The sequence below is a fragment of the Rutidosis leptorrhynchoides genome, chromosome 1, assembly GCF_046630445.1.
Source record: "Rutidosis leptorrhynchoides isolate AG116_Rl617_1_P2 chromosome 1, CSIRO_AGI_Rlap_v1, whole genome shotgun sequence".
Classification (NCBI taxonomy): Eukaryota; Viridiplantae; Streptophyta; class Magnoliopsida; order Asterales; family Asteraceae; genus Rutidosis; species Rutidosis leptorrhynchoides.
Window position 1 is genome coordinate 536,140,259 of NC_092333.1, and position 72,089 is coordinate 536,212,347.

Genomic DNA, 72,089 nt, shown 5'->3' on the forward strand with positions numbered 1-72,089 from the left:
TACAACAACAATAACAATTACAACCACAATCGCAATAACTATCCCAACAACTGCAATAACAATCGCAACAATAACCGCAATCCTAACAATAACTACAACAAACATCCCAACAACAACAAAAACTACAACAGCCATTTCAACAACAATAACAACCAAAACAACAACCTCAATAACAACAACGGCAACAAAAACCAAAAACAGCAATGTCATAGGTGTGAAGAAAATCATCAGGGGTTTTGCACGACATTTTACAACAGGTGTAAAAGAAATGGTCATAGCGCGACAAAGTGTGAGGTCTACGGACCAAAGTTTAACAGAACTAAAGGAAAAAATAATGTCGAAACAAGTAATGCCGAAACGAATAGTGTCGGAGCAAGTAATACCAACGCTTTTTATTATAAATGTGGAAAACCGGGCCACATTATTAGAAATTTCCCGAATCAGGGGAATACTAATGGGCAGGGCCGTGGAAGAGTTTTCAATATTAATGCAGCAGAAGCACAGGAAGACCCCGAGCTTGTTACGAGTATGTTTCTTATTGACGATAAATCTTCTTATGTTTTATTTGATTTGGGTGCGGATAGAAGCTATATGAGTAGAGAATTTTGTGCTAAATTAAGTTGCCCATTGACGCCTTTGGATAATAAATTTTTACTCGAATTAGCAAACGGTAAATTAATTTCAGCAGATAATATATGTCGGGATAGAGAAATTAAACTGGGTGATGAAACGTTTAAGATTGATTTAATACCAGTCGATTTAGGGAGTTTTGATATAATAATTGGCATGGACTGGTTGAAGTAGGTAAGAGCAGAGGTCGTTTGTTACAAAAATGCGATTCGCATTATGCGTGAAAAAGGAAAACCTTTAATGGTGTACGGAGAAAAGAACAACGCAAAATTAAATCTTATTAGTAGTTTGAAGACGTAAAAACTAATAAGAAAAGGTTGTTACGTCATTCTAGCACACATCGAGGAAGTTAAACCTGAAGAAAAGAACATCAGTGATGTTCCCGTCGCAAAAGAATTTCCCGATGTATTTTCGAAAGAATTACCGGGATTACCCCCACATCGATCCGTTGAATTTCAAATAGACCCTGTACCAGGAGCTGCACCAATAGCTCGTGCTCCATACAGACTCGTACCCAGCAAAATGAAAGAATTACAAAGTCAGTTACAGGAACTTTTAGAGCGTGGTTTCATTCGACCAAGCACATCACCATGGGGAGCTCCTGTTTTGTTTGTCAAGAAGAAAGATGGTACATTCAGGTTGAGTATCGACTACCGAGAGTTGAACAAACTTACCATCAAGAACCGCTACCCACTACCGAGAATCGACGACTTATTTGATCAACTACAAGGCTCGTCTGTTTATTCAAAGATTGACTTACGTTCCGGGTATCATCAAATGCGGGTGAAAGAAGATGATATTCCAAAGACTGCTTTCAGAACACGTTACGGTCATTACGAGTTTATGGTCATGCCGTTTGGTTTAACTAATGCACCAGCTGTGTTCATGGACCTTATGAACCGAGTGTGTGGACCATACCTTGAAAAGTTTGTCATTATTTTCAATGATGACATACTTATTTACTCAAAGAATGACCAAGAACACGGTGAACATTTGAGAAAGGTGTTAGAAGTATTGAGGAAGGAAGAATTGTACGCTAAGTTTTCAAAGTGTGCATTTTGGTTGGAAGAAGTTCAATTCCTCGGTCACATAGTGAACAAAGAAGGTATTAAGGTGGATCCGGCAAAGATAGAAACTGTTGAAAAGTGGAAAACCCCGAAAACTCTGAAACACATACGCCAGTTTTTAGGACTAGCTGGTTACTACAGAAGGTTCATCCAAGACTTTTCCAGAATAGCAAAACCCTTGACTGCATTAACGCATAAAGGGAAGAAATTTGAATGGAAAGATGAACAAGAGAAAGCATTTCAATTATAAAAAAAAAAGTTAACTACGACACCTATATTGTCATTACCTGAAGGGAATGATGATTTTGTGATATATTGTGACGCCTCAAAGCAAGTTCTCGGTTGTGTATTAATGCAACGAACGAAAGTAATTGCTTATGCGTCTAGACAATTGAAGATTCACGAACAGAATTATACGACGCATGATTTGGAATTAGGCGCGGTTGTTTTTGCATTAAAGACTTGGAGGCACTACTTATATGAGGTCAAAAGTATTATATATACCGACCACAAAAGTCTTCAACACATATTTAATCAGAAACAACTGAACATGAGGCAGCGCAGATGGATTGAATTGTTGAATGATTACGACTTTGAGATTCGTTACCACCCAGGGAAGGCAAATGTGGTAGCCGACGCCTTGAGCAGAAAGGACAGAGAACCCATTCGAGTAAAAGCTATGAATATAATGATTCACACTAACCTTACTACTCAAATAAAGGAGGCGCAACAAGGAGTTTTAAAAGAGGAAAATTTAAAGGATGAAATACCCAAAGGATCGAAGAAGCATCTTAATATTCAGGTAGACAGAACCCGGTATAGGGTTGAAAGAATTTGGGTACCAAAATTTAGAAATATGAGAGAAATGGTACTTAGAAAAGCTCATAAAACCAGATACTCAATACATCCTGGAACGGGGAAGATGTACAAGGATCTCAAGAAACATTTTTGGTGGCCAGGTATGAAAGTCGATGTTGCTAAATACGTAGGGGAATGTTTGACGTGTTCTAAGGTCAAAGCCGAGCATTAGAAACCATCAGGTCTACTTCAACAACCCGAAATCCCGGAATGAAAATGAAAAACATTACCATGGATTTCATCACTAAATTGCCAAGGACTGCAAGTGGTTTTGATACTATTTGGGTAATAGTTGATCGTCTCACCAAATCAGCACACTTGCTGCCAATAAGAGAAGATGACAAGATGGAGAAGTTAGCACGACTGTATTTGAAGGAAGTTGTCTCCAGACATGGAATACCAATCTCTATTATCTCTGATAGGGATGGCAGATTTATTTCAAGATTCTGGCACACATTACATTAAGCATTAGGAACTCGTCTAGACATGAGTACTGCCTATCATCCACAAAATGATGGGCAGAGCAAAAGGACAATACAAATGCTTGAAGACATGCTACGAGCATGTGTTATTGATTTCAAAAACAGTTGGGATCGACATCTACCGTTAGCAGAATTTTCCTACAACAACAGCTACCATTCAAGCATTGAGATGGCACCGTTTGAAGCACTTTATGGTAGAAAGTGCAGGTCTCCGATTTAGTGGAGTGAAGTGGGGGATAGACAGATTACGGGTCCGGAGATAATACAAGAAACAACCGAGAAGATCATCCAAATTCAACAACGGTTGAAAACCGCCCAAAGTCGACAAAAGAGCTACGCTGACATTAAAAGAAAAGATATAGAATTTGAAATTGGAGAGATGGTCATGCTTAAAGTTGCACCTTGGAAAGGCGTTGTTCGATTTGGTAAACGAGGGAAATTAAATCCAAGGTATATTGGACCATTCAAGATTATTGATCGTGTCGGACCAGTAGCTTACCGACTTGAGTTACCTCAACAACTCGCGGCTGTACATAACACTTTCCACGTCTCAAATTTGAAGAAATGTTTTGCTAAAGAAGATCTCACTATTCCGTTAGATGAAATCCAAATCAACGAAAAACTTCAATTCATCGAAGAACCCGTCGAAATAATGGATCGTGAGGTTAAAAGACTTAAGCAAAACAAGATACCAATTGTTAAGGTTCGATGGAATGCTCGTAGAGGACCTGAGTTCACCTGGGAATGAGAAGATCAGATGAAGAAGAAATACCCACATTTATTTCCAGAAGATACGTCAACACCTCCAAGTGCTTAAAATTTCGGGACGAAATTTATTTAACGGGTAGGTTCTGTAGTGACCCGAACTTTTCCATGTTTATATATATATTAAATGAAATTTTTATTTACATGATTAAGTGTTTCCAACATGTTAAGCAATCAAACTTGTTAAGACTTGATTAATTGAAATAGGTTTCATATAGACAATTGACCACCCAAGTTGATCGGCGATTCACGAACGTTAAAACTTGTAAAAACTATATGATGACATATATATGGATATATATATATATATATATATATATATATATATATATATATATATATATATATATATATATATATATATATATATATATATATATATATATATATATATATATATATATATATATATATATATATATATAGTTAACATGATTTTATGATAAGTAAACATATCATTAAGTATATTAACAATGAACTACATATGTAAAACCAAGACTATTAACTTAATGATTTTGAAACGAGACATATATGTAACGATTATCGTTGTAACGACATTTAATGTATATATATCATATTAAGATATATTAATACATCATGATATCATGATAATGTAATAATTTAACATCTCATTTGATTTAATAAATAATGGTTTAACAACATTTAACAAGATCGTTAACCTAAAGGTTTCAAAACAACACTTACATGTAACGACTAACGATGACTTAACGACTCAGTTAAAATGTATATACATGTAGTGTTTTAATATGTATTCATACACTTTTGTAAGACTTCAAGAAACTTATCAAAATACTTCTACTTAACAAAAATGCTTACAATTACATCCTCGTTCAGTTTCATCAACAATTCTATTCGTATGCACCCGTATTCGTACTCGTACAATACACAGCTTGTAGGTGTATGTACTATTGGTATTTACACTCCAATGATCAGTTCTTAGCAGCCCATGTGAGTCACCTAACACATGTGGGAACCATCATTTGGCAACTAGCATGAAATATCTCATAAAATTACAAAAATATGAGTAATCATTCATGACTTATTTACATGTAAACAAAATTACACATCCTTTATATCTAATCCATATACCAACGACCAAAAATGCTTACAAACATTTTCATTCTTCAATTTTCTTCATCTAATTAATCTCTCTCAAGTTCTATCTTCAAGTTCTAAGTGTTCTTCATAAATTCTACAAGTTCTAGTTTCATAAAATCAAGAATACTTCCAAGTTTGCTAGCTTACTTTCAATCTTGTAGAGTGATCATCCAACCTCAACAAATCTTTCTTATTTACAGTAAGATATCTTTCTAATACAATGTAATACTCATATTCAAACTTTAATTCAATTTCTATAACTATAACAATCTTAGTTCGAGTGGAAATCTTACTTGAACTTGTTTTCGTGTCATGATTCTGCTTCAATAACTTTCAAGCCATCCAAGGATCCTTTGAAGCTAGATCCATTTTTCTCATTTCCAGTAGCTTTATCCAGAAAACTTGAGGTAGTAATTATGTTCATAACATCATTCGATTAATACATATAAAGCTATCTTATTCGAAGGTTTAAACTTGTAATCACTAGAACATAGTTTAGTTAATTCTAAACTTGTTCGCAAACAAAAATTAATCCTTCTAACTTGACTTTTAAAATCAACTAAACACATGTTCTATATCTATATGATATACTAACTTAATGATTTAAAACCTGGAAACACGAAGAACACTGTAAAACCGGACATACGCCGTCGTAGTAACACTGCGGGCTGTTTTGGGTTAGTTAATTAAAAACTATGATAAAATTTCATTTAAAAGTTGTTCTTCTGAGAAAATGATTTTTCTTATGAACATGAAACTATATCCAAAAATCATGGTTAAACTCAAAGTGGAAGTATGTTTTCTAAAATGGTCATCTAGACGTCGTTCTTTCGACTGAAATGACTACCTTTACAAAAATGACTTGTAACTTATATTTCCGACTATAAACCTATATTTTTTCTGTTTATATTCATAAAATAAAGTTAAATATGAAACCATAGCAATTTGATTCACTCAAAACGGATTTAAAATGAAGAAGTTATGTTTAAAACAAGATTGGAAAATTTTTCTTGTTGTAGCAACTTGAAAATTGGTAACAAATCTATATTAATCATATCCTAGCTAACTTATATTGTATTATACATGTATTCTAATATATTATGTAATCTTGGGATACCATAGACACGTATGCAAATGTTTTGACATATCATATCGACCCATGTGTATATATTATTTGGAACAACCATAGACACTCTATATGCAGTAATGTGGGAGTTAGCTATACAGGGTTGAGGTTGATTCCAAAAATATATATACTTTGAGTTGTGATCTAGCCTGAGACGTGTATACACTGGGTCGTGGATTGATTCAAGATAATATATATCGATTTATTTCTGTACATCTAACTGTGGACAACTAGTTGTAGGTTACTAACGAGGACAGCTGACTTAATAAATTTAAAACAGTAAAACGTATTAAAAATGTTGTAAATATATTTTGAACATACTTTAATATATATGTACATATTTGTTATAGGTTTGTGAATCGACCAGTGGCCAAGTATTACTTCCCGACGAAGTAAAAATCTGTGAAAGTGAGTTATAGTCCCACTTTTAAAATCTAATATTTTGGGATGAGAATACATGCAGTTTTATAAATGTTTTACGAAATAGACACAAGTAATTGAAACTACATTATATGGGTGAATGATCGAAGCCGAATATACCCCTTTTTCTTGGTAACCTAAGAATTAGTAAACCGATCTACTAATTGACGTGAATCCTAAAGATAGATCTATTGGGCCTAACGAACCCCATCCAAAGTACCGAATGCTTTAGTACTTCGAATTCGTTTTTATCATGTTCGAAGGATTTCCCGAAATGATAGGGGATATTCTTATATGCATCTTGCTAATGTCGGTTACCAGGTGTTCACCATATGAATGATTTTTATCTCTATGTATGGGATGTATATTGAAATATGAAATCTTGTGCTCTATTATTATGATTTGATAATATATAGGTTAAACCTATAACTCACCAACATTTTTGTTGACGTTTTAAGTATGTTTATTCTCTGGTGATTATTAAGAGCTTCCGCTATTGCATACTAAAATAAGGACAAAATTTGGAGTCCATGCTTGTATGATATTATGTAAAAACTGCATTCAAGAAACTTATTTTTGATGTAATATATTCTTATTGTAAACCATTATGTAATGGTCGTGTGTAAACGGTATATTTTAGATTATCATAATTTGATAATCTACGTAATGCTTTCAAACCTTTATAGATAAAATAAAGGTTATGGTTGTTTTAAAAATGAATGCAGTCTTTGAAAAACGTCTCATATAGAGGTCAATACCTCGCGACGAAATCAATTAATATGGAACGTTTATAATCAATATGAACGGGACATTTCAGTAAGACTTATCCCTATAAAGAAACGCTCCAGCGCTTATACCCCTCCAATAAGCAGTTGAGCTCTAACATGACATCCAGTGAGAATAGCACAACCAGCAACTAAATTCCTTCGTTCTGTAATGGCACTTTCAGTTTCACTCTGTGAAATCCTCCGAGATGCTCTGTTGCCATGATGAAAACCATAACACGACAAAATCAATTACAGTTAAAATAATACTTTAACCAGAAACCATAAAATCTCAGAACCAAATAATTTACGTTTTGAATCTGCTGTGCAACCGTGCGGATGCACAGAATAGTACCCGGTTGCGAGCACAACTGTGCGGTTGCATGGTGCAACCGTCCGGTTGCATACATCCGGACTGTTAGGGTTTTCAAAAACCCAAATCCACCAAAACGAGTATTGATCATCAAATAAATCATTGTAATAGCATCTAATACCTCCCATTAGCATGTTTAAAACAACAATTTCAGTTAAAACACGTCAACAATCCCTGTATTGATCTTAAGTTCATAAAAACTAAAAACTAATTAAAACAAGAGATTTAATGGAAGAAAAGGAACCTGTTGTAGATGAAATTGATCAGTAACAAGAGTAGAATAAGAAAAACGAGGTCAACAACTCTCCTTAGCACTTTGTGAATTTTGAAGAATTTTAGACTTACCCAATTTATGAGCACAAACAACCCAAGGTTATGAGTTTGGGTATTTATACCCGTCATGCAACCGTGCGGTTGCAAGGTTGTATCCGGCCAAAAATTATGCAACCGTGCGGGTGCAAGGTGTACCCGTACGGTTGTTCATGAAGTCCAAAAACCCTTTAAATACACATATCCGGGCAGTTACATCGTGTAACCGTGCGGTTGCATTGAGTAACCGTCCGGTTGCAAATTAACCATTAAAAATTTAACTTTTCATTCTTGTCTTTTCTAACTTTATTTTCCAAACAATTCATCTCATCCAAACAAACACTTTACTCAATCGAGTCCATAAAATCTCAACTTTTACCAACCTTTACCAGATCCAATAGTATTTCAACCTAAGTCAAATAAACTAATACCCGACTTAATGAACATTTCACTTTTCGGATTTCTTTCACTATCTCTTTCTCACTTGCTTACTCCCCCTGGTCCACACATACGGAGTTTATGAAGTAACCACCAAATGATATGCAATAATATACAGTATGAAACATGGAAAAAAATATTAAAACCACACTAAATCTTTTTGTCTTTTTCATATTATAATGCAAACTATGGAAAAATAAATGCAAGCATATCCATTATGAGTGATGTCAAAGCAGAGGGGTATAAAATACTATTAAATTTTTGCAGAAAACACTATTAAATACGATACAATTTTACACAAGATATTTATTTATTTATAGAATGGATATACTTAAACCTTTCTACAACACTTATAGGCAGTGTACCTAATCGTACAGTAGCGTAGTTTTTAGTAAGTCCGGTTCGTTCCACAGGGAAATCTTTAAATAAAGCTCAACGCTATATTAGTTTACTTTTATAAAAATACAAATATATATATAAGTAATATTATTATTATAAAGGGGGGTTTTTACCGTTTAATGACCGGTTTTTCGATTTTAAGACTTTAGTCGCAGTTAAAACCTAATGTAAAATATAAAATAAATACAAGACTTAAATTAAAGCGTAAAGTAAATAACGATAATGAAATTGCGAATAATAAAAGTGCGATTAAATAAACTTGCGATAATTAAAAAGTACGATAATTAAAAGTGCGATTAAATAACAATAAATAAAAGTGCGATAATTAGAAGTGCAATTAAATATAAAATAAAGGAAATTAAATATGAAATAAAAGAATTATGCTTATTTAAACTTCCGTAATTATGATGTTTGACGTGTTGATTTTAGTTTTATGCCCATGGGTTAATTGTCCTTTGTCCTGGATTATTCATTATGTCCGTCTGGTTTTTGTCCATAACAGTCCATCAGTCATAAATATAAAGTGCGAGTGTCCTCATCAAATTATCCTTATACCCGAAGTTAAATATTCCAACTAATTGGGGATTCGAATTGTAACAAGGTTTTAATACTTTGTTTAATGAATACACCAGGTTATCAACTGCGTGTAAACCAAGGTTTTACTACTTTGCTAACAATTACACCAATTACCCTTGAATGTAATTTCACCCCTGTTTTAATTATTCTAGTGGCTATTAATCCATTCCCGTGTCCGGTTAAATGAACGATTATTCGTACATATAAATACCCCGCCCATCGTGTCCGATTGAGTGTATATGGTAATTTATAGGGATGCCCAATTGTAAATCTTTATATTAACATTAACAAACTTTCATTTAGTTAAACAAATATAAAGCCCATTAATAGCCCATAGTCTAATTTCCACAAGTGTCTTTCTTTTGTCCAAACCCCAAATTATGGTACAAAGCCCAATTACCCAATTTTAGTAATTAGCCCAACATCATGATTACTTCGTTTTAAATAAGCATAATAATAACTTAGCTACGAGACATCGATATAAAAAGGTTGAACATAACTTACAATGATTTAAAAATAGCGTAGCGTTACACGGACAGAATTTCGACTTACACCCTTACAACATTCGCTAACATACCCTTATTATTAGAATTAAAATTAAAATTAAAATATAAATTATATATATATATATATAAATTTTACGTATGAATGAGGAAGAAAAAGATGATGGTTTTTGATCAGAATTCGGTTGGCTTTATAGGCAGTTTTCAAATTTAGGGCTCCGTGACTCGCGGTGAATTTTGCCTTCAATCTCCGCGAGTCGCGGAGATTACTTTTACAGCTCAGAGGAGTTTGGCTCTTTGTTTACCGACGGTTTATAATATATATATAATATATATATAATTAATATAATTAATTATATATTATATTATATTTATATACATAGTTAACTTGTAATTTTTAGTCCGTTGCGTCGAGCGTTAAGAGTTGACTCTGGTCCCGGTTCCGGATTTTCGAACGTCCTTGCGTACAATTTTATATTTTGTACTTTGCGTTTTGAATCTTGTACTTTTGTAATTTCGAGACGTTTCTTATCAATAATTGGAACCTCTTTGATTGTCTTTTGTACTTTTGAGCTTTTTGGTCGTTTGCGTCTTCAATTCGTCGAATCTGTCTTTTGTCTTCACCTTTTATTTTTTAAACGTATATCACTTGTAAATAGAACAGTTGCAATTAAAAGCTTGTCTTTCTTGAGGAATAATGCTATGAAATATATGTTCGTTTTTAGCATTATCAAATATTCCCACACTTGAGCGTTGCTTGTCCTCAAGCAATATCGTTTTGAAATACTAGAATCACTTCTTTATTCTTCACACTTTGTACATCAGTGATTTCTATACGGCGGTATAAACAATGGTAGTAACGATATGGTTTACAGTCCCACATGACTATAAAAATTTAGATCCATTAAGGAAATTGGATCTTTATGAAAACATTTGATCTTTTAAAAATTAAATCTAGTTTTTACCCTAGATAAGTTTTCCGGGATAACCCTTTACCGGTGTTTGCAAAATATTTTTGTGGGTTTGGTGGGGTTCAGAATTGAAAATTTTAGCTCAAAACTTGCTGTTTTGTGTCACCCACTTGCTAACCTTGTATTAGGAAAGCAACACGTCCAGTTTACTTGTTCCGTATATTACCTTTCGGCAAACTACCGTCCGGTTGTAAAGGAAAGCGTTGAACAAGCAGCTGTTAAGGCAATGTCCCGTGACATGCAAATGATTATGGTCTTATTAACGTGTCGGATGCTAGAACTATCCTTGGTAGGAGCAATAGTAAAGATCATCCTATAATTTTTTTTTTGTATGGCACAAGGTCCTGTCTTTGACCATTATGCAACCACCGTTCTTACGGTTGACACCCGATTTGGTTCAGGTGACCTAATGAATTCCAGGTGAATTCCTAGGATTTTACGTTCAATGGTAATGAACGTATTGAAAATAGGGCTTTCAGAAAACAAATCGGTTTGTAATTTTGATCAAAATATTTTCTCGTTTAAGCTCGAGTTTAGATATCATCGAATTCCATGAGTTTGTAATTCTCAATCTTTAAGGTCAATCTCTAGGATTGAGTAATATCAGTCTTAAAAGCTGATTTTTGATCTTTTAAGGAGATTATCCTTTCTGGGGATCTGATTCATTAGTCTTATCCAGCTAATTTGCACGGTGCCCCCCATTGTACGAGATAAATCCTTCTCATGGTTACGATAAATCTGACCACCTGGCGACCCTGTTTGATGCTGAGGTCCGTGGATTTCCAGCTGATTTTAGTGATGACTTTTCTAGATTTTTCGTCAACCTACAGCTGGTCTGGACGACAACTTCATGACCTAAATCAAGAAGCGCGTGTCTTTTTCGGAAGACTTTACTTCCTTTTAATGATGGAATTGATTCATCGTGTAGATCCATCTCTCTTCGATAGTTTCATTGGATAAAACAGTTGATTGTTGTTCAAAACAAAAGTATTTTCAAAAAATTTGTACAAAAATATGTGATATTTTGAATAACTTGGTAAAGTTTTCCCACACTTGGCTTTTATTTTCCTTTTTATCGTCCTCTATTCCATTTTAAATGAATTTCAACATTTTGGTTGTTTCTCAATTTATGTCCTTTCCGAGGTAACGATAATTTCGGCTCAATGACCTAGTTTTCATCGTTCATAAATATGTATAAACATGATTTTGAATTCATTTTGTTGAAAATTTTGAAAAATTTACTAGAAGTGGGTAGTCAGTATATAAGACTAGGGCTGTTCCTTGTTATCGGAGAGCACTAGATTCTAATACAACTACTGCGTTACTAGTATTTTTAATGGTAACCAAGTGTTTAAAATAAAAATTTTTAAAATCCGAAAGAATTTAACCCCTTCCCACACTTAAGATCTTGCAATGCCCTCATTTGCAAGAAATCAGTAACAATTTAAATTATTGAGGGTGATTAGCGTAGAAAAATGATTAAATTTTACCAAAACTTCCAAACATATTGGCGTTTGTTTTGAATGATAAATGGTGCACGTCATTTGTTCATTCCGTTTGTTGTTACATCACATATAATTTTGCATCTTGTCATTAAAATTAGTTACTTTTGCTGAACTTAATGCCAGTCTTTGAAAACGCGTTGTTTTACCCTGTTTATAAGATAAACTACAAACAAATATATACATACTATTTTTTTTTTTTATAAAACCTTTAACTTATAAAATAAATATTAATTAATTTTAAAAATTTGTTTCTTTTAAGAATGAGGGCGTTTCGGAACGATGCCCTAGTCCGTCCCTCGACAAAATTTTAAAATTTGTCATTTTCAAGCAATTGTTTTAAAAGCTTAGATTTTTGGATTTTTTAATTAATTTTTTTTTTGGCATACTTTAAATCAATAAGATTAAAAATAATGATAATAAAAGTTCTCGTCCCTCCCTCGGGTAAAGCAATTTCGGTTCAATGACCTAGTCTTCAACTTACGACGAATTTTAAAAATCATATTTTTAACTTAATGAGATAAAGTAAATTTTTGTTTTTAAATTCACACAACTTAAATATAAAATTCAAAATTAATATTAAAAATTCACACCAAACTTAAAAATTTGAAATGCATAAAATTAAAAATTCATATTTTAAAAATTAAAAATTCACACCAAACTTAATTTTAAAAATTCATATTATAAATTCACACCAAACTTATATTAATTTTTCAAATATTTACAATTTTAAAAATATTGTTTTTACAAAGTTTACAATATTAATTTAAGATTTAAATATTAATTTTAAAAACATGGTAAAAATAAAATTAAAAATCTTTTTGGCTTTTTATCCCACTTTAATCAATCAAATATTATCAAAAATATGCGCCCCTCTTTTCGGTAAAGTAATTTCGGTTCCAAGACCTAATTTAACTCATGACGAATTTTTGAAATATTTTGGGTTGATTGATTAAAGATATTTATACCTTAAGAATAAACGTTAAATTTCGCAGTGATGTAATAAATTTTTGAATGATATCAATAATTTCGGTCGCCAAACCTAATTTTATTCAATACCAATTTAATACTTTTTAGCGAACAAATTAGCGTTTATTATCAAAAGGTTAAAAATAAAAATAAATAAAAAAATAAAAACTGTACAGACATACCTGTGAAATAGATTTCTTAGTTATATGATCTATCCCATTCATAAGATAGTCGGTTTAATTGGTTTTCCATGGCTACATAGGCGTAACCTCGAGCATTCAGTGTCTTTTCTTCTAAACATATGAACGGTCCGTCTCTGCATAAAGTAACAAATTCGGTATTTGAATAGGTTTGATTATTTGAACATTTACCTCCATGTGACCATTTTCCGCATTTGTGACATCTTTCTAGGTGTCGTGCTCTTCTTTTCGCTGCGGATTTTGATTTTCCTTTACCAAATTGTAACTTATTATCTTCGCATCTGGATTCTTTTCTAACTCCGTCCATTCTTTCTCTGATTACTGATACTATTTCACTCGGTAGTATGTCATTATTACGTTTAGTGATCAAAGCGTGTAGCATTAGACCATGGTTTAGTTCACAGGCAGTCTTCGTTTTTGCTTGAAGGAGATATGATCGAAATTTGTCAAAAGCAAAGACAATAGCAAGGAGTTCTTTTTCAGTAGTTGTATAGTTTTTTTGTGCTCCTTGTAACGTCTTACTAGCATAATATATAGGTTGAAATCGTTTTTCAATCCTTTGTCCTAAAACGGCTCCCATTGCAAAATCACTTGCATCGCACATTAGTTCAAATGGTAGATTCCAATTTGTTGTTATCATGATCGGTGCATTAGTGAGTTTTTCTTTAAGAATATTAAAAGATTTGATACACTCATCTGAAAAGATGAATGGAGCATCCTTTTCTAGGAGTTTATTCATAGGAGTGGCAATTTTAGAAAAATCTTTTATGAAACGTCGGTAAAAACCGGCATGCCCTAGAAAACTCCTAACTCCTCTAACATTTGTGGGATGTGGAAGTTTAGCAATTACATCTACTTTAGCTCTATCCACTTCAATTCCTTCTTTTGAAATTTTATGTCCAAGAACGATGCCTTCTTTAACCATGAAATGGCATTTCTCCCAATTAAGTACTAGATTTGATTTTTCGCATCTAATTAGCATTTGTTCCAGATTAACTAGACATGATTTAAATGTATCACCGAAGAATGAAAAGTCATCCATGAATACTTCCATGCATTCTTCTATCATGTCGTGAAAAATCGCCATCATACACCTTTGAAAGGTTGCAGGGGCGTTGCAAAGTCCAAATGGCATGAGTTTGTAAGCAAAAGTACCATAAGGGCACGTGAATGTGGTTTTCTCTTGATCTTCAGGTGCTATTGGAATTTGAAAATATCCGGAAAATCCATCTAGAAAACAATAGTAACTATTTCCGGCTAATCTTTCCAACATTTGATCTATGAAAGGTAAGGGAAAGTGATCTTTTCTGGTGGCGTCATTTAATTTTCTATAATCAATACATACACGCCATCCTGTTACAGTCCTAGTAGGAATAAGCTCATTTTTCTCATTTGTAATGACAGTCATGCCACCTTTCTTAGGCACGCATTGAACTGGGCTTACCCATGGACTATCAGAGATTGGATAAATTAAACCTGCATCTAGCAGTTTAATAATCTCTTTTTTAACTACATCTTGCATATTAGGATTTAGTCTTCGTTGGCGTTGCACATACGTTTTATGACCTTCTTCCATAAGGATTTTATGTGTGCAATACGAAGGACTTATTCCTTTAATATCATGAATCTTCCATGCAATGGCTGGTTTATGAGCTTTCAACACAGAAATGAGTTGTGATTTCTCATTTTCAGTAAGAGAAGACGATATTATTACAGGTAATTCAGATTCACCATGTAAATAAGCGTATTCCAAATGGTTTGGAAGTGGCTTTAACTCTAATTTCGGAGGTTCTTCTATCGATGATTTATATCGATATCTGTCTTCTTCTTTTAGCATTTGAATTTCTTCTGTTGTTGGTTCATATCCATTAGCTATTAGTGTAGCTAACATTTCAGCTTCATCAATTGGTTCATTACCTTCTCCTAAAGAACATTCTCCTGTTCCTTGTAATTCTGGAAATTCTTCTAATAATTCTGCATGTGCATCTATAGTTTGAATATAATAACATGTATCATCTGCAGATTGTGGTTGTTGCATTGCTCTATCAACTGAAAAGGTAACACTCTCATCCTCTATACTTAGGGTCAGTTTCTTACCGAACACGTCTATCATTGCTTTAGCCGTGTTTAAGAATGGTCTTCCTAATATGAGAGGAACTTGAGAATCTTCTTCCATGTCCAAAACAACAAAATCTACTGGAAATACTAAAGTACCAACTTTAACTAGCATGTTCTCCATTATCCCTCTAGGATATTTTATTGATCTATCGGCTAGTTGTATGCTTATTCTTGTTGGTTTCAATTCTCCAAGGTCTAGTTTAGCGTATAGTGAATACGGCATTAAATTTATACTAGCACCTAAGTCTGCCAATGCTTCTATTGAACTAAGACTACCCAGAAAACATGGAATTGTGAAACTTCCTGGATCAGATAATTTTTCTGGTATCTTATTCAACAGCACTGCTGAACAATTAGCATTCATAGTAACAGCCGAGAGTTCTTCCATTTTCTTTCTATTTGAGATTAGATCTTTCAAGAATTTAGCATATCTTGGCATTCCTGAAATAACATCAATGAAAGGAAGATTTACATTTATCTGTTTAAACATATCCAAAAATTTGGATTGCTCGGCTTCAAGTTTCTCTTTCTTCATTTTACTCGGGTAAGGAAGTGGTGGTTGGTATGGTTTAACATAAGGTTTAGCCTTAACTGTGTTATCTTCATTAACCTTTTCAACTACCGGTTCTTTTTCCTTATCTTGATCAGGTTGTGGTTCTTGTGGAGTAGGAATAGTTTCATCAGAAGTTACAGGTATTTCAGGTGGTTTAAGTGTTGTACCACTTCTTGTGGTAATGGCTTTAGCTGTTTCATTCCGGGGGTTAGCATTTGTATCACTAGGTAGACTTCCCGGTTTTCTTTCACCTATTAACCTTGCTAGGTTACTTACTTCTTGTTCCAGATTTTGAATAGAAGCTTATTGATTTCTAAATGCTTGAGCATTTTGTTCATTGGTTTGTTTCTGAGATGTGAAAAACTGCGTTTGAGTTTCAACTAGCTTCGTCATCATATCTTCTAAATTCGGCTTTTTATCATCGGTTTGTTGTGGTGGTTTGTTTTGAAAATTCGGTCTTTGCTGATTGTAAGTATTATTGGATACTTGTTGATTGATAGGACCTTGTTGGTTGTTGTATGGAATATTTCGGTTATAATTTTGGTTTTGATTGTAAATCGGTCTTGGCGGTTGATAATTATTCTGATAATTATTTCCAGGCCTTTGGTTTATGTATGAAATATTCTCTCTTTGTTCCATTGTTAATTCAATACTGAGACAATCTTTTGTCAAATGTGGTCCTCCACACTGCTCACAACTAATTCGTATTGAGTGAATATCCTTAGTCATCTTTTCCATTCGTCTCTCCACAGCATCTATCTTTGCGGAAATGGAATCTAAGTCATGGCTAGAATCGGCTCTAGCTGCTTTAGATGATCTAATGATATCTTTTTCTTGGTGCCACTCATGTGAGTGGGAAGCAGTGTTATCAATAATTTTGTAAGCATCAGTTTCGGTTTTCTTCATAATAGAACCACCAGCTGCTATATCTATGTCTTTTCTTGTAGTGATGTCGCATCCTTGGTAGAATATTTGTACTATTTGACAGGTGTCTAAACCATGTTGCGGACATCCTCTTAACAATTTTCCATATCTTGTCCATGCCTCATATAGAGTTTCATTTGGCTTCTGTGTAAACGTAACAATTTCTGCTTGAAGTCTTACGGCTTTAGATGCAGGAAAGAATTGTTTAAGAAATTTGTCAACTAAAACATCCCATGTATCGATCGCCCCTTCAGGTAACGATTCCAACCAATCTTTGGCTTCTCCCTTTAAAGTCCAGGGAAATAACATGAGATATATCTGTTCATCCTCAACTTCTCGGATTTTAAATAGTGTGCAGATCCTATTAAAGGTACGTAGATGTTCATTTGGATCTTCCTTCGGCGCACCACTAAATTGGCATTGATTAGTCACCATGTTTAGAATTTGTCCTTTGATTTCATAATCTGGCGCATTAATGTCTGGATGAGTAATTGCGTGACCTTGGCCAGTGCATTTAGCTCTCATTCGGTCTTCCATACTTAAAGGTTCCAGATTCTCCATAATTGAATTTGTTGAATCGGTATCACTAGATGATTCTGATTTAATGGTTCGTTCCTCAACAATCTCTGTTTGAATGATTGGTGGCTCCGGAGGAAGGTTTAGTGGTTCAGGATCTACGAACCGTTCCTGAATATTCTCCGGATTCTCAATTGTGAGGTTGGGTTCAAAAAATGGATTATCGGAAATTTGAACTGAAGTACTTGGTCGACTGGATGACGATTCTAAAGAAAAATCAACGGCGGTTATATTTGCTAAATGTCTTGATCTAGTTACAGGTGGTGAACGTACAAAAGGTGATGAACGTCTTGCTCGGTGCATTCACTGAATATCCTATTAGTTTTTAAAAAGGAAAGAAAAATTATAATAAGTTATCCAATCAATAGACTTTTCTGATTTTGCCCACGTTTCGAATAGCCAAAAGATGCAGCAGAGGGGCAGGATTCGTTTGGTCTCAATATAATTGAGGACTGTTTGGCTCCAATAACCCGGTCCACGTACAAATCCAACTATTACTACGAACCAGAAAATTTTGATGTCTATCAATTTAACCACTCAAAATAAATTTTCGTAATTTTAAGAAATTTAGATAAGAAGTAGAATAAAAATCTATGTCCTAAAACTAGAATAGCGAGAAATAAGAGAGAAAAAGAGTTCGTCGAAAAAGGTCGAAAAACGAAAAATGGTTGAAAAATAAAAGGTGACGGAAAAATAAAAGAAACTTATAAAAACTTAAAAATACTTAACTAACCTAATCTTATTACTACAACTAACTTAAAATTATAATCGCAAATTGAAATTACTAATTGGAATGATAATTGATACATAGTAAAAGGTGTAAAAATATTAAAGCTTACAAGGAAAAACTAAATCCCAAATGGAAATAACTTAAAAAGAAACTAAAACTTAAAAAGGCGTCGCAAAATTCTAAAGCACCTAAATCTTAGTCTAAAGAAAAAGCACTTAAGGAATTCTACGGCAAAGCCTAAAAATCTAGGAGTAAAAATAACTATAGCAAAAACTAAGTTTAAAATTAAATATGAGCTAAAAATACAAATATTACGCTACAATGATTAAAAAGGGACAAAATATAAAAATATATAAAAAGTTGTAAAAAGTACAATTTTTATAAAAATATTATTTTTATATTATTTTATTTAATAAAACTACTAATTTTACAATTTAATAAAACTAATTAATACTAAATACATAAATTAAATAAAAAGTAAAAGTAAAAATAAAACTAATAATAATAATAATAATAATTAGGGTTAAATAATAATAATAATTAATTAAAACCCGTAATTAATGCTGAATTAGGGCTTCTGTCCGTGTGTCAGGTTCCCTCCGCGAGTCGCGGTAATTAATGAAGAAAACCTCGCGAGTCGCGGGGTTCAGAAATTCAGTTGACAGATTTAATCTTCGACGCGTTTTTTCTTTATTTATTTATTTTTATTTTCGGTTTTCTATTTTTATATAAATAAAAGATATTTAATAAAATTTATATTATTATAAACTAAAATAAAGATAAAGAAACTTATAAAACTTAAATATTTAACAAAATCTTAAAAATGCTTATATTTTTGTTTTTCTTTTTATATTTTTGAATAATTAAAACGTATTTTTACAAAAACGAATTTTAATAAAAGTTAACTAAAAATCTTTTTTTTTTTTTATTATTATTAGCGTTGCGCTTCCGGCTTTTAAGATAATTCCCCGGCAGCGGCGCCAAAAATACTTGATGTCAAAGCAGAGGGGTATAAAATACTATTAAATTTTTGCAGAAAACACTATTAAATACGATACAATTTTACACAAGATATTTATTTATTTATAGAATGGATATACTTAAACCTTGCTACAACACTTATAGGCAGTGTACCTAATCGTACAGTAGTGTAGTTTTTAGTAAGTCCGGTTCGTTCCACAGGGAAATCTTTAAACAAAGCTCAACGCTATATTAGTTTACTTTTATAAAAATACAAATATATATATAAGTAATATTATTATTATAAAGGGGGGTTTTTACCGTTTAATGACCGGTTTGTCGATTTTAAGACTTTAGTCGCAGTTAAAACCTAATGTAAAATATAAAATAAATACAAGACTTAAATTAAAGCGTAAAGTAAATAACGATAATGAAATTGCGAATAATAAAAGTGCGATTAAATAAACTTGCGATAATTAAAAAGTACGATAATTAAAAGTGCGATTAAATAACAATAAATAAAAGTGCGATAATTAGAAGTGCAATTAAATATAAAATAAAGGAAATTAAATATGAAATAAAAGAATTATGCTTATTTAAACTTCCGTAATCATGATGTTTGACGTGTTGATTTTAGTTTTATGCCCATGGGTTAATTGTCCTTTGTCCTGGATTATTCAATATGTCCGTCTGGTTTTTGTCCATAACAGTCCATCAGTCATAAATATAAAGTGCGAGTGTCCTCGTCAAATTATCCTTATACCCGAAGTTAAATATTCCAACTAATTGGGGATTCGAATTGTAACAAGGTTTTAATACTTTGTTTAATGAATACACCAGGTTATCAACTGCGTGTAAACCAAGGTTTTACTACTTTGCTAACAATTACACCAATTACCCTTGAATGTAATTTCACCCCTGTTTTAATTATTCTAGTGGCTATTAATCCATTCCCGTGTCCGGTTAAATGAACGATTATTCGTACATATAAATACCCCGCCCATCGTGTCCGATTGAGTGTATATGGTAATTTATAGGGACGCCCAATTGTAAATCTTTATATTAACATTAACAAACTTTCATTTAGTTAAACAAATATAAAGCCCATTAATAGCCCATAGTCTAATTTCCACAAGTGTCGTTCTTTTGTCCAAACCCCAATTATGGTACAAAGCCCAATTACCCAATTTTAGTAATTAGCCCAACATCATGATTACTTCGTTTTAAATAAGCATAATAATAACTTAGCTACGAGACATCGATATAAAAAGGTTGAACATAACTTACAATGATTTAAAAATAGCGTAGCGTTACACGGACAGAATTTCGACTTACACCCTTACAACATTCGCTAACATACCCTTATTATTAGAATTAAAATTAAAATTAAAATATAAATTATATATATATATAAATTTTACGTATGAATGAGGAAGAAAAAGATGATGGTTTTTGATCAGAATTCGGTTGGCTTTATAGGCAGTTTTCAAATTTAGGGCTCCGCGACTCGCGGTGAATTTTGCCTTCAATCTCCGCGAGTCGCGGAGATTACTTTTACAGCTCAGAGGAGTTTGGCTCTTTGTTTACCGACGGTTTATAATATATATATAATATATATATAATTAATATAATTAATTATATATTATATTATATTTATATACATAGTTAACTTGTAATTTTTATTCCGTTGCGTCGAGCGTTAAGAGTTGACTCTGGTCCCGGTTCCGGATTTTCGAACGTCCTTGCGTACAATTTTATATTTTTTACTTTGCGTTTTGAATCTTGTACTCTTGTAATTTCGAGACGTTTCTTATCAATAATTGGAACCTCTTTGATTGTCTTTTGTACTTTTGAGCTTTTTGGTCGTTTGCGTCTTCAATTCGTCGAATCTGTCTTTTGTCTTCACCTTTTATTTTTTAAACGTATATCACTTGTAAATAGAACAGTTGCAATTAAAAGCTTGTCTTTCTTGAGGAATAATGCTATGAAATATATGTTCGTTTTTAGCATTATCAATGAGGAATTAAATCAATAAACTAACCGTATAGTGAATATCACAAGCAAGACATAGTAACCTACTAATCATGGTATTCAACTTACATAAACAAACCAGATTAAACTATCATGAACAAACTTTACTACTAACCTAGCATAACGTCCTATTTTTGTAAGAAGATGAATTAAATCAACATTTTTCTTAGGATCGGAACTGAACTATAACTAGCACTATTAACATCGTTACTTTCATTCATTCAGAACTTTTTGTTCCATTTTAGATTTTCAAGTACTTAGACTTTCAGTCTTTGAATGTCAATAAACTTATTAGACTCTCCTCCTAGACTTTTTGAAAATCACTTGCACACATGGGTAAATAATCTTAAACTTAGTCCTCACTTGAGATCGCACAAATTTATTAGGTAGTCGATTGAGCAAAATAAATTGACGTTGTCCGCTATCACCTCGATTACTTTCGATTTGATTGAACATGAAGCATCTCACGATGTTTCTAGCAACCCTGTCAGAGCTTCTACCTTAAACTTATACCTTTCGATTCAGAAGGCTTTGTTTATCTCAATTTTATTGCATACTCCGTAAGAACACAGTTACCGGTCGCTGTAAACCCCATGCTTGAGCGGAAAGCTAATAATGATGGAATGATATGATGATTTTGGGGGTGATGGAATTCTAAATCAGAATACCCTCCAGAAGATATCCCCAGCTATCTAGATCAATTGGCACAACCCATATCACAGACAATATATGTAACGTCCCTCTAAATGATAATCAAAATCCTGCTAAAATTATGATTTCTAGGACAAACAGAATGATTTGAGTTTTCTAGATCTGAACCTCTGGCACTTCTCCCCCTCGGATATAGATAACTTAAATTGTTCTAATCAGCATAACGTTTGATTATCTTTCACATGTAGACTTTAAATTTCTGATAGACACGAAGTCTAAACTTTTATAGCACGAATTCTTTGTAGTTGATGTAGTGCACCATCTTTATTTCCTCTTAAACATATATACATGAATAAATAACAGATAACATAATCCACACACTTTTTTTTCCTGATGTTGCTCTTTTGCTTTTGTAAACATAAATGAAGATATATTTGAAATGAAATAACAAATACAACTTTGATGATGATGCACCACACTTAGAGATGAACCACACTGCAACTTTAATCTTAGGCGTTGAAGCAGTCTCCTTCAATAACTTTCTCAAACCGATGAAATGTCTGTGATACATAATTGCACTTTTCGACCCGTTCATAGTGAGAACACCCCCATTTGGATACCTGACTAACCTAATGCATTTCTGCCAAGCAATAAAGGTAAATAGAAACTGGTATAGGTTCGAACAGAGTAAACTCACCTAGTGGACTTACTTGGAAATCCTTCACTAGAGTATAAATCGTATTTGGGGAAACCTCAACCGTCTGTTGAGTTCCTGAACAATCGTTTCTCAATACATTCTCAGTGATAGGTAGGTGACTACCATCAACCGCCGTAGACCTTTCCGCGATTTCGTTGCCAAGATTATTTACTTTATGCACAAGCGGTCCTCTCATTCCAAATTTCAATCCTCAAAATTTATCAACATTCATTAACTAATCATGTACTACTTATTTTTTACGCAGAACGATTAACATGCAAGTTCAGTAATACAATCATATCCCATTTTCACATAGCAACTTCTCATTTTCTGATTTTTCTGATTTTTATGGCTTTTTCATTTTTCAATGTTTTTGTATTTTCTGATGAAGCAATTTTCTCAACTATTCTACTTAACAGAAAGCATATAAACACAATCTTTTTGGTTTTTCATATGAAAATGCATAGCAGAAAATAAAATGAACATGCAAAACAGAAAATAATTTAAGTATCATGCAAAACTGAAGAAAAATGCAAATGCAAATATAAAAATGATACACATTGGATGGTTACTGTAGTGACCCGAACTTTTCCATGTTTATATATATTAATTGAGATTGATATTTACATGATTAAATGTTTCCAACATGTTAAGCAATCAAACTTGTTAAGACTTGATTAATTGAAATATGTTTCATATAGACAATTGACCACCCAAGTTGACCGGCGATTCACGAACGTTAAAACTTGTAAAAACGACATGACGATATATATATGGATATACATATGGTTAACATGAGATTATGATAAGTAAGTATCTCCATAAGTATATTAACAATGAGTTATATACATATAAACAAGACTATTAACTTGAGGATTTCGAAACGAAACATATATGTAACGATTATCGTTGTAACGACATTTAAATGTATATATATCATATTAAGATATATTAATATATCATAATATCATGATAATATAATAATTTAACATCTCATTAGATATAATAAACAATGGGTTAACAACATTAATTGAGATCGTTAACTTAAAGGTTTCAAAACAACACTTACATGTAACGACTAACGATGACTTAACGACTCAGTTAAAATGTATATACATGTAGTGTATTTAGATGTATTAAAATACTTTTGGAAGACTTCAAGACATATATCAAAACACTCATACTTAACGAAAATGGTTACAGTTACTTTCCCATTCTTTTCTTTCATCAACAATTCTAGTCATATTCTTACCCGTATTATACACAGCTTCAAAACGTACTTACTATGGGTATATACCAATAGGAACTAGCATGGGATTCCACTCTTGATTATGTCATGTATGACTAATCAATTTTAACTTCTACCATGAGCTAGTCAACTAACTAAAACTCCTTTTAACCCCACTCACCACTCACCAATTACCACTCATCATTCACTCCATTTCACTTCCAATTCTCTTTCTAATTCTCTCTCAACACACACACACACTATTATGAACGTATTTTTCCAGTAGTTAATCATCATCTTCATCAAAAATCACTTCAAGAATCAAGCTATAATCATCATAGGAAGAACACTTCAAGAACACTTCAAAAATCCCTTCAAGTTTACTAATTTACTTCCAAGCTTTCTAATCCATTCCAAGTAATCATCTAAGATCAAGAAACCTTTGTTATATACAGTAGGTTATCTTTCTTATTCAAGGTAATATTCATATTCAAACTTTGATTCAATTTCTATAACTATAAACTATCTTAATTTGAGTAAAAATCTTACTTGAACTTGTTTTTGTGTCATGATCCTACTTCAAGAACTTTCAAGACATCCAAGATCCTTTGAAGCTAGATCATTTCTTGTCACTTCCAGTAGGTTTACCTACTAAACTTGAGGTAGTAATGATGTTCATAACATCATTCGATTCATATATATAAAACTATCTTATTCGAAGGTTTAAACTCGTAATCACTAGAACATAGTTTAGTTAATTCTAAACTTGTTCGCAAACAAAAGTTAATCCTTCTAACTTGACTTTTAAAATCAACTAAACATATGTTCTATATATATATGATATGCTAACTTAATGATTTAAAACCTGGAAACACGAAAAACACCGTAAAACCGGATTTACGCCGTCATAGTAACACCGCGGGCTGTTTTGGGTTAGTTAATTAAAAACTATAATAAACTTTGATTTAAAAGTTATTATTCTGGGAAAATGATTTTTATTATGAACATGAAACTATATCCAAAAATTATGGTTAAACTCAAAGTGGAAGTATGTTTTCTAAAATGGTCATCTAGACGTCGTTCTTTCGACTGAAATGACTACCTTTAAAAAAACGACTTGTAACTTATTTTTCTGACTATAAACCTATACTTTTTCTGTTTAGATTCATAAAATAGAGTTCAATATGAAACCATAGCAATTTGATTCACTCAAAACGGATTTAAAATGAAGAAGTTATGGGTAAAACAAGATTGGATAATTTTTCTCATTTTAGCTACGTGAAAATTGGTAACAAATCTATTCCAACCATAACTTAATCAACTTGAATTTTATATTATGTAATCTTGAGATACCATAGACACGTATACAATGTTTCGACCTATCATGTCGACACATCTATATATATTTCGGAACAACCATAGACACTCTATATGTGAATGTTGGAGTTAGCTATACAGGGTTGAGGTTGATTCCAAAATATATATAGTTTGAGTTGTGATCAATACTGAGATACGTATACAATGGGTCGTGGATTGATTCAAGAAAATATTTATCGATTTATTTCTGTACATCTAACTGTGGACAACTAGTTGTAGGTTACTAACGAGGACAGCTGACTTAATAAACTTAAAACATCAAAATATATTAAAAGTGTTGTAAATATATTTTGAACATACTTTGATATATATGTATATATTGTTATAGGTGTAGTGACCCGAACTTTTCCATGTTTATATATATTAATTGAGATTGATATTTACATGATTAAATGTTTCCAACATGTTAAGCAATCAAACTTGTTAAGACTTGATTAATTGAAATATGTTTCATATAGACAATTGACCACCCAAGTTGACCGGTGATTCACGAACGTTAAAACTTGTAAAAACTATACGATGACATATATATGGTTATATATATAGTTAACATGTTTTTATTATAAGTATGTATCTCATTAGGGATTTTAACAATGAGTTATATACATAAAAATGAGACTATTAATTTAAGAAACTCGAAAACGATATATATAACGATTATCGTTATAACAACGTCTTACTAGGTACATATGAATCATATTAAGATATTGATACACTTGGTTAATTATGTTAAATGATAAGTAAATATATTATTAAGTGTATTAAAAATGAAATACATATGTAAAAACAAGACTACTAACTTAATGATTTCGTAACGAGACATATATGTAACGATTATCGTTGTAACGACATTTAACTGTATATACATCATACTGAGATATATTATATATCATAATATCATGATAATATAACAATTTAACATCTCATTTGTTATAATAAACAATGGGTTAACAACATTCAACAAGATCGTTAACCTAAAGGTTTCAAAACAACATTTACATGTGACGACTAACGATGACTTAACGACTCAGTTAAAATGTATATACATGTAGTGTTTTAATATGTATTCATACACTTTTGAAAGACTTCAAGACACTTATCAAAATACTTCTACTTAACAAAAATGCTTACAATTACATCCTCGTTCAGTTTCATCAACAATTCTACTCGTATGCACCCGTATTCGTACTCGTACAATACACAGCTTTTAGATGTATGTGCTATTGGTATATACACTCCAATGATCAGCTCTTAGCAGCCCATGTGAGTCACCTAACACATGTGGGAACCATCATTTGGCAACTAGCATGAAATATCTCATAAAATTACAAAAATATGAGTAATCATTCATGACTTATTTACATGAAAACAAAATTACATATCCTTTATATCTAATCCATACACCAACGACCAAAAACACCTACAAACACTTTCATTCTTCAATTTTCTTCATCTAATCGATCTCTCTCAAGTTCTATCTTCAAGTTCTAAGTGTTCTTCATATATTCTACAAGTTCTAGTTACATAAAATCAAGAATACTTTCAAGTTTGCTAGCTCACTTCCAATCTTGTAAGGTGATCATCCAACCTCAAGAAATCTTTGTTTCTTACAGTAGGTTATCATTCTAATACAAGGTAATAATCATATTCAAACTTTGGTTCAATTTCTATAACTATAACAATCTTATTTCAAGTGATGATCTTACTTGAACTTGTTTTCGTGTCATGATTCTGCTTCAAGAACTTCGAGCCATCTAAGGATCCGTTGAAGCTAGATCCATTTTTCTCTTTTCCAGTAGGTTTATCCAAGGAACTTAAGGTAGTAATGATGTTCATAACATCATTCAATTCATACATATAAAGCTATCTTATTCGAAGGTTTAAACTTGTAATCACTAGAACATAGTTTAGTTAATTCTAAACTTGTTCGCAAACAAAAGTTAATCCTTCTAACTTGACTTTTAAAATCAACTAAACACATGTTCTATATCTATATGATATGCTAACTTAATGATTTAAAACCTGGAAACACGAAAAACACCGTAAAACCGGATTTACGCCGTCGTAGTAACACCGCGGGCTGTTTTGGGTTAGGTAATTAAAAACTATGATAAACTTTGATTTAAAAGTTGTTATTCTGAGAAAATGATTTTTATTATGAACATGAAACTATATCCAAAAATTATGGTTAAACTCAAAGTGAAAGTATGTTTTCTAAAATGGTCATCTAGACGTCGTTCTTTCGACTGAAATGACTACCTTTACAAAAATGACTTGTAACTTATTTTTCGACTATAAACCTATACTTTTTCTGTTTAGATTCATAAAATATAGTTCAATATGAAACCATAGCAATTTGATTCACTCAAAACGGATTTAAAATGAAGAAGTTATGGGTAAAACAAGATTGGATAATTTTTCTCATTTTAGCTACGTGAAAATTGATAACAAATCTATTCCAACCATAACTTAATCAACTTGTATTGTATATTATGTAATCTTGAGATACCATAGACACGTATACAATATTTCGACCTATCATGTCGACACATCTATATATATTTCGGAACAACCATAGACACTCTATATGTGAATGTTGGAGTTAGCTATACAGGGTTGAGGTTGATTCCAAAATATATATAGTTTGAGTTGTGATCAATACTGAGATACGTATACACTGGGTTGTGGATTGATTCAAGATAATATTTATCGATTTATTTCTATACATCTAACTGTGGACAACTAGTTGTAGGTTACTAACGAGGACAGCTGACTTAATAAACTTAAAACATCAAAATATATTAAAAGTGTTGTAAATATATTTTGAACATACTTTGATATATATGTATATATTGTTATAGGTTCGTGAATCAACCAGTGGCCAAGTCTTACTTCCCGACGAAGTAAAAATCTGTGAAAGTGAGTTATAGTCCCACTTTTAAAATCTAATATTTTTGGGATGAGAATACATGCAGGTTTTATAAATGATTTACAAAATACACACAAGTACGTGAAACTACATTCTATGGTTGAATTATCGAAATCGAATATGCCCCTTTTTATTAAGTCTGGTAATCTAAGAATTAGGGAACAGACACCCTAATTGACGCGAATCCTAAAGATAGATCTATTGGGCCTAACAAACCCCATCCAAAGTACCGGATGCTTTAGTACTTCGAAATTTATATCATATCCGAAGGGTGTCCCGGTATGATGGGGATATTCTTATATATGCATCTTGTTAATGTCGGTTACCAGGTGTTCACCATATGAATGATTTTTATCTCTATGTATGGGATGTGTATTGAAATATGAAATCTTGTGGTCTTTTATTATGATTTGATATATATAGGTTAAACCTATAACTCACCAACATTTTTGTTGACGTTTTAAGCATGTTTATTCTCAGGTGAATACTAAGAGCTTCCGCTGTTGCATACTAAAATAAGGACAAGATTTGGAGTCCATGTTTGTATGATATTGTGTAAAAACTGCATTCAAGAAACTGATTTCGATGTAACATATTTGTATTGTAAACCATTATGTAATGGTCGTGTGTAAACAGGATATTTTAGATTATCATTATTTGATAATCTACGTAAAGCTTTTTAAACCTTTATTTATGAAATAAAGGTTATGGTTTGTTTTAAAAATGAATGCAGTCTTTGAAAAACGTCTCATATAGAGGTCAAAACCTCGCAACGAAATCAATTAATATGGAACGTTTTTAATCAATAAGAACGGGACATTTCAATAGGTTCGTGAATCAACCAGTGGCCAAGTCTTACTTCCCGACGAAGTAAAAAAAAAATCTGTGAAAGTGAGTTATAGTCCCACTTTTAAAATCTAATATTTTTGGGATGAGAATACATGCAGGTTTTATAAATGATTTACAAAATAGACACAAGTACGTGAAACTACATTCTATGGTTGAATTATCGAAATCGAATATGCCCCTTTTTATTAAGTCTGGTAATCTAAGAATTAGGGAACATACACCCTAATTGACGCGAATCCTAAAGATAGATCTATTGGGCCTAACAAACCCCATCCAAAGTACCGGATGCTTTAGTACTTCGAAATTTATATCATATCCGAAGGGTGTCCCGGAATGATGGGGATATTCTTATATATGCATCTTGTTAATGTCGGTTACCAGGTGTTCACCATATGAATGATTTTTATCTCTATGTATGGGATGTGTATTGAAATATGAAATCTTGTGGTCAATTGTTACGATTTGATATATAGGTTAAACCTATAACTCACCAACATTTTTGTTGACGTTTAAAGCATGTTTATTCTCAGGTGAATATTAAGATCTTCCGCTGTTGCATACTAAAATAAGGACAAGATTTGGAGTCCATGTTTGTATGATATTGTGTAAAAACTGCATTCAAGAAACTGATTTCGATGTATCATATTTGTATTGTAAACCATTATGTAATGGTCGTGTGTAAACAGGATATTTTAGATTATCATTATTTGATAATCTACGTAAAGCTTTTTAAACCTTTATTTATGAAATAAAGGTTATGGTTTGTTTTAAAAATGAATGCAGTCTTTGAAAAACGTCTCATATAGAGGTCAAAACCTCGCAACGAAATCAATTAATATGGAACGTTTTTAATCAATAAGAACGGGACATTTCAGTTACTTCAATAACTCCCTGTCGGACACAACCTCCGCCCTATCTTTCACTCCTAACACATTTAACAAGAATAGGAAACGAGGTCGGTCAAATGCTTTCGTAAACAAGTCAACCCTTTGGGTTGTTGTACCTATTTATAGGACTTCAATTAGTTTCTTTTCATAACAGTCTCTAATGAAATGGTACTTGATCCCTATGTGTTTGGTCTTAGAATGATTAACATGGTTTTTAGTAACAGCAATAACTGCAGTATTATCAACATATATAGAAGTGTTAGATATTTGCAAACCGTAATCCCGAAGTTGTTGTTGAATCCATACAACCTGAGACGTACAGCTTGCAGCAGCAACATATTCAGCCTCACACGTTGATTGTGTGACTGCTTTTGTTTCTTACACTGCCAACTTACCAAGGTGCTACCGAGAAACTGACAACCACCAGAGGTCGATTCGAAATCTCTTTTACAACCCACGTAATCCGAATCACTGAATGTCGTTAAATCAAAACCATCTTTTCTTGGATACCATAAGCCCAAACTTGGAGTTCCCTTTAAATAACGCATGATCGTTTTCGCAGTTAACATATGATTCACGTTCGGTTGTACTTGATAACGACCGTACAAACAAGTTGCGAACATGATATTCGGGCGAGATGCAGTAAGATACATCAAAGAACCAATAATTGCCTTGTATAGAGTTGGATTGACTTTCGGCCCTGTATTTTCTGGTGTAATCCCGTGATTCACCGACAGAGGATTCTTGGCAATTCGTTCATCTTCCATCTTGAACTGGCTCAAGATGTCAGCTACATATTTCGATTGATGTAAGAAAATACCTTTTTATGTTTGATCAACCTGCAACCCCAAAAAGAAATTAATGGCCCCTAGTGAACTCATCTTGAATCGTTTTTGCATTACATCCTAAAACTCATCAATCATTTTCTGATCGGTTGACCCAAAAATGATATTATCCATATATACCTGTACCAACATGATGTCGTCACGCCTTTCCTTAATAAATAGAGTCTGATCGATGACCCCTCATCTAAAACTGTTCTCTATCATATAGTTTGACACAGTAGCATACCAAGCTCTCGGGGCTTGGTGAAGACCATAAAAAGCATTTTCTAAGAGTGACACCTTCTCTGGATGATGTGGATCAAAAAAACCTGGTGGCTGAGTCACAAACACAGTCTCTTGGAGAGTACCATACAAAAATGCACTCTTGACATTGATATCGGCCAAAAAGTCACATTTTTACCCGCAATATTAAGCCCTAGAACAATAAAGATTAAACTTTGTCAAAAAAATTATCGTTTTATCGGTTGATTTTTTAGATTAAGTAATTATGAAGGCGATGCAAAAAGAATCAAGTAAAACGGAGCTAAAACGAAGATTCTAGAGCGAAAACGGTGAAAGACAAGAAATCAAGTTATGATCCAGGAAATTCACCTGACCAGGCAAGCCAAACGGCCTGCCAAATGGCTTGCCCGGCTCAAAAATGCCTTGCCAAATAGGTTAGACAAATGACCCCTGCAAACGCCTTGGCCTGGCAAACGGCCCCTGCAAACAGCCTACCAAACGGCTTGCCAAACAGGCTGCCAGCCGTTTGCAGGCAAAATTCAAGTCTATTTAAAGGGCTTTCTCCATCTATTTCAACACACACTCAATTTGTAATTCACTTTATATTTTCAAACTTTTAGTTAGTTTTTAGTAGTAGTTAGCTTAGCTTTTATTTTCCGGAGGATATCCCGGCGAGTCCCTGCGATCTCGGGCATATTTCTTCGGCCTTTTCAGGTTTTTATCCGAAACACTTGTCTTTTGTATCAAGCATGTCTTCTTACTTTTTGTGTTTAATAATGTGTTCCGATATTACCATGATAGATTAATTAATCTGTATGTTGCCACGATAGAAGTTTGGGTTAGCGTAATTATGTTATTTTAGTACGATTAATGTTGTATTACTGAACTAGGAAGTCTGATAGATTTGTATGCTAGCATCTTAAGGATTGACCAACCTAAGTTATGATCAGGACTTGTCCACCTGTATGAAATTAGCTACTTCATAGGATTAAGACCCCTGGTTATACTGTATCTGAAGATTCTATGAACTCGGTATGGCCGGAGTTCCAGAGAGGCATTTAATGCGCTTTTAGTACACGAAACTTAGGAATTGAGACATGAATGACCTAGTATGCCTATTGACTGTTCCGAAGAGACTTCTTAGGAGCTGTTAAGATCTAGTTAGTGCCCACACTGTGTGACCCAAGCCTACTGCATGTTCTTGTTTGATTGTTGCCTTAGGACTTAGTCATATCAACTGTTTAGGTATTTATTAGGTTTTTATCTGCTTTACTATCAGTATATCAACTGTAATGTTGTATAATGTTTGAATTGATATGATCTCATTAGTATGATGGAATGGTTGTTAGTTTTCACTTCAGGTTTTGCCAACTTAAACCGACGGATTCCTTCCGTTTGTGATCAGTGTTCAACAACACGGCACGTTGTTATTCAGTTAACAAAACTGATAACGAGGGTTAGGATTAGAGCTCAACTCACTAATAAACCTAGTACTTTAGTGAGGATAACCTCCGAGGTATAGCTACCTTTCAATTACACTACCAAGTGACATACTTCTCACTGCTCAAAGAGAACTCCGAGAGTTCAGAGACAAGTAGGTCTGTGTAATTGGCTCATCCAACCAGATCTACATCATTCCAAGCATAGTCTTAACATAAGCATAATTACCTTTCCCTAGCCCAACACTGATATCTTGTTCAACATTTCCCTGATCTGCATACTCCGGATATCCTTCCACTTATTTACTTTTATGCACTTAGGACTTTTAGCTTAAACCAACTACTATCCTTTATCTATGTAATTTAACTAAAAGACAATTATCCACTTGATCTTCAATTCGTTAATCCATAAAAAACACGACACTAGGTTAACTTACACCTTCCACACCTTATAAAGTAAAAGTAAATTTAGGCCCCACACAATATAAATAAACAAAACCACTGTGCTACTTTGTTCCACCGAACCGGACGTCCTGTGGCCCAACGACACCGTACGAATAAAACCATCCGTTGTAGTCACATCAGAGTGCAGTTTTCTGGCCCGACTGCCGGGGAAAGGTATTATCTCTATGAAGAATGAGATGCCTCGGACTAATATCCAAGCTTGCGAGATCTTCCATATATAGGGATTAGACTTCATGGGGCCATTCCCAAAGTCTAATGGGAAAGAATATGTCCTCGTAGCAGTAGATTACGTCTCCATATGGGTCGAAGCCCAAGCATGAAAGGACCCGTTCATATACATTATAAACGATTCACAATAGTTGATTACATTGTGAGTTATTTGACCTCTATATGATACATTTTACAAACATTGCATTCGTTTTTAAAAGACAAACTTTCTTTACATCGAAAATTGACAGGCATACATACCATTTCATAATATCCACTATTCAACTATAAATTGATTTAATAATAATCTTTGATGAACTCAATGACTCGAATGCAACGTTCTTCGAAATATGCTATGAAAGACTCCAAGTAATATATTTAAAATGAGCAAATGCACAGCGGAAGATTTCTTTAACACCTGAGAATAAACATGCTTTAAAGTGTCAACCAAAAGGTTGGTGAGTTCATTAGTTTATCATAATCATTTATTTCCATCATTTTAATAGACCACAAGAATTTCATTTCTAGTTCTCATAAATATACGTCCCATGCATAGAGACAAAAAAATAATCATTCATATGGTGAACACCTGGTAACCGACATTAACTAGAAACATATAAGAATATCCCCTATCATTCCGGGATCCTCCTTCGGACATGATATAAATTTCGAAGTACTAAAGCATCCGGTACTTTGGATGGGGTTTGTTAGGCCCAATAGATCTATCTTTAGGATTCGCGTCAATTAGGGTGTCTGTTCCCTAATTCTTAGATTACCAGACTTTAATAAAAAGGGGCATATTCGATTTCGATAATTCAACCATAGAATGTAGTTTCAATTACTTGTGTCTATTTCGTCAAACATTTATAAAAGCCCATGTATTCTCAGTCCCAAAAATATAAAGGGTAAAAAAGGCAAATGAAACTCACCATACTGTATTTCGTAGTAAAAATACATATAACGTCATTGAACAAGTGCAAGGTTGGCCTCGGATTCACGAACCTAAATTAATTATATATATTTATGTGTTGGTCAATATTTGTCTCACAAATTAGGTCAAGTCATAGTGTACTACCATCCTAATACTCGAGACTAATATGCAAAAGTCAACAAAAGTAAATTTGACTCAAAATAATTTCCAAAAATCTATACATGATTAATATATAGTTTAAATATCGTCGTTTTATATTTTTAAAAGATTTATTAGAGTAAATAATATAATTTATGTATTAATAAATAAAATTTTATAATCAATTTATATAATATAATATACTTTTATATATATTAAGTAATAAAATTTATAGGGTTCATTTAATATCATAAAGATAATATGATAGGTATTATTAAAGTAAGTTATTACACGTAGTAAAATATGTTTGTATCACATATTTATTTGATAAAATAATATCTATAATGATAATATGTAAAAGTTGTATTATTTTGTAATAATAATTATTATTATAAAAATATCAATATTTATAATTACTAAGATGACATTATGATAAAACGATAATTCTAATTATGATAACTTTAATATTTACGATAATTTTTAATATTATCTTTAAAATAATAATTCTATTTAAAATAATAATAATAATGATATTTTATAGTAATAAAGACATTTCTATTAAAATGATAATTTTTGTTAAAATGATAGTTTTAATACTAACGATACTTTTAATAATAATAGTAATGATAAAAATAATAAGAACGATAATTTTATCTAAATCAATATCTTATAATATTTTAATTTCATCATGATACTCTTACTCATTATTTCCTAATCGTTTCATTTAATAGCTTTTAATCGTCTTTTATATCGTGTTCATAATAATGATAATAATAGTAATCAAAATAATTAGGTGTTACAAATATTTGTTTTAATTACACTAATATTAATAATGATAGTTACTATAACATTATTAACGATAATACTAATAATTATCTTAATGATAATATAGTAATAGTAATAATAATAATAACAATAATAATAACCATTTTTAAATAATGATATATATATTAATAATGATAATAATAATACTAATAATAATAATAATAATAATAATAATAATAATAATAATAATAATAATAATAATAATAATAATAATAATAATAATAATAATAATAATAATAATAATAATAATAATAATAATTGGATAATAATAATAATTGGATAATAATAATAATACTAATTATAAGTTTAACGATAATAACGATAGTAATAATAAAAAAAATAACAATTTTTAATGATAAATCCCTTTTATTGATAAAGATAATAATAATGATAATAATAAGATAAAACTAGAACGACGATAAAAACGACGATAATAATAATCATTTTTAATAAAAATATCGAAAATTCAATTGATTATAACTTCTAATCCGTTCATCGAAACCATTCGATATCTAAAGGAAAAGTCCTTAATTTTTCGCTAGCTTTCCAAGGACATGCATATCTTATACCTTATCTCAACCGCAAGTGTAACTAATTCAATATTCAACCTAACCTGTCTAAGGGCAATATCAAAAGTACAAGCATGCATAATCCTAAATACTCGAGCACTAGTCAGGGATACACTATTAGTATGTAAAAGTTAAATTATGAGTACTCACGTATCAATATTGAGATTCAATATTGCAGGAAAGGTACGTAGACGCAACAGAAATGATAAACACTATATTGACCTCACGAGCATACCCATGAACCATACTCAATCACCTCCATAGCTATAACCTATAATTTCCTTAATCCTATCCTACTCGAAAAACAATTTCGAAATCACTCGGACATCACTCCGTCGTAATATTTTATGTATACTAATAATATCTTAAAATAATACGGAGTAAATATATATATGTAAATCGATTGAGAGAGTTTAGAGAAAAATATTTTCAAGTTTCTATGAAATAATGAAACCTATTGAATTATATTTATAATAGATTTTTGAATTATTAAAGTGAATTATTAAAGTATGAATTATTAAAGTGAATTATTAAAGTATGAATTATTAAAGTGAATTATTAGAGTATGAATTATTAAAGTGAATTATTAAAGTTAAAGTAAAGTAAAAATAAAGTAAAGGTAAAGTTTAAGTATAGTAAAGTATAAAACTATGTACGTATAATACGCGTATAAATATATATAATATTAATTTAAGTCGTTATATATATTTAATAAAATAAAATATAAATATCGTTATCTTTATCATACTAGTTAAGTAATGAGTTGTCAAAAGTGGTTCTAGATATTTATAAAAGTTATATACGTTTTAATAATAAAGTTCTTTTTAAACTGAAAACATTTTTGTACGTTTAAAACTAAATAGATCAATCGAGTCTTTATGAGATTCAATCTTCCACTATCCTTTGTCTAGTTCTCAATGATTGACAATTTGTTCTTATTTATAAATCACTTTACCATTTTTCTAATATTGTTAAAATGGAAAGATTTCTCAAATCAACGTGGGCCTTTCAACAGAGACTTGTAATCATAATTCAATATATCTGATAATTCAATCATTTGATCTTATCTTCTAATTCCATTGATAAACATTTTGAAACAGATACAATCATATAAAGTATTTAATCTAATATTTTGTTTACGTTTCAAGTTATAATATATATACACATATACATATATAATCATATTCGTTTAATGGTTCGTGAATCGTTGGAACTTGGTCGAGGTTGAATGAATGTATGAACATAGTTTAAAATTCTTGCAATTTAACTTAACAAATATTGCTTATCGTGTCAGAAACATATAAAGATTAAAGTTTAAATTTGGTTGGAAATTTCCGGGTTGTCACAGTACCTACCCGTTAAAGAAATTTCGTCCCGAAATTTGAGTAGAAAGGTCGTGAATGATAATAAGTATGTTTTCATGATGCATACGGGCTGAAAATTAGAGTTTTATCATCAGCGAATAATTTGGATAAACAATCCATTTATATGAAGAGTACGAATGAAACTAACATAGAAGAATGAAATGAGTAAGTGTAGATTCATCTTATCATTTGACGTAGATATGATTGATTCTCAGATTTCAAGGGATTTGAAGAAAATCTTCTTAATAAGATTTGACTCTCCGGTAATCAAGGGAATTAGGATCCGCTTTAAATGCGATCGTCCATTTTAATTGTTCTGTCAGAGATTTTCTTATAAATTCACCTCCTTCGTTTCCTTACAACTCACACCTTCTGTTGATGCAATTTATGCAAGTCCCTAGACATCTACCCACGTCCATTGCAGGTACAACAGTTTACAGGCCACCATGATTGCTCGTTATTATCTTATCCGTGTTTGTATGTGGTTACAGGAACTGCATGAACGAGATTTAGATGTTTGACTATGTTAGACTTAGTCAGATGTACGAGTGAAGCCTCACTAGTACGGCTGACAGGCTCATACGCATGGTTGTTGCTGAGCTAAGTCACAATTACAACCTAAATGAGAAGACACGAGTGAGTGATCACCCGTACGGCTGATGAAGCCAACTCGTACGTGTGATGAATGAATCGTATGGGTGAGTCAATAGCAGGGGTATATAAAGTCTTATGTTCTTCATTTTAGGTTAAGCCTCTCATTTGTTACACACACTCAGATCTAGTGAGCTCCTCTGATTCTTTCTCAGTCCAAATCACCCAGGTGGTGAATAATAGCTCTAGGTGTTGATCTAATCACACTTGATTTAGTTGTGGTTTGACTAAATTAATCAAAAAAAAACTTAACCTATTCACTAGAGGGTTTGATTCACTTATTCCGCCATTGTGTGAGTTAAATCTGTTGATTTCTAAGTTCCTAGTCATGTTTCATCACCTTCTATTCTTTCCTCCTCAACTCATATTTTAAAGTATTCATCAATATGCTCCATCCAGTTCTGATTCTCGATATACTTCTAACTTTCATATCGGTCATTCTTCTTTTTCATCTACCGCCGGAAGAATCTATTTACTTCTACTATACTCTTGGGTTTATAGTGTTTCTAGTTCTCCCGTGTCTTTATATTGCTATATGCATCGATATATATGGTTTATAATTTCTGGTTTATCGTTGGGCTTTATATGTTCCCTTATATTTCAAAGTCTCTGCTTCTGTCTTCTATAATCATTATCATTCACAGTTAATGCTCTCTTTTATTTGCTGCAATTTATACCCCAATTTCTATTTCGGAGTTTTGTCCTTTCGTTTCTTCTTCTTGCGATTAAGCACCGCTTGTAATGGTCCAGAATTCACAGATATGAATTTCAGAATGAACATTGTTAATGATCAAGGAAGGAAATTGTGATGGCAAGATCTTGACTTGTCAAATTACTAGAATACCTTGGAAAAGTCCAAATCATCAAGAAATATTTTCTTGATATTTTAGAGGTTAAATAGAATACAAGAGTCGTATAACATGGCACATGATGATGTTATGATCTGTGAATCATCACGTTCCATTTAGAAACTCAGCATGACTTACTGTAATATAATCACATTGATCAAGTGTCATTATATTATACTAATTCATGCTTCAGTTCCCAACATTACTTCAAAATATTCCTATTTTAAACTTGAATGTTTCAGAATTTAGAAACAAAAATAGTTTCTTTTATGATGTAATACAGATAGCGCGAAGAGGTAAATGATTTTAAATAAGAAAAATTAAGAAAATATCTTTAGAAATATGGAGGATATTTATAATGAAATATATGATGATATTTTAGAATTTCTAATATCAGAGGATGATGAAGAATATTGTCCGCATGGGTTTAGAGTCAGGAGCAAGGTATTCGTTAATGACTTCAGTAGGTACTGAATCATTTGGATCCTTTGAAGTCAGGTTCAATCTTTGTAATTTGTCCACAGCCTCCTTCCTACTTTGCTCTATCCGTTTTCCAGTTCCAAAACTTCTCTTTTTCTGCGCTTTGCCAGCACACTTCATCATTATCATCCAGCTTTTACTGTTTAAAGTTGTTTATAGTTTTTGCTGCTTCATCAGCATTTTTTCCATTTTCGGAGAACCAATTCGTAGTTCGGAGTGTTTTTCAGAAACTTCACATTCAAATTAAGTCCAGAAGATAGACGTTATATATACACATATAACTGTTGGCGTAGACATGCTGCGAGATTTTAAAATACTGATTGCTAATTCCCAATGATTCGTATGGCAATTCTCATTACAAGATGCGAATGAGTAAATGATGGGGTTTCAATGAATAATTATAATGACTTTTTGGAGAGGCTAAAGTCAAAGGGTGATGAAGTTGTTGGTACATCTGCTAATAATGTGGTGGAATGTAAAAGGTTCCCTGGTAACGATGGTGTATAACTCAAGGTTATAATAAGGTTAGTCTGACTGAAAAGTTGAAGTTGACTTGCTGGAGCTGTGACAAAACTGGCTACTTTGAATAGGAGTCGCAAAGTTATTTTTGCTAATAAATGCCAAAGAATCTGACGTGGATACGTTGTTTAAACTTTTACTTTGGTTTCAAGAGTTTTTCGGGTACATAACTGTGGGTAACATGTGGTTGGATCATCATCTCGATTGCTCATCATTCGAAGTGTCTTCAGAAATTTTCGAAGGGTTTGAACATAGATTGTAATTGTTAACATACATTTGATGTTCTAACACAGTTTTGAAGTCAAAATATAGCTTGTGAAAGATGTAAGGATCTAAGAGTGATGATTTTGGTCATATCTCAAGTTGAATTTTGAGATTTCAAAATCAGAATATGTAATTAAATTTTGAATGAGTATGGTTGTTTTGATTTCTATAAAAGAATGTATATTGTTGTGAAAGTAGGGAGTATAATGGATGATTTGCTGAATCAGATTCGAAGAATGTAACATATTAATTGTGAATTTATATATCTCTCGAGTATTACCTACCCGTTAAAAAAAAATTTCACAATTAATATTTTGTACAAAAAAATTTTATTACAGTCTTTATGAAAATATATATATATATATGTATATTTTCTTCAGATGTAACATAGATTTAATGAGTTAATGTTAAATTAAACTCATTTGATTTACGGTTGAAACTAGAATTGAATAATCCCTAAAGGCTTTAAAAAGTACATAACTTTTACGCAGTATTTCTTTAATGACATTGAAATTATGAATCAATAATTCGTTATTTGTTGATGTATGATGTTCGGTTCGTGGAATTCTTGTGAATTTCGCAAAGTACGAATGATGTTATCTGAAAAGTTTCGGGTACATCGATGATGAAAGTGTAAAATCAAATATATACTTGATTTATTATGAATTGGAATTTGTTGAATTACGACAGAGATTGTAGTTAACGCTGGTTAAGTTGCGGCCGAAGGACGTACATTATTGCATATTTGTAATATGAATTAACCGAGTAGTTAAGATTCATACACAATAGCTTAGCACGGAAAGATTTATTTCAATATATATATATATATATATATATATATATATATATATATATATATATATATATACATATACATATAATTTCTTCAGAGGGAATGAGTTAATTCTTCATAACTCGTTGATACAATATACATGTTATTGATTCGTAATGATGTCCACAGTGATTCTTGAACTGATGGAGTTTGTGATGTTATCGGTGTTGTTGATTCGGATGTTGACTGTACTGACGATGCTGGTACCGCTGACGGTACTGTTGATGTTGTTGGTAAAGCAAGTTTAGCTTGTTAATCACACACCATTTTTGTCAGGGTTTCTACTCTTCCTTCTATCATTTTGGTTCGCTTAACTGATTTATGGTTAGGGCTAGATTAGATAATCTCTAAGACTTTAGAGATTACATAATCGTCGCGGAATGTTTCTCCAATGAAGTTATGAATTAATACTTCGTCAGTTATTGTTGTTGGTACTCCTTGGTATCTATGGTGCGTATGACGTTGATGCGCGTGGGACAGATTGTGAAGTTGAGGTTTACGACGCGATTGTGGTTTGAGGTAGTAATGGTACTGTTGGCGTTCATGATGGTGGTACTGGTTATGCTGCTGATGCTGCTACTGGTGTTTGTAATCTCTGCACCATATTGTCCAAAGCCACTACCCGAGCGCGAAGCTCGTTGACTTCTTCTATTACACCGGGGTGATTGTCGGTTCGGATGAGCGGATAAATAAAATCTAAAATTTGATGTAATATATAATCGTGACGAGATACTCTGGAAATGAGTGAGAAAATGGTGTTTCGGATAGGTTCGCCGGTAAGTGCTTCAGGTTCTTCGTCAAGAGGGCAATGTGGTGGATGGGAGGGATCACCTTCTTCTTGTCTCTAATGATTGAGGAGGCTACGAACCCATCCCCAATTCATCCAGAATAGGTGATGACTGATTGGTTGATCTATTCCGGTCACACTGCTTTCGGAGCTTGAATGGGATTCCATTTCGGAATCTGAGTGACTTGAACTGATGACGAATTCCATTTCGTACGATTGGATAAAGGATTTTTTTTTTCGATATGAAATGATTTTGGCTAACGGATGGTATTCTAATTACATAGAATATATATATATATATATATATATATATATATATATATATATATATATATATATATATATATATATATATATATATATAGATCAAAAGATTTCGTAGATTACGGAGGACTTTGCGGGATATGTCAGGCAATGTTTAAAGTAACAGATACGATAAGATATGATTTAGCAGATATGCTAAGATATGAATTTTTGTCTATACACTATTCATGCAATCAATGCAGCAAGACGTGTCTTAGACTAAAAATGATAAGCAGGTAATTTCCTGAGGATGATAAGTAGTTAATTTTCGACACAAAATGATAAGCAAAACTTTTGACATGCAGACACGGTCGAAGTCCAGACTCACTAATGCATCCTATCGACTTATCAGTTAGACACGCTAATGCAGACCTGGTTCGCTAAGACCACTGCTCTGATACCAACTGAAAGGACCCGTTCATATACATTATAAACGATTCACAATAGTTGATTACATTGCGAGGTATGTGACCTCTATATGATACATTTTACAAACATTGCATTCGTTTTTAAAAGACAAACTTTCTTTACATCGAAAATTGACAGGCATACATACCATTTCATAATATCCACTATCCAACTATAAATTGATTTAATAATAATCTTTGATGAACTCAATGACTCGAATGCAACGTTCTTCGAAATATGCTATGAAAGACTCCAAGTAATATATTTAAAATGAGCAAATGCACAGCGGAAGATTTCTTTAACACCTGAGAATAAACATGCTTTAAAGTGTCAACCAAAAGGTTGGTGAGTTCATTAGTTTATCATAATCATTTATTTCCATCATTTTAATAGACCACAAGAATCTCATTTCTAGTTCTCATAAATATACGTCCCATGCATAGAGACAAAAAAATAATCATTCATATGGTGAACACCTGGTAACCGACATTAACTAGAAACATATAAGAATATCCCCTATCATTACGGGATCCTCCTTCGCACATGATATAAATTTCGAAGTACTAAAGCATCCGGTACTTTGGATGGGGTTTGTTAGGCCCAATAGATCTATCTTTAGGATTCGCGTCAATTAGGGTGTCTGTTCCCTAATTCTTAGATTACCAGACTTTAATAAAAAGGGGCATATTCGATTTCGATAATTCAACCATAGAATGTAGTTTCAATTACTTGTGTCTATTTCGTCAAACATTTATAAAAGCGCATGTATTCTCAGTCCCAAAAATATAAAGGGTAAAAAAGGTAAATGAAACTCACCATACTGTATTTCGTAGTAAAAATACATATAACGTCATTGAACAAGTGCAAGGTTGGCCTCGGATTCACGAACCTAAATTAATTATATATATTTATGTGTTGGTCAATATTTGTCTCACAAATTAGGTCAAGTCATAGTGTACTACCATCCTAATGCTCGAGACTAATATGCAAAAGTCAACAAAAGTAAATTTGACTCAAAATAATTTCCAAAAATCTATACATGATTAATATATAGTTTAAATATCGTCGTTTTATATTTTTAAAAGATTTATTAGAGTAAATAATATAATTTATTTATTAATAAATAAAATTTTATATTAAATTTATATAATATAATATACTTTTATATATATTAAGTAATAAAATTTATAGGGTTCATTTAATATCATAAAGATAATATGATAGGTATTATTAAAGTAAGTTATTACACGTAGTAAAATATGTTTGTATCACATATTTATTTGATAAAATAATATCTATAATGATAATATGTAAAAGTTGTATTATTTTGTAATAATAATTATTATTATAAAAATATCACTATTTATAATTACTAAGACGACATTATGATAAAACGATAATTCTAATTATGATAACTTTAATATTTACGATAATTTTTAATATTATCTTTAAAATAATAATTCTATTTAAAATAATAATAATAATGATATTTTATAGTAATAATGACATTTCTATTAAAATGATAATTTTTGTTAAAATGATAGTTTTAATACTAACGATACTTTTAATAATAATAGTAATGATAAAAATAATAAGAACGATAATTTTATCTAAATAAATATCTTATAATATTTTAATTTCATCATGATACTCTTACTCATTATTTCCTAATCGTTTCATTTAATAGCTTTTAATCATCTTTTATATCGTGTTCATAATAATGATAATAATAGTAATCAAAATAATTAGGTGTTACGAATATTTGTTTTAATTAAACTAATATTAATAATGATAGTTACTATAACATTATTAACGATAATACTAATAATTATCTTAATGATATTATAGTAATAGTAATAATAATAATAACAATAACAATAACCATTTTTAAATAATGATATATATATTAATAATGATAATAATAATAATAATACTAATAATAATAATAATAATAATAATAATAATAATAATAATTGGATAATAATAATAATACTAATTATAACTTTAACGATAATAACGATAGTAATAATAAAAAAAATAACAATTTTTTAATGATAAATCCCTTTTATTGATAAAGATAATAATAATGATAATAATAAGATAAAACTAGAACGACGATAAAAACGACGATAATAATAATCATTTTTAATAAAAATATCAAAAATTCAATTGATTATAACTTCTAATCCGTTCATTGAAACCATTCGATATCTAAAGGAAAAGTCCTTAATTTTTTGCTAGCTTTCCAAGGACATGCATATCTTATACTTTATCTCAACCGCAAGTGTAACTAATTCAATATTCAACCTAACCTGTCTAAGGGCAATATCAAAAGTACAAGCATGCATAATCCTAAATACTCGAGCACTAGTCAGGGATACACTATTAGTATGTAAAAGTTAAATTATGAGTACTCACGTATCAATATTGAGATTCAATATTGCAGGAAAGGTACGTAGACACAACGGAAATGATAAACACTATATTGACCTCACGAGCATACCCATGAACCATACTCAATCACCTCCATAGCTATAACCCATAATTTCCTTAATCCTATCCTACTCGAAAAACAATTTCGAAATCACTCGGACAGCATTCCGTCGTAATATTTTATGTATACTAATAATATCTTGAAATAATACGGAGTAAATATATATATGTAAATCGATTGAGAGAGTTTAGAGAAAAATATTTTCAAGTTTCTATGAAATAATGAAACCTATTGAATTCTATTTATAATAGATTTTTGAATTATTAAAGTGAATTATTAAAGTATGAATTATTAAAGTGAATTATTAAAGTATGAATTATTAAAGTGAATTATTAAAGTATGAATTATTAAAGTGAATTATTAAAGTATGAATTATAAAAGTGAATTATTAAAGTTAAAGTAAAGTAAAAATAAAGTAAAGGTAAAGTTTAAGTATATAAAGTATAAAAATATGTACGTATAATACGCGTATAAATATATATAATATTAATTTAAGTTGTTATATATATTTAATAAAATAAAATATAAATATCGTTATCTTTATTATACTAGTTAAGTAATAAGTTGTCAAAAGTGGTTCTAGATATTTATAAAAGTTATATACGTTTTAATAATAAAGTTCTTTTTAAACTGAAAACGTTTTTGTACGTTTAAAACTAAATAGATCAATCGAGTCTTTATGAGATTCAATCTTCCACTATCCTTTGTCTAGTTCTCAATGATTGACAATTTGTTCTTATTTATAAATCACTTTACCATTTTTCTAATATTGTTAAAATGGAAAGATTTCTCAAATCAACGTGGGCCTTTCAACAGAGACTTGTAATCATAATTCAATATATCTGATAATTCAATCATTTGATCTTATCTTCTAATTCCATTGATAAACATTTTGAAACAGATACAATCATATAAAATATTTAATCTAATATTTTGTTTACGTTTCAAGTTATAATATATATACACATATACATATATAATCATATTCGTTTAATGGTTCGTGAATCGTTGGAACTTGGTCGAGGTTGAATGAATGTATGAACATAGTTTAAAATTCTTGCAATTTAACTTAACAAATATTGCTTATCGTGTCAGAAACATATAAAGATTAAAGTTTAAATTTGGTTGGAAATTTTCGGGTTGTCACAAAGCATTTCCAACCAATGATACCAAAGTCGTCACCAACTTCCTGAAGAGACTCTTCTGCCGATTTGGAACTCCCCGCGCTATAATAAGTGATAGAGGCACACACTTCTGCAATACTCAATTTATGAAGGTGATGCAACAATACGGAGTTACCCACAAAATGTCCACTGCCTATCATTCGCAGACTAACAGACAAGCAGAGGTCATGAACAGAGCACTTAAAAGAATCCTAGAACGCACTGTCTGCCATCATGGAAATAAATGGGCCGAGAAACTAGACGATGCTATGTGGGCATTCCGGACTGCTTACAAGAATCCTCTAGGGACTAAACCCTACCGTATGATCTATGGAAAAGCCTGTCACCTTCCACTAGAACTCGAATATAAAGCTCTCTGGGTACTGAAGACCTGAAACCTTGATCCCTCAGTTACCGCTAAGCATCAGAAAATACAGATGAACGAACTCATCGAATTAAAAGACCAAGCATACGAAACATCATACACCAACAAGGAACGAACGAAGCTTACACATGACGCAAAATTGATTCCTACAAAGTTCGCTCCTGGAGATAAGGTCCTGCTCTTTAATTCTCGGTTCAAGAAGTTCGTCAGAAAATTTAGATAAAGATGGAGTGACCCATACAAAGTTATACATGCTTTTCCACATGGAGCCGTGGAACTAGAAGGACCTAATGGCAACTTCAAAGTCAACGGCCACCGGCTAAAAGCTTATCTAGAAGACCACGATAAGGAGGAGCACCTCTTCTCCTTTGATCCATTCTGAAGATCTGACAAAGAAAAGTCGAGCTGTAATGACTTGATAAACAAAGCGCTCTTGGGAGGCACCCCTTGCTTATCCTTTTTATTTTTATTAATTTTCATTTCAATTATTTTCAGTCTATAAAAATATTATCTCTGTGTACTAACAACTAAACGCCATACTTGCGCTTAGTACTTACAAGTTTGTTGAATGTGTTCAGGCAAAAATGCCAAGTTCAGGAGCTCCAGTTTACATCCCAGTTCGTAGGAGGACGACTCCTAGAGTTTACTCATCCGGAAGCAGTGCTGATTAGAACAGGCCATCAACAGGGCAATTAGGCCTAAGGCGATTGATATTGGAGAATGTTGAGGAGGACATTGGCACAACACCGCCCGCTACTCCTATTCGATGATCTAGACGTTTAGATAGGAGACCTGCTGTAATGACCCGGATTTTTCCGATCGTTTTATACATATGAGATTAATATTACATAAGTTAAACATTACCAACATGATAAGCAATCCAAATTGTTGAGTCTTGTGTTTTTTAAAAGAGATTTACACAGCGTTTGACCGTCTAATTTGATCGATGATATCACGAACTATATAACATACGATAATTATATGATTGTGTACATATACGTATTTATACATATTTAACATGATCTAAGGATGGTTTAACATATCATTGTGTACTAATAACAATGAGTTATAAGTATACTTTGAGACTACTAACTTAAGTTTTCAAAACGGTAACTATACGTAACGTTCTTTGACATATATACCTATAATCTATAATGCTTATACAAGTATCGTATAAATACGTATTTAATCAGTTTTAAAGGGCTTAAATACATAAAACAATATAAGTATATTCACAAAAGATAGTTATATTTGAATTCTCGTTCCGTTTCCTCAAGATTTCTACACGTATACCTAGGGTATATGTACCCGTATTATACGAAGCTTCTAGATGTATTTACTATTGATAAATACCAATTATTAGACCTCAATTATCTGCTCTTAGCAGCCTTGGTTAGTCAACAACATGTGGGATCAAGTAGGAAGACATATGAGCTAAAAATCAAAACTTAAAATCTATATATATACATACATATACACGTTTACATATACATACATATACTTCCATATCAAATTTATTTCAAGATAAATGATCTTCTAAACTCTCTCATCTTCAACCTTCAAGTGTTCTTCAAGGTCTTCATAAGTTTCTAACTTCATAATCAAGGTAAAACTATGTTTAAACTTTGATTCAATCCATGTAAGTTAATTATCTTAAATCAAGATATAAACTTACTTACAACCTTTGTCTCTTTCATGATTTCACTTCTTAATCTTCCAAGTCATCAAGAACAAGTTCATATTTTGTTTATTCAGTAACTTTCTTCATCATACTTGAGGTATAACCTTTGTTCATCATCTTGTTCAATTATAACTATCTTATTAAGAATATATAAATCATAACAACAAGAACATAGTTTGAATGATTTCAAACTTGTTCGCAAACTAAATAGATCTTTCTAACTTGACTTTTAAAACACTTCAAGACCTGTAATATATCATAATGATATGCTAACTTAACAAGATACAACTTGATTTTACAAAGAACACCTTAAAACTGAATCTACATCGTTGGAGTGCAATCGGGGGCTGTTTTGGGTTGGATAATTAAAAATCATCTTAAACTTTGAATTGCAAGTTTATATTCTGGAAAAATCATATTTCTTATGAATATGTTAATATATAAAAATCTCATGGTGTAACTCAAAGTGTAAGTATTTTTGTAAAAATGATCATCTAGATGTTGTTTTTACGACGGAAATGATCACTTTCATAAGATTCACCAAAGTTTGACCTATAACCTGTGATTTCGAATACAAACCAAGGTATTTACAGTTCATATTCATAAATAATGGCTCGATCCAAGGAAGTGGCAAGTTGAACCAACAAAAACGGAGTTGTATTGAAGAAACTACGACTAAAACAAATCGGGTATCCGAAGCTAGTTTAGCTACGAAAATAATTTGACTAAAACCAAACTAATCATAACTTGGCTAATTAACATGATATTTTATATATATTTACTCATGATTTGATTTTACATATTTCAGGACCACCCGTAAACAATACGAGAAGATTAATTATAAAACCTCATGATTGTACGCAACACGTCATTTGACAACACGGTACTTTATGTACGCAACACGTCATTTGACAACACGGTACCATGGGTCAAGATTAATTCCGATCAATACGAATACGATGGGGTCTTTATTTATTTTATTGAACAACTAATTGTGGATTACTAACATCGGACTGCTAACTACGGACTATTAGATATTGAAAGTATTATAAGTATACATGTAACGATCATTTGAAAAGAAAATATGTTGATATATTATATATGATTAGGTTCGTGATATCTATCGGAGACCAGGTCGGGTTATATATCTTCAAAGCAAAAGTGAGTATATAGTTCCACTTTTAAACTCTAAATATTTCGGGATGAGAATACATGCATTTTATGATTTACGTTATGGACACAAGTGATTAAAAATATATATTCTACGTTGAGTTGTACCACTGGCATACTTCCCTGTAACTTGGTAACTACTATTTACATGCGGTATTGTAGACGCAAATCCTGTTGATAGATCTATCGGGCCTGACAACCCCAACCGGACTGGACGACCAGTATTCAACGGTTGCACAGTATTTCATTTCGGTGACTACACTTGGTACGGTGTAGTGAGATTTCATAATAAAGGGAATATGCGACGTTGATTAAATGTTAAGTATGGTTATCAAGTTCTCAACCACTTAGAATATTTTTATTAAAACGTTTATGTATATTAAATCTTGTGGTCTATATTTATAACGCTGCTAGCATTAAACCTATATCTCACCAACTTTATGTTGACGATTTAAGCATGTTTATTCTCAGGTGATAATTAAAAGCTTCCGGTGCATTATGCCGAATTTAAGCAGGATTTGAAGTATGCATATTTGTGTCAAAAATAAAACTGATTACCGAAAGATTTGTAATGTGAAATATGTTGGAAATCTTATTGTTATTATCAAATGTAAAGTTTGTAAGACTAAGATTATCGCTAAACGATAATCATTATTATGTTGTTTAAGCCTTTGGTTATAATAAAGGTTATGGTTTGTATCATAAAAACGTATGCAGATTTTGAAAAATGTCACATATAGAGGTCAATACCTCGCAATGACACCAATAAGTACGTGACGTTTATAATCGATATGAACGGGACGCTACAGGTGGTATCAGAGCGTTGGTCTTAGAGAACCAGAAAATTTGCATTAGTGTATCTTATCGAGTTTGTTAGGATGCATTAGTGAGACTGGACTTTGACCGTGTTTGATTTTGAAAACTATTGCTTATCCTTGTTGGTTAAAAATTAATATGTAAATATTATGTGGTACTAACGTGCTAGTTATTGTGTGATAGATGTCTGGCTTAGAACTTGTTATCACATTCAGCGACTCCGAACCAGAATCCTCAGATAGTGTTCCAGTCATTAACCTATCCGATGATGAAAACGACACCTTTGGGGAAGACTCAAAATTTCCGGATGAATCAATTGAAGAGGAACCGGAAAGTGATCCTGAGGAGGAAGAAATACAGGAAATTACGAAAGACAAGTTCGAACGAGGAAAGAAACGAAAGGCTACTGAGTTGGAAAATTCAAATCCCGAGTTTAGTGAGGATGTTGTGGCACCAACTCCACCAAATACTACCACCCCTATTCCCGCTATTCCTATTAGTTCTATCCCGGCATCCAGTTCTTCGGCCCCTCAGCTAAAATGCAGGAAGACAGCCAGGATAAGCGTTAAGCGATTTCCTGAACACAAACGTTTTGGGTATATAGGCTAAATGATGCGCTGTTGTTTTAAACCATGGGATCATATAACATTTTGTATAATATTACTAGTGTGGTTTGTTTAATGTTTGATGTAAGATAAGCATATGTAAAATAGTGAAGTGTGAAATTCAATAATTTTTCATGGTGGAGTATTATTGGATGGTAGTAATTAATTTCCGTACTAAGCTATTAAGTATGAACTTTAACAGGTAGGTACTACCCTAGATATAATTATAAAAAGCTAATAGGAATAAAAGACTTTTATAATAATAACTGGTTCATATTATTAATAAGCTACGATGTACTGTAAATACACACTACATCTATAATATTCTATGTGAATAACTATTTTTTTCATTCTTATTAAAGAATATGGCGCGATTGAACCGAATGACGGAATAAGAAATCGAGGAACTCATCAATCAGCGAGTGAACGATAGAATGTTATGGGTCGAGGCTGCAAGAGGTGCTGCAGTTAACCCAAATCCTCGTGTGGGATGTACCTACAAAACTTTTCAAGGTTGTAAGCCCTCATCATTCAGTGGAACAGAAGGACCGATAAGTTTAACCCGGTGGATCGAAAAGATTGAGTATGTGTTTAAAATCAGTGGTTGTATTAAGAAGGACATGACCAAGTATACATTGTGCACCTTACAGGATAGTGCACTCACGTGGTGGAAAAACTATGTGAAGGCCGTAGGAGGAGATGTAGCTTATGATACTCCATGGGAAGAATTCAAAACAATGCTAATCAACGAGTATTGTCCAAGGAACGAGGTTAGGAAGTTGGAAGCTGAATTACGAAGCCTGAAAGTTGTTGGTACTGAACTCACCAACTACAATCAGCGATTCATACAATTAGCTTTGCTATATCCCGAATTGGTACCAACCGAAGAACGGAAGATAGAACTGTACAAAGATGGTTTGCCTAAAAATGTCAAGGCAAATGTTACAGCATCAAAACCCAAGAATATTCATGAAGCCATCACCATGGCAAACGAGTTGATGGACCAGATTATTTTGGATAAGAACACCGATGTCAAGACATCAGAAAACAAAAGAAAGTGGGAAGGTAATCATCAACAATCCAACAAGAAACAAGAAACCACGTAAGGTGTGGGTAGTGGTTCAAGCTCAGGTTACAAGGGACGAAATCCTTTATGTAACAGATGCTACAAACATCACTCTGGTTATTGTAATGTGGTGTGCAACAATTGTAATCGAAGGGGTCATCTTACTGAAGATTGTAAGGTTCCTGTTACAAATGCAAATGACACCAAGTCTCCTACCACCAATGTAAATGGAACTGCCTTGGCCACTGTTACCTGTTATGGGTGTGGGAAACAGGGTCATTATAAGAGCCAGTGCCCGAATCCAGAGAAAAATAATGGATCTGCACGTGGAAGAGCATTTATTATTAATGCTAGAGAGGCGTGTGAAGACCCGGAGCTTGTTACGGGTACGTTTACCATTAATAACTTATCAGCATCTATTATATTTGATACTGGTGCCAATATAAGTTACGTGTGTAGAGACTTTTACGCTAAATTGAATTGTTCATCATTACCTCTAGATGCTAAGTATATGATTGAGTTAGCTAATGGTAAACTAATTAAAGCCGATAAAATTTTCCGTGATTGTAAAATAAATTTAGCCGGAGAAACATTTAAAATTGATTTGATACCCATAGAATTAGGAAGTTTTGATGTAATAGTCGGCATGGACTGGATGTCCAAAATAGGAGCTGAAGTTGTGTGTGCCAAGAAGGCAATTCGCATTCCTCGTAAGGATAAAACGCCGGTAATGATTTATGGAGAGAAGGGTAACTCAAAGCTAAAACTCATTAGTTGTTTAAAAGCCCAAAAGTGCTTGAAGAAAGGGTGCTATGCTATCCTAGCACATGTTAATAAAGTGGAAACGAAAGAAAAAGAGAAGTGCATCAACGACGTGCCTGTGGCAAGAGATTTTCCTGAAGTCTTTCCGAAAGAGTTGCCGGGATTACCTCCATTTAGATCTGTAGAATTTCAAATAGATCTAGTACCAGGAGCTGCACTAGTGGCTCGTGCTCCATACAGACTTGCACCATCTGAGATGAAAGAGTTACAAAGCCAGTTACAAGAATTACTGGACCGTGGTTTCATTCGACCGAGTACTTCACCGTGGGGAGCTCTGACTTTATTCGTCAAGAAGAAAGATGGATCCTTCCGAATGTGTATAGAATACCGTGAATTAAATAAGTTAACTATCAAGAATCGGTATCCACTACCGAGAATTGACGACTTATTTGATCAATTGCAAGGATCATGTGTTTACTCGAAAATCGACCTAAGATCGGGCTATCATCAACTACGCGTCAAAGAAGAAGATATACCGAAAACTGCTTTCCGGACACGCTACGGTCATTACGAATTTTTGGTCATGCCGTTTGGATTGACGAATGCACTAGCTGTATTCATAGACCTCATGAATCGAGTTTGTAGTCCGTATTTAGATAAGTTTGTTATCGTTTTCTTTGACAATATTCTTATCTATTCTAAAAATGAGCAAGAGCATGAGCAGCATTTAAGGTTGGTATTAGAATTGTTAAGAAAAGAACAGTTATACGCCAAATTTTCTAAGTGTGCTTTTTGGTTGAAAGAAGTGCAATTTCTTGGCCTCGTTGTTAGTAGCAAAGGAATTCAGGTTGATCCAGCTAAAATTGAGGCCATTGAAAAATGGGAGACTCCTAAGACACCAACACAAATACGTCAATTTTTGGGCTTAGCCGGTTATTATAGAAGGTTTATTCAAGATTTTTCCCGAATAGCTAAACCATTGACAGCGTTAACACAAAAAGGGAAGAAGTACGAATGGATCTCTGAGCAGGAGAGTGCATTTCAATTACTGAAGAAGAAGTTGACTACGGCGCCTATTTTATCGTTACCTGAAGGGAACTATGATTTTGAGATATATTGTGATGCTTCGCGACAAGGTTTTGGTTGCGTCCTTATGCAACGAAAGAAAGTTATTGCGTACGCATCCCGACAATTGAAGATTCACGAGCGAAATTATACGACGCATGATCTAGAACTGGGAGCAGTAGTGTTTGCATTGAAGATATGAAGACACTACTTATATGGGGTTAAATGCACTATGTTTACCGATCATAAAAGCCTTCAACATATTTTCGATCAAAAACAGCTGAACATGAGGCAGCGTAGGTGGGTCGATCTGATAAACGACTATGATTGTGAGATTCGCTATCATCCCGGGAAAACGAATGTAGTGGCTGACGCTCTAAGTAGAAAGGAACGAGAGTCAATTTGAATACGAGGGATGAACATAAAAATTCGCATGAATCTCAACTCACAAATCAAAGAGGCTCAACGAGAAGCTCTTACTAAGGAAAACATAGGAAATGAAATAATGAAGAAGTATGAGAAGCAACTCGTTATACGGAAAGACAGAATTCGATATTTTCCAAAACGTATTTGGGTACCAAAGTTGGATGGATTAAGGAAGTTGATATTGAACGAGGCACATAAGACAAGATACTTGATACATCCTGGAGTTGGAAAGATGTATCAAGATCTTAAGACGCATTATTGGTGGCCTAATTTAAAGACAGACGTTGCAACATATGTCGGGGAATGTTTAACTTGTTCCAAAGTCAAAGCAGAACACCAGAAGCCGTCAGGGTTACTTCAACAACCAGAATGTTGGGATTTAACAAGTTCAAAATATACTTAAACCATTTTAAGAATTAAGAAAGCGGAAGCATGTTAATTACCAATTTTAGACTTGTTAAACTTTAACCAATTAAAGTTAAATCCCAATTAGGATCAAGTTGTGATATATACTTACAAACTACAAGCAAGTAAAGAGATTATTTATACCTTCTCCAAGCAAGGTAGTAAGTAATGAAGATGATGAAGAATGGAGCTTCAAAATGATGAAACCTCAAGGAGAAATACCCCAAACTATTAACCCAACACTCTTGCTATTGGTTAGGATTTGTGTGACACTTGAAACTTGCTTGCAAAACCAATTTTTGACCCTCTCTTGCTCCCAAACAGTCCACGGCCAGCAGCAGGGATTTTTGCAGTTTTTTTTTGCTAGTTTTAATGTCTAGTTGCATGTGAGAGTCAAGGTTGCTTGGTAGAAGTGTGTGGTCTTGCACTTGAGGAATTGTGCATATAGAAAGTAACAAAAGGCAAGCATGGGTGGTCTCCTAGGAGTCCCAAAATCTGCACTCTTCTTATATTAATAACAATGTTTTAATATATAAAACATGTTACATATATATAAAACATGTAATTGTTTTTGTTACTTTTATATTTTATAAAACCTTTTATAAAATATAACACAATATAATCATTTAAACCTATAAACAATTATATATAAATTATCCAAATAATTTATCTCAAGTAATAATATTTTAGAAACCCGATTTTCTAAAATTCAAGTGTCGCGTATTTGTTTAATGATCCAATCGTTAAGATCAAATACGTATAAGGTGTTGGTAAGTTTGTTATTGGGTATGACCCGACTTGGATCATAACATATTAGCCACATTACTTTAATATGTCTCTCGGGCACACGAAATACCTTCAATCTCCCACTTGCACGAGAAACATAAGAAATTAATGCAAGTGATGGATACAGCCTAACACACCGTCCATCACCCCTAATATGTTATGACTTTGTGCCATTCAATAACATCATCCCTTTCGAGCTCCCTACTCGAACTGATATATGTAGGTGAATCTTTCATTATATCCTTTCGTCCTAGATGTCATGTTAAATCCAAGAGATACAGAGTGATCACTCTCTTATAGATTTAACTTTTCAGGCCTTAGACATCTGACTCTCAACGAATAAGAGGGACAAATTCCATCTTGACTACATACGTCCTAGATATACACTTTGTAATATACCTGAGTTCTTCCTTATGTACTATCATGTTTCAGAATAGCGAAGGAAAGAATCAAGGCACAGTACTTGGTGAATATCCGAACCCAATATGTATCTCAGGTCAGAAGATACAATGATATTCGCCTTTACTCAAGATTACATGTGATCAACCACAAAGGCTCTATACAGTAATTCTTGAGAGCGGGTCTTCCAATATTTGTTTCCCACAAATATCTATGAACCTTGGTTGCAACCTTGCCCCACATTCAACCTATGAATGTATACCAATCCGAGTTCATAATAGTCTAAACCTCACACTTGTTCCCACAAATGTGATCGACTACGGAAATTTAGAATAATTGCTTATTCATAGATGAAATATGCAAAATAGGAACATAACTCAGATAAATTAACACCATAGTTATATTAATGAGTTTGAATAATTTCGTTCCGGTACAATACATAAAATAGATCATATCCAATCACTAGAATATCGAAGCCCTAATGCACAAACATGTCCCTCATGTTTTGGCCCATGTAAAAGCTTCGTGAGTGGATCCGCAACATTATGATCTGTGTGAACTTTGCGAATACATATCTTTCCTTTTTCAACTTCATCCCTTATGTAGTTGAATCTCCGCTCAATGTGACGAGTCTTTTGATGGGCACGAGGTTCCTTGATTTGAGCAATCGCACCCTCGTTGTCACAAAAGATCTCAAGAGGGTCCTGAATGGAAGGGACTACTCCTAAGTCGTCGATGAATTTCTTCATCCATGCAGCTTACTGAGCTGCCAATGATGCGGCGATGTACTCCGACTCTGTAGTGGATAACGCAACAACCTCCTGTTTCGAACTCTTCCAAGAGACCGCACCACCATTTAACATGAAGACATAACCGGATTGTGATCGAGAGTCATGTCGATCAGTTTGGAAACTCGCGTCCACGTAACCTTTTACAGCGAGTTCCTCCTCACCAGACCCATATATTAGAAACATATCCTTAGTCCTCCTAAGGTATTTCAATATACTTTTAACAGCAATCCAATGACTGTTTCCTGGGTTATTCTGGTATCTGCTTGTCAGGCTAAGAGCGCATGACACATCCGGTCTAGTACATATCATTGCATACATGATTGACCCAATGGCAGACGCATATGGGACTTTCTTCATTCTCTCTTGTTCATCTTTCGTGGTGGGGCACTGAGATGAACTAAGGAGTGTTCCTCTTTGAATAGGTACCAAACCTTTCTTAGAGTTCTCCATCTTGAACCTTTTCAAGATCTTTTCAATGTATGCACTTTGATTCAAACCTATCAGTTTCTTGGATCTATCCCTGTAGATCCCAATCCCCAAAACGTATTGTGCTTCTCCAAGATCCTTAATGGAGAATCATTTACTTAGCCAAGTTTTAACTCTTTGCATTTCCGGAATATCATTTCCAAATAACAATATATCATCCACATATAGTACAAGGAACATGATAGTGCTCCCACTAGCTTTCTTATATACACAAGCTTCATCACCATTTTTAATGAAGCCAAATTTCACGGCTTCCTCATTAAAACGATGATTCCACATTCTAGATGCTTGTTTCAATCCGTAGATTGACTTCTTTAACTTGCATACCTTTTTAGGATATTTTGGATCAACAAAACCCTCAGGCTGAACCATATAGACATCTTCCTCAAGATGTCCGTTTAGGAAAGCGGTCTTGACATCCATCTGCCATATTTCATAATCATAATGAGCAGCAATGGCAAGTAATATCCTAATAGACTTTAGCATTGCCACAGGCGAAAAAGTTTCATCATAGTCAACCCCTTGAGTTTGAGTGAAACCTTTTGCTACAAGTCTAGCTTTATATGTATCCAAGTTTCCATGTATGTCGGTTTTCATTTTGAAAAGCCATTTACAATCAACTAGCCTTGAGCCAGCAGGTTGTGTAACAAGTTCCCAAACTTGGTTGTCATACATGGATTGCATCTCAGCGTTCATGGCTTCCTGCCATTTATCTTTATCAATCCTTGATAAAGCATCTTGGTAGTTTATTGGTTCATCCAAATCAACCACATAGCAACCATCCATGAGAAACCCATATCTCTCAGGAGGATTACTAATCCTACCAGATCTGCGAACGTCTTGTGCATTTTGATCATCCATTTGATCATCCTCAACATATTCATGTTGAGTGCTAGTGTCAACCAATTGTGTATCATCTACTTGATCTTGAACCTCCTCAAGATCTATTTTCCTTTCACTATTTCCTTCCATTAGGAACTTAGTTTCAAGGAATTCCGCCTTCCGAGCAACAAATACATTCTGCTCGGATGGATCATAGAAATAATATCCCATATCATTCTTGGGATATCCTATGAAGATACACTTCGTGGATCGAGCATTCAACTTATTAGGGACGTAACGCTTAGGGTAAGCTTCACATCCCCATACCTTTAAGTATGATAGAGATGGAGGTTTTCCAAACCACATCTCATGAGGTGTTCGTTCCACTTTCTTGGTTGGGGCCATATTTAAAATACGAGCCGCGGAGCATAGACAATAACCCCAAAATGATAGAGGCAACGAGATTCTTGCCATCATAGATCGAACCATATCCATTAGGGTTCGGTTCCTCCTTTCGGAAACTCCATTGAGTTGGGGTGTTCCGGGTGGAGTAAGTTGTGAGATAATCCCACAACTCCTAAGATGATCTTGGAAGGCATCGCTTAGGTATTCACCTCCTCTATCGGTACGTAGTACCTTAATTATCTTATTGAGTTGATTTTGTACTTCGTTTTGATATTCTTTGAATGCTTCAAACGTTTCGTCCTTGTGTCTTAATAAGTAGACATATCCGAAACGACTAAAGTCATCAATAAAAGTAACAAAGTATCTTTCACCTTTCCTAGTCATGGGTTTAAAGGGTCCACATACATCCGAATGTATTAATCCCAATAAATCTTTAGTCCTTTCATAGGTCCCTTTGAAAGGTGCTTTAGTCATCTTGCCTTGTAAACAAGATTCACATACTTCAAACGAATCCATTTCATTTGATTTCAAAAGTCCATTCTTTTGAAGTGTATGTATTCGGTTCTTGTTTATGTGACCAAGGCGACAATGCCATAAGTAGGAATCACTCAAATCCCTTTTGAGTTTCTTGGTGCTTGTATGGTACATTGAGCTACTAGATGATGTATCATCATGAACCAATTCATAAATTCCATTTGAAGGCGAAGCCTTGAAATAGAATACATTATCTTTAGAAACATGAATATCATCATCAATAAAATTAACAATGTAACCACATTGTTTTAAGCGAGAAATAGAAATAATGTTTCTACACAAATCCGGAGCATACAAAACATTTTCTAAAATAAGTTCCAATCCGCTTGGAAGCTTCAAAATAAAATCTCCTTGAGCTTTAACATGCGCCTTTGCACCATTGCCCATATAGAGACTTGATGTTCCCGCCTTATGATCACTTCTTTTGAACCCCTGCAAAGAATTGCAAATATGAGTTCCACATCCAGTGTCTAATACCCATGTATTAGAGGAAGTAATACTTAGCTCTATATATACCATATATATATTACCTGAGGTTTGCCCTGCATCCCTCTTGTCCTTCAACTCCTTAAGGTAGACCGGACAGTTTCGTTTCCAATGACCCATCTCACCGCAACCGAAACATGGGTCTTCCTTGGGGTTTGCCTTCTCGGTGACCTTTTGCTTCTTGGCCTTGTTGATGGTTGGGGTAACCATCTTCCCCTTCCCTTTGCCTTGATAGGTGGGTCCTTTTCTCTTAGCCACCTTTGGCTTAGAGGTGTTACCTTTGGACCCACCTTGATCGATTGCTAACACGGGTAAAGCCCTTTTACCCATGCTAGTTTCCGCCGTTCTAAGCATACCGTGAAGCTCACCTATGCTCTTATCCATCCCATTCATATTGTAATTAATTACAAATTGATCAAACCTTTTTGATAGGGAATTAAGGATAAGATCGGTGGCTAACTCATTTGATATGTTTAGGTTAAGACGGTTAGCACGATCAATAAGGCTCTTCATTTTGAGGACATAAGAGGAGACGGATTGGGTGTCATCCATACGACATGCATGTAGCGCTCGAACCGTTTCGAAGCGCTCGACACGTGCTTGTTGAAGGAACATCTCCTTCAATTGCGTAATCATGTCATATGCACTATGATGTTCGAAATCCTTTTGGAGTTCGGGTATCATAGTCCCAAGCATTAGACAAGCGACTTGCACCGAATCGGCGCAATATTTGTCATAATAAGCCATGCCCTCTATATCTTCCTCATCCGGTTGGTCGGGAATAGGGTCCTCCAACACATACGCTTTGTCCTCAAGTTTGAGGACAATCCTAAGATTACGGAACCAATCCATAAAGTTCGTATGGTTGAGTTTGTCTTTCTCGAGGAGAGACCTTAATGATAGGTTGTTTAGGTTAAGTGGTGCATTTTGCATGTTGTTGTTATTTGCGGCCATCTACAAAATTTAACAAAGTCCTTTTAAGTATCGATTTTAAATTTAATAAACAATACCCTTTTATTTTTAATTGTTTTATTAAATCTTAGAATCCAACGGTAAATCAAATTTCGGTTAGGTGACCTTTATCCCGTTATTTGATTTAGCTAGGTAGTCATTTATGTGACAATTGCAATCCTTTTGCAACTTCTAAGTTATGGGATCATGCAATCCTTTTGCATGGCATATTTATCCCATCAACGCCTATTTGTTCCTCATGCTTCGGTGACCCTAAGTTCATGATTCCTAAATCAAGTCGTCCTACTTGTGTAAACATGTAGACTTAACATACAAGTGGTTAGGTGACCTTTATCCCACATGTATGCGAAGTGTACCTTATTCATATTAGTTCACTCATGACGGTTAGGTGACCTTTATCCCATCAAGAGATTCCTAATATGTCTAAGTGTTTCCACAAAAGGATGGCGTTTAACTTGTTTACCTTGTTTTAGTTAAGGGATTTTAAGTTTTCATAAATTCTAGTTTAAGAAAACATTTGCCATACACCAACATGCATTTGGTGTATAGTTCATTATGAAAAGCCAATTTCATGTCTATAAACCATTTTATATGTATGATCCTAATCATGATCTTAATAACCGTTTATTAATGTCCTTTTAGCCATTTTTAATTCAACCAATTAAATTGTCATTTTGCATGTCGTTAATTAATGTATAATTTAACCAATTAAATTTCCATTTTGCTTGTTGTTAACTTGTGTGATTAACTTGTAGCATACAAACATACAATCCACAATCATACAATAAACAACCATGCATGCAAAACAAATATGTTCACAATCAAGCCATTTTGGTAGACATTTGTTTAGCCGAAAACAAATGCCACCGGATAAGGGGTAATTACACAAAGTAGGAGATTTCAAATCTCCCACTTAACCTTGCATCCAAATGCTTCTTCATGTGTTCTTCAAGTCTTCATCATTCTTCATCATTTTACAAAATATATCCTAATACATTTTGTCTAAAAAAAATGAAATTACAACCTAATCTATTTTACATACCAAATATAAAATAAATTACATAACCAAATGAATTATTACATGCCAAATGAATAAATATTATTACAAACCAATTGAATAAATATCAATCAACCATGCATGCAACCAAACACAAGGTCAAGGCTTAGATTGTGAACATCATCAACATAAGTGATAGGCAATACAGAATCACAAGTGATTGGAAACACAGAATCACAAGTGATCTGCAACACAGAATCACAAGTGATTGGCAATACAGAATCACAAGTGATCGGCAACACAGAATCACAAGTGATTGGCTGTACAGAATCACAAGTGATTGGCAGTACAGAATCACAAGTGATTGGCAGTACAGAATGCAGAATCACAAGTGATTTTGGCCAAAATGACAACCACCCAAAACCGAAAATTTTACATTCTACTTCATGCATGTTCATAGAATGCAAAATTATAGTGTGTTTAATAACCATCTCGAAGCATATTTCAACAACTTCGGCTCTAGATACCATTGTTGGGATTTAACAAGTTCAAAATATACTTAAACCATTTTAAGAATTAAGAAAGCGGAAGCATGTTAATTACCAATTTTAGACTTGTTAAACTTTAACCAATTAAAGTTAAATCCCAATTAGGATCAAGTTGTGATATATACTTACAAACTACAAGCAAGTAAAGAGATTATTTATACCTTCTCCAAGCAAGGTAGTAAGTAATGAAGATGATGAAGAATGGAGCTTCAAAATGATGAAACCTCAAGGAGAAATACCCCAAACTATTAACCCAACACTCTTGCTATTGGTTAGGATTTGTGTGACACTTGAAACTTGCTTGCAAAACCAATTTTTGACCCTCTCTTGCTCCCAAACAGTCCACGGCCAGCAGCAGGGATTTTTGCAGTTTTTTTTTGCTAGTTTTAATGTCTAGTTGCATGTGAGAGTCAAGGTTGCTTGGTAGAAGTGTGTGGTCTTGCACTTGAGGAATTGTGCATATAGAAAGTAACAAAAGGCAAGCATGGGTGGTCTCCTAGGAGTCCCAAAATCTGCACTCTTCTTATATTAATAACAATGTTTTAATATATAAAACATGTTACATATATATAAAACATGTAATTGTTTTTGTTACTTTTATATTTTATAAAACCTTTTATAAAATATAACACAATATAATCATTTAAACCTATAAACAATTATATATAAATTATCCAAATAATTTATCTCAAGTAATAATATTTTAGAAACCCGATTTTCTAAAATTCAAGTGTCGCGTATTTGTTTAATGATCCAATCGTTAAGATCAAATACGTATAAGGTGTTGGTAAGTTTGTTATTGGGTATGACCCGACTTGGATCATAACATATTAGCCACATTACTTTAATATGTCTCTCGGGCACACGAAATACCTTCACAGAAATCCCAGAATAGAAGTGGGACAGTATTACCATGGATTTTATCACAAAGTTACCCAAGACTGCATGGGGTTATGACACCATTTGGGTAATAGTTGATCGTCTCACCAAATCTGCACATTTCTTGCCTATAAAAGAAACAGATAGAATGGAGAAATTATTACGATTATACATAAAGGAAATTGTATCAAGGCATGGAATACCTATTTCCATTATATCCGATCGTGATAGTAGATTTACATCAAAGTTCTGGCAATCACTACAGGAGGCCCTGGGAACTCGTTTGGATATGAGCACCACATATCATCCGCAAACTGATGGGCAGAGTGAAAGAACAATTCAGACTCTTGAAGATATGCTCAGGGCATGTGTGATCGATTTTGGAAACGGATGGGATAAATATCTACCATTAGCAGAATTCTCGTATAATAATAGTTATCATGCGAGCGTTAATGCTGCACCATTTTAAGCACTGTATGGAAGTAAGTGTAGATCCCCTATATGTTGGAATGAAGTAGGAGATCGACGATTAACTGGTCCTGAGATCATACACGAAACTACTGAGAAGATAGTACAAATCAAGGAGAGATTGAAAACAGCCCGTAGTCGCCAAAAGAGCTACGCTGATGTCCGAAGGAAACCATTAGAGTTTCAGATCGGTGACATGGTTATGCTAAAGATGTCACCTTGGAAAGGTGTAATACATTTGGGCAAAAGGGGTAAACTGAACCCAAGGTATGTAGGTACGTTCAAGATCATCGAACGCATTGGACCGGTAGCTTATCGACTTGAGTTACCACAACAACTAGCCGGAGTACATAATACGTTTCACGTTTCAAACCTTAAGAAGTGTCTTGCAAAGGAAGACCTCACCATTCCTATTGAAGAAATCCAAGTCGAATAGAAACTACAATTCATAGAAGAACCAGTCGAAATCATGGACCGTGAAGTTAAACAGCTCAAGCAGAGCAACATACCAATCGTTAAGGTTCGTTGGAATGCTTGAAGGGGTCCTGAGTTTACTTGGAAACGAGAGGATCAGATGAAACAAAAGTACCCACATTTGTTTCCCGAGAACGCAAAATAGGTACAACTTTAAAATTTCGGGACGAAATTTATTTAACGGGTAGGTACTGTAACAACCCGGATTTTTTCGATCGTTTTATACATATGAGATTAATATTTACATAAGTTAAACATTACCAACATGATAAGCAATCCAAATTGTTGAGTCTTGTGTTTTTTAAAAGAGTTTTACACAGCGTTTGACCGTCCAATTTGATCGATGATATCACGAACTATATAACATACGATAATTATACGATTGTGTACATATACGTATTTATACATATTTAACATGATCTAAGGATGGTTTAACATATCATTGTGTACTAATAACAATGAGTTATAAGTATACTTTGAGACTACTAACTTAAGTTTTCAAAACGGTAACTATACGTAACGTTCTTTGACATATATACCTATAATCTATAATGCTTGTACAAGTATCATATTAATACGTATTTAATCACTTTTAAGGGGATTAAATACATAAAACAATATAAGTATATTCACAAAAGATAGTTATATTTGAATTCTCGTTCCGTTTCCTCAAGATTTCTACACGTATACCTAGGGTATATGTACCCGTATTATACGCAGCTTCTAGATGTATTTACTATTGATAAATACCAATTATTAGACCTCAATTATTAGCAGCCTTAGTTAGTAAACAACATGTGGGATCAAGTAGCAAGATTATGAGCTAAAAATCAAAACTTAAAATCTATATATATACATACATATACACGTTTACATATACATACATATACTTCCATATCAACTTTATTTCAAGATAAATGATCTTCTAAACTCTCTCATCTTCAACCTTCAAGTGTTCTTCAAGGTCTTCATAAGTTTATAACTTCATAATCAAGGTAAAACTATGTTTAAACTTTGATTCAATTCATGTAAGTTAATTATCTTAAATCAAGATATAAACTTACTTACAACCTTTATCTCTTTCATGATTTCACTTTTTAATCTTCCAAGTCATCAAGAAAAAGTTCATATTTTGTTTGTTCAGTAACTTTCTTCATCATATTTGAGGTATAACCTTTGTTCATCATCTTGTTCAATTATAACTATCTTATTAAGAATATACAAATCATAACAACAAGAACATAGTTTGAATGATTTCAAACTTGTTCGCAAACTAAATAGATCCTTCTAACTTGACTTTTAAAACACTTCAAGACCTGTAATATATCATAATGATATGCTAACTTAACAAGATACAACTTGATTTTACAAAGAACACCTTAAAACTGAATCTACATCGTTGGAGTGCAACCGGGGGCTGTTTTGGGTTGGATAATTAAAAACCATCTTAAACTTTGAATTGGAAGTTTATATTCTGGAAAAATGATATTTATTATGAATATGTTAATATATAAAAATCTCATGGTGTAACTCAAAGTGTAAGTATTTTTGTAAAAATGATCATCTAGATGTTGTTTTTACGACGGAAATGATCACTTTCATAAGATTCACCAAAGTTTGACCTATAACAAGTGATTTTGAATTCAAACCAAGGTATTTACAGTTCATATTCATAAATAATGGCTCGATCCAAGGAAGTGGCAAGTTGAACCAACAAAAACGGAGTTGTATTGAAGAAACTACGACTAAAACAAAATCGGGTATCTGAAGCTAGTTTAGCTACGAAAATAATTTGACTAAAACTAAACTAATCATATATTGGCTAATTAACATGATATTTTATATATATTTACTCATGATTTGATTTTACATATTTCACGACCACCCGTAAACAATACGAGAAGATTAATTATAAGACCTCATGATTGTACGCAACACATCATTTGACAACACGGTACCATGGGTCGAGATTAATTCCGATCAATACAAATACGATGGGGTCTTTATTTATTTTATTGAACAACTAATTGTGGACTACTAACATCGGACTGCTAACTACGGCCTATTAGATATTGAAAGTATTATAAGTATACATGTAACGATTATTTGAAAAGAAAATATGTTGATATATTATATATGATTAGGTTCGTGATATCTATCGGAGACCAGGTCGGGTTATATATCTTCAAAGCAAAAGTGAGTATATAGTCCCACTTTTAAACTCTAAATATTTCGGGATGAGAATACATGCATTTTATATTTTACGTTATGGACACAAGTGATTAAAAATATATATTCTACGTTGAGTTGTACCACTGGCATACTTCCCTGTAACTTGGTAACTACTATTTACATGCGGTATTGTAAACACGAATCCTGTTGATAGATCTATCAGGCCTGACAACCCCAACCGGACTGGACGACCAGTATTCAACGGTTGCACAGTACTTCGTTTCGGTGACTACACTTGGTACGGTGTAGTGAGATTTCATAATAAAGGGAATATGCTACGTTGATTAAATGTTAAGTATGGTTATCAAGTGCTCAACCACTTAGAATATTTTTATTAAAACGTTTATGTATATTAAATCTTGTGGTCTATATTTATAACGCTGCTAGCATTAAACCTATATCTCACCAACTTTATGTTGACGATTTAAGCATGTTTATTCTCAGGTGATAATTAAAAGCTTCCGCTGCATTATGCCAAATTTAAGCAGGATTTGGAGTATGCATATTTGTGTCAAAAATAAAACTGCATACCGAAAGATTTGTAATGTGAAATATGTTGGAAATCGTATTGTTATTATCAAATGTAAAGTTTGTAAGACTAAGATTATCGCTAAACGATAATCATTATTATGTTGTTTAAGCCTTTGGTTCTAATAAAGGTTATGGTTTGTATCATAAAAACGTATGCAGATTTTGAAAAATGTCACATATAGAGGTAAATACCTCGCAATGACACCAATAAGTACGTGACATTTATAATCGATATGAACGGGACGCTACACCTGCTGAGCACACACAGCTACTAGAGACACATGTGTAGTGACCCGAACTTTTCCATGTTTATATATATTAATTGAGATTGATATTTACATGATTAAATGTTTCAAACATGTTAAGCAATCAAACTTGTTAAGACTTGATTAATTGAAATATGTTTCATATAGACAATTGACCACCCAAGTTGACCGGTGATTCACGAACGTTAAAACTTGTAAAAACTATATGATGACATATATATGGATATATATATAGTTAACATGATACTATGATAAGTAAACATATCATTAAGTATATTAACAATGAACTACATATGTAAAAACAAGGCTGCTAACTTAATGATTTTTAAACGAGACATATATATAACGATTATCGTTGTAAAGACATTTAATGTATATATATCATATTAAGAGATATTCATACATGATAATATCATGATAATATAATAATTTAAAATCTCATTTGATATTATAAACATTGGGTTAACAACATTTAACAAGATCGTTAACCTAAAGGTTTCAAAACAACACTTACATGTAACGACTAACGATGACTTAACGACTCAGTTAAAATGTATATACATGTAGTGTTTTAATATGTATTTATACACTTTTGAAAGACTTAAATACACTTATCAAAATACTTCTACTTAACAAAAATGCTTACAATTACATCCTCGTTCAGTTTCATCAACAATTCTACTCGTATGCACCCGTATTCGTACTCGTACAATACACAGCTTTTAGATGTATGTACTATTGGTATATACACTCCAATGATCAGCTATTAGCAGCCCATGTGAGTCACCTAACACATGTAGGAACCATCATTTGGCAACTAGCATGAAATATCTCATAAAATTACAAAAATATGAGTAATCATTCATGACTTATTTACATGAAAACAAAATTACATATCCTTTATATCTAATCCATACACCAACGACCAAAAACACCTACAAACACTTTCATTCTTCAATTTTCTTCATCTAATTGATCTCTCTCAAGTTCTATCTTCAAGTTCTAAGTATTCTTCATATATTCTACAAGTTCTAGTTACATAAAATCAAGAATACTTTCAAGTTTGCTAGCTCACTTCCAATCTTGTAAGGTGATCATCCAACCTCAAGAAATCTTTGTTTCTTACAGTAGGTTATCATTCTAATACAAGGTAATAATCATATTCAAACTTTGGTTCAATTTCTATAACTATAACAATCTTATTTCAAGTGATGATCTTACTTGAACTTGTTTTCGTGTCATGATTCTGCTTCAAGAACTTCGAGCCATCCAAGGATCCGTTGAAGCTAGATCCATTTTTCTCTTTTCCAGTAGGTTTATCCAAGGAACTTAAGATAGTAATGATGTTCATAACATCATTCAATTCATACATATAAAGCTATCTTATTCGAAGGTTTAACCTTGTAATCACTAGAACATAGTTTAGTTAATTCTAAACTTGTTCGCAAACAAAAGTTAATCCTTCTAACTTGACTTTTAAAATCAACTAAACACATGTTCTATATCTATATGATATGCTAACTTAATGATTTAAAACCTGGAAACACGAAAAACACCGTAAAACCAGATTTACGCCGTCGTAGTAACACCGCGGGCTGTTTTGGGTTAGTTAATTAAAAACTATGATAAACTTTGATTTAAAAGTTGTTATTCTGAGAAAAGGATTTTTATTATGAACATGAAACTATATCCAAAAATTATGGTTAAACTCAAAGTGGAAGTATGTTTTCTAAAATGGTCATCTAGACGTCGTTCTTTCGACTGAAATGACTACCTTTACAAAAACGACTTGTAACTTATTTTTCCGACTATAAACCTATACTTTTTCTGTTTAGATTCATAAAATAGAGTTCAATATGAAACCATAGCAATTTGATTCACTCAAAACGGATTTAAAATGAAGAAGTTATGGGTAAAACAAGATTGGATAATTTTTCTCATTTTAGCTACGTGAAAATTGGTAACAAATCTATTCCAACCATAACTTAATCAACTTGTATTGTATATTATGTAATCTTGAGATACCATAGACTCGTATACAATGTTTCGACCTATCATGTCGACACATCTATATATATTTCGGAACAACCATAGACACTCTATATGTGAATGTTGGAGTTAGCTATACAGGGTTGAGGTTGATTCCAAAATATATATAGTTTGAGTTGTGATCAATACTGAGATACGTATACACTGGGTCGTGGATTGATTCAAGATAATATTTATCGATTTATTTCTGTACATCTAACTGTGGACAACTAGTTGTAGGTTACTAACGAGGACAGCTGACTTAATAAACTTAAAACATCAAAATATATTAAAAGTGTTGTAAATATATTTTGAACATACTTTGATATATATGTATATATTGTTATAGGTTCGTGAATCAACCAGTGGCCAAGTCTTACTTTCCGACGAAGTAAAAATCTGTGAAAGTGAGTTATAGTCCCACTTTTAAAATCTAATATTTTTGGGATGAGAATACATGCAGGTTTTATAAATGATTTACAAAATAGACACAAGTACGTGAAACTACATTCTATGGTTGAATTATCGAAATCGAATATGCCCCTTTTTATTAAGTCTGGTAATCTAAGAATTAGGGAACAGACACCCTAATTGACGCGAATCCTAAAGATAGATCTATTGGGCCTAACAAACCCCATTCAAAGTACCGGATGCTTTAGTACTTCGAAATTTATATCATATCCGAAGGGTGTCCCGGAATGATGGGGATATTCTTATATATGCATCTTGTTAATGTCGGTTACCAGGTGTTCACCATATGAATGATTTTTATCTCTATGTATGGGATGTGTATTGAAATATGAAATCTTGTGGTCTATTATTATGATTTGATATATATAGGTTAAACCTATAACTCACCAACATTTTTGTTGACGTTTTAAGCATGTTTATTCTCAGGTGATTATTAAGAGCTTCCGCTGTCGCATACTTAAATAAGGACGAGATTTGGAGTCCATGCTTGTATGATATTGTGTAAAAACTGCATTCAAGAAACTTATTTTGTTGTAACATATTTGTATTGTAAACCATTATGTAATGGTCGTGTGTAAACAGGATATTTTAGATTATCATTATTTGATAATCTACGTAAAGCTTTTTAAACCTTTATTGATGAAATAAAGGTTATGGTTTGTTTTAAAAATGAATGCAGTCTTTGAAAAACGTCTCATATAGAGGTCAAAACCTCGCAATGAAATCAATTAATATGGAACGTTTTTAATCAATAAGAACGGGACATTTCAGTTGGTATCCGAGCGTTGGTCTTAGAGAACCAGAATTTTGCATTAGTGTGTCTTATCGAGTTTGTTAGGATGCATTAGTGAGTCTGGACTTCGACCGTGTTTACTTGAAAAATGATTGCTTAACAAATTTTGTTGGAAACTATATATTTTTAACATGTGAATATTATGTGATATATTAATCTCTTAACGCGTTTGATATTATGTGATAGATGTCTACCTCTAGAACAAGTCCCATTGACTCACCTAATAATAATGAAGAGTCAAATGTAAATTGGAATGATTCGTGGACTGATTCACAAGTTCCCGAAGAGGAACCGGAAGAAGAGTCGGAACCGGAAGAAGAATCGGAATCGGAAGAAGAATCGGAACAGAATGAAGAAATAGAACCTGTGGGGGAAATAATTGAAATGTCCCGTTCTTATTGATTAAAAACGTTCCATATTAATTGATTTCGTTGCGAGGTTTTGACCTCTATATGAGACGTTTTTCAAAGACTGCATTCATTTTAAAGCAAACCATAACCTTTATTTCATCAATAAAGGTTTAAAAAGCTTTACGTAGATTATCAAATAATGATAATCTAAAATATCCTGTTTACACACGACCATTACATAATGGTTTACAATACAAATATGTTACAACAAAATAAATTTCTTGAATGCAGTTTTTACACAATATCATACAAGCATGGACTCCAAATCTCGTCCTTATTTAAGTATGCGACAGCGGAAGCTGTTAATAATCACCTGAGAATAAACATGCTTAAAACGTCAACAAAAATGTTGGTGAGTTATAGGTTTAACCTATATATATCAAATCATAATAATAGACCACAAGATTTCATATTTCAATACACATCCCATACATAGAGATAAAAATCATTCATATGGTGAACACCTGGTAACCGACATTAACAAGATGCATATATAAGAATATCCCCATCATTCCGGGACACCCTTCGGATATGATATAAATTTCAAAGTACTAAAGCATCCGGTACTTTGGATGGGGTTTGTTGGGCCCGATAGATCTATCTTTAGGATTCGTGTCAATTAGGGTGTCTGTTCCCTAATTCTTAGATTACCAGACTTAATAAAAAGGGGCATATTCGATTTCGATAATTCAACCATAGAATGTAGTTTCACGTACTTGTGTCTATTTTGTAAATCATTTATAAAACCTGCATGTATTCTCATCCCAAAAATATTAGATTTTAAAAGTGGGACTATAACTTACTTTCACAGATTTTTACTTCGTCGGGAAGTAAGACTTGACCACTGGTTGATTCACGAACCTATAACAATATATACATATATATCAAAGTATGTTCAAAATATATTTACAACACTTTTATTATATTTTGATGTTTTAAGTTTATTAAGTCAGCTGTCCTTGTTAGTAACCTACAACTAGTTGTCCACAGTTAGATGTACAGAAATAAATCGATAAATATTATCTTGAATCAATCCACAAACCAGTGTATACGTATCTCAGTATTGATCACAACTCAAACTATATATATTTTGGAATCAACCCCAACCCTGTATAGCTAACTCCAACATTCACATATAGAGTGTCTATGGTTGTTCCGAAATATATATAGATGTGTCGACATGATAGGTCGAAACATTGTATACGTGTCTATGGTATCTCAAGATTACATAATATACAATACAAGTTGATTAAGTTATGGTTGGAATAGATTTGTTACCAATTTTCACGTAGCTAAAATGAGAAAAATTATCCAATCTTGTTTTACCCATAACTTCTTCATTTTAAATCCGTTTTGAGTGAATCAAATTGCTATGGTTTCATATTGAACTCTATTTTATGAATCTAAACAGAAATAGTATAGGTTTATAGTCGGAAAAATAAGTTACAAGTCATTTTTGTAAAGGTAGTCATTTCAGTCGAAAGAACGACGTCTAGATGACCATTTTAGGAAACATACTTCCACTTTGAGTTTAACCATAATTTTTGGATATAGTTTCATGTTCATAATAAAAATCATTTTCTCAGAATAACAACTTTTAAATCAAAGTTTATCATAGTTTTTAATTAACTAACCCAAAACAGCCCGCGGTGTTACTACGACGGCGTAAATCCGGTTTTACGGTGTTTTTCGTGTTTCCAGGTTTTAAATCATTAAGTTAGCATATCATATAGATATAGAACATGTGTTTAGTTGATTTTAAAAGTCAAGATAGAAGGATTAACTTTTGTTTGCGAACAAGTTTAGAATTAACTAAACTATGTTCTAGTGATTACAAGTTTAAACCTTCGAATAAGATAGCTTTATATGTATGAATCGAATGATGTTATGAACATCATTACTACCTTAAGTTCCTTGGATAAACCTACTGGAAAAGAGAAAAATGGATCTAGCTTCAACGGATCCTTGGATGGCTCGAAGTTCTTGAAGCAGAATCATGACACGAAAACAAGTTCAAGTAAGATCATCACTTGAAATAAGATTGTTATAGTTATAGAAATTGAACCAAAGTTTGAATATGATTATTACCTTGTATTAGAATGATAACCTACTGTAAGAAACAAAGATTTCTTGAGGTTGGATGATCACCTTACAAGATTGGAAGTGAGCTAGCAAACTTGAAAGTATTCTTGATT

The 72,089-nt window shown here is 32.8% G+C and overlaps 1 protein-coding gene across 1 annotated transcript; it reads right to left on the reverse strand.

Moving 5' to 3' along the window:
• Positions 1 to 30,160: 30,160 nt before the first annotated feature.
• LOC139842593 (uncharacterized mitochondrial protein AtMg00810-like) lies at positions 30,161 to 30,748 on the reverse strand. Its single transcript, XM_071832715.1, has 2 exons — positions 30,302 to 30,748; positions 30,161 to 30,211 (listed from the first exon to the last, which is right to left on the reverse strand). Exons 1-2 carry the CDS (start codon positions 30,746 to 30,748, stop codon positions 30,161 to 30,163), a joined length of 498 nt encoding a protein of 165 aa, XP_071688816.1.
• Between the last annotated feature and the right edge of the window lie 41,341 nt (positions 30,749 to 72,089).

Bases quoted from the DNA above. Each gene is read 5' to 3' on its own strand.
- LOC139842593 (XM_071832715.1), bottom strand. From the start codon at position 30,748: ATGGAAGATGAACGAATTGCCAAGAATCCTCTGTCGGTGAATCACGGG. The intron at 30,212-30,301 runs GTACGTCTCAGG...ATAATACTGCAG, and splicing joins ATATGTTGCTGCTGCAAGCT to TTATTGCTGTTACTAAAAAC.